This window comes from Carassius auratus, unplaced genomic scaffold (assembly GCF_003368295.1).
Source record: "Carassius auratus strain Wakin unplaced genomic scaffold, ASM336829v1 scaf_tig00007853, whole genome shotgun sequence".
Classification (NCBI taxonomy): Eukaryota; Metazoa; Chordata; class Actinopteri; order Cypriniformes; family Cyprinidae; genus Carassius; species Carassius auratus.
Window position 1 is genome coordinate 487102 of NW_020523881.1, and position 72089 is coordinate 559190.

General features: G+C 35.9%; 1 protein-coding gene and 1 long non-coding RNA gene across 2 annotated transcripts; one reads left to right on the plus strand and one right to left on the minus strand.

Moving 5' to 3' along the window:
* The first annotated feature begins 14060 nt into the window (after positions 1-14060).
* On the plus strand, positions 14061-14695 carry LOC113071676 (uncharacterized). Its single transcript, XR_003280204.1, has 3 exons — positions 14061-14190; positions 14295-14374; positions 14550-14695. It is a non-coding gene; the product is annotated as an uncharacterized LOC113071676 (long non-coding RNA).
* Positions 14696-46716: 32021 nt separating this feature from the next.
* LOC113071674 (uncharacterized) lies at positions 46717-60529 on the minus strand. Its single transcript, XM_026244967.1, has 7 exons — positions 60393-60529; positions 59725-60042; positions 53547-53649; positions 52689-52792; positions 47309-47425; positions 47076-47143; positions 46717-46867 (listed from the first exon to the last, which is right to left on the minus strand). The coding sequence occupies exons 1-7, from the start codon at positions 60439-60441 to the stop codon at positions 46814-46816; spliced, it is 813 nt and encodes a 270-aa protein (XP_026100752.1). The 5' UTR covers positions 60442-60529; the 3' UTR covers positions 46717-46813.
* Positions 60530-72089: the final 11560 nt, after the last annotated feature.

Below are 72089 nucleotides of genomic sequence, written 5' to 3' on the forward strand. Positions count from 1 at the left end.
ATAATTAATTATTAATTAATAATGGTTTGCCTATGTTTTCACTTTAGAATACTGTTTCAGATTCTAAGTAATTCTTCAGGAATTATCTGATAATTCTTTATTAATTACTAATGGGTTCCCAATATTTTCACTTTAGAATAGGCCTAATGTTCCAGGTTCAAAATAAGTCCTGCATAATTATTTTATAATTCTTTATTAATTACAAATTGGGTACATATATATATATATATATATATATATATATACATACATACATACATACACATATATATATATATATATATTTATATATATATATATATATATATATATATATATAATGTGGTATATGCTGAGGAGGCACACATACAGTACTGTATATAAAATATAAAAACTAAGGTAAGTTATCACAAGGCACTGGAGTGGGGTTCCTACTGGAAGGTGATTTCTTACAAAACACACTCACAAAACAATTTACTACATAGGCAAAACCTCTATAAAATGTATTGCATTTATTATTATTGCATTTTCATACTACTACTATTATTGCTAATAGCATTTATATGAAAGGGTCACAATTCAATGTAATTGTGTAAAACTGTTCATTAGTAGTTACTTCATAGTTATTTTTCTTGAACCCTAACTAGTAGATAATCAATAGTAGTTCTTCAGGAGGTATGACAGAATACATTAGTTATTGATTAGCTAACTGTTACTTAACATAATCATAAAATTATATTACATACTGATTAGTTAACACATCTTTCTTAGTAGTTAACAGTAGTGAGTTAAGTGTTAATGAATAATCACCTGTTAGTTCTTCAGTAATTCCTTATTAGTTATGTAGTAAGTAAGAAACAGTATTCTAAAGTGTTACCAGAAAGAAAATACATGTAACAATGAGGAGTCCCATTTAAAAGATCCCTGGAGTCCTGCTTTCACTCCCAAGGCTTTACAACAACAGACACTTTTAAAATGCAACTTTGAGACGGGGCAATGCCAAAACAAACTAACTAATTTTATAAAATTAACCTAAAACAAGTAAAAAAATAAAGAAATAAAATTAAAAAGCCTTTCTCCCTGCTCCTATTTTAACAAAACCAGGAGAAAATGAATAAAACAAAAAGGCACTGCACCTCCAAGAAGCCAAACTTAAAAACAAATCACAATTTGACTAATTCACATAACAATTACAACAAATGTCTGGTGAACTGGTTCTTTGACAATCATCACTCATTACACAATAGACAACAACACTAACAGCAATATAAGCCATGAGAGCAGGAAACCGTGTAGAGGTTTAAGTATAGCACTTACTCACATCACAAATAATAATAATAAAAAAATAGAAAAATAAACATTTTTTAGTAAAATTAAAAATTGTGGTCACTGTAATGGATTAAGACTTAATATAAGACACTGAATGTGAGTAATCAGATTAAATAATAATTTATTTATTTATTGTTAGCTGTTTCAGTGCTTATGTTCAAGTTTGATGGTGTCAGCTGAAATAGGATTGTTCACTCATTCAGAAACATTAAATTATTGATATTTATATTGACTTATGTTTCCTCTCTAGAAGCTTGCATTCCACAAGTGATCAGTGCACTGAAGTGTCATCACAAAGAGGCACAAAATCACTTTCACAATCTTTAACTGTTCTCTGCTGGTGAAATGACCTTCTCATGACCATCTCGATCTGAGCCATCTTCAAGAATCGGCAAAAACATCTCTTATATCTTGACCCTCTAACACCACACTCTCCAATCTATTTCTATTCTACCTACTTATTTTATTTTTATTTATTATAAAAAAGACCAACACTTGAGTTCTCTATTCTTTTGATTTGTTTTATTTTTATTTGTTATAAAAAATAAAATAAAAAACTTGCTACTAATACTGCATTAGACTAAACGAGAGATATCACAAAACTTACATCTTATTGCTCTTTATTTGATTGCTTCTATTGTCCTCAATTGTAAGTCACTTTGGATAAAAGCTAAATGCGTAAATGTAAATGCAAAGATTGTGGAACTATCTTTCTGTAGTAAAGTAAAGTAAAGTTTATTATTCAATAATCCTTCTGATTATTGATCCCAGTTATTCAAGAAAATCTATATTTTATTAATCTGTGTTTGATGCTGATGTTTTTTCTCTCTTCTTCTGCTTAAGACTGGATCTGAATTCATAAACCAGCACAGCAACACCGGCCACGCCTACCAGAACAGAGAGAGCCAATCGGATCACAGCTTCAGTAGAACCACAGCAGTGACAGGCTTATGAGAGAAGAAATGAACAACAATAAAATAGAAATATTAACCAATTCAGTTTGTGATAATAGTAGTGTTGGATCTAACCACAACACTTTCTCCCAAGCCTTGCTTGCTAATGGTCTTGTAGCCCATTCAAGCCTTGTGCAGATCTACAATCTTGTCTCTTACATCCTTTGACAGCTCTTTGGTCTTGCCCATGGTGGAGGGAGAGGCTGGAATGGAAGATACAGATTGTGTGGACAGGTGTCTTATTCACCTAACAAGCTAATATTAGAAGTAGAATATTATCTAACGATATGATCATGCGCATCTAATCAGTAAAGCTGCTTCCGTGATCACCGCTAAAATCTCCATCACCTGCTTATAATTGGAGTGGCATTTAATAGACAGAGCCGTAGATCGCTGACAAGCCACGCCATATCGCGTTCATTATCACAGATGAATCGCCTTCGATAATGAACGCGATATGGCGTGGCTTGTCAGCGATCTACGGCTCTGTCTATCAGAGGTGGGACTTTCAAGTCACAAGCAAGTCTTCAAGTCATATTCAAGTCCTCAAAGGGTTAAAGCTAAAGAGATAATTAAGTGACTAATTAAATGATGATTGTGCATTAGTGATGAACATCTGCTGTTAACAATCAACATCACTGAAGTAAAGAGAAACACATGAACTACAACTGAATTTAGCCACAGCCTCCAACTGAAAACAAAAGTAAAAAAAAAAAAAAACACTATGTCACCATAATTGTGGTCAAGGTTTGCTTTAAGTAGTGTCTTGACCCTTTTACTAAATCAAACCAATTTGGTTCAAAACAATTGCAATAATGTTTCCGCAACAAACATATATGCATTGCTGAATCAAACCTTGTAGTGACAGATGACCTTATGCTTTTTCTGCTTATAACTCATGATGACTGAACATCATGAAATTGTGTTTATCTTTGGATAGTAGACTGAAACTCAGCTATTACTGAACTGAAGTAAAAAAAAAAAAATCACAATGCTTCAATGTTGAAAACCACAAAAGGAGACAATGAGTTTAGGTTTTTAGACAAACACACTTATCACACGATCCTCAACAGTGGTGACAATTTTTCATATTGCAGTGCATGACGGGAGTTTTTACCCAGCATGCAACATTTTGTTGATTGTCCCCACTGTTGAGAGTCATATGCTGGTTCTTGATGTCTGTGTGTGTCTACAGAGTACAGTTTTTCAAATTTTGTATGCACTTAGTAGATTTAAAATTCACTTATTTTAATTTTTTTTCCATAGTGTAGTTTTACTGGGATGATTATGCTAAACTTAAATAGAGCTAATGTTAATTTGATTGTAATCTGACCACCTATCACATACAGATTAATTTCTTCTCTCTGCTTTACAGCACCTCATGCAATGCTACTTAAAGAGATCTAACATGACAGTAGTGATGTGTCGTTCGTGAACGAATCGTTCTTTTTGAACGAATCTTTTAGGTGAACGAATCGTTCTCGTTCACGCTATCCACTGACTCATATTTCTCGTTCAGTGAAGTTCCTCCCTCCGCAGCAGCGCGGCGCTATAAGCAGCGCATGCGCAGCTCGGTGAACCGGGTAACAAGCATTTCATCCTGTCAAAGAATTACTCAACCTCGAGCCAATAGCCTTCGAGTATGATATGTGACAGAGTATGTGATTTGTTCAATGTAGTGAACGAATACGCCCTTCAATGAACGAGTTTCATATGAGTCTGAACGAGATCTAGAGATCTTATCGTTCGTGAACGAAATGACTCAACTGGTACCCATGTCGTTCGTGAATGAGTTGAATGAGCTGATACATCTCGTTCGTGAATGAAATGACTGAACTGGCACATGTCGTTCGTGCACGAGTTGAATGATACATCTCGTTCGTGAATGAAATGAACTGATACACACATGTCGTTCGTGAACGAAATGAATGAGAGTAAACCGGGTTAGTCTGCCATTTAGCATGTCAATCTCGCAAAAATGCAAAGCGCAGTTATAGTTACTGTACTGTGCACATACGCTTGTTTTGATATTTAGCAATTCCATGTTTAATCCCCGATTTATGAATGTGAATATATAATATACAAACTGTCGGACCAAACAATTAAAATGCTAATAAGGCAAGAAAACCTTGTGCTTTGTTCATCTGAACAACTTAATTAGACTTTATATATTGAATGCGATTATACACACATTAATAAAGCCAGATCAGTTTTTGTAACAAGTGAATATGTTCGTTGACTTAAGACATAACACATAATACACTCTATTTTGACACCTGCTGGCTTATTTTGTGTAATACGAAGAAATGGTCACTGAACGAATCATTTTGGTGAACGAACTGAAAATGAACAAATCTCTAGAAAGAATCATAATTTCCACCACTACATGACAGTCAAGGGTCAAGAGCCCCACTAAAGCACACGCTGATCTCCATTATGGTTGCACACTTTAACCAATAAAACATCAACATCTGATCCTCTGTAATTCTCAAGAACAGCAGGTGTTCATCATTAATGAACAATCATCATTTAATTATCTCATTAACTTTAACCCTTTGAGGACTTGGGATATGACTTGAAGACTTGCTTGTGACTTGAAAGTCCCAACTCTGGTAAAAGCTGAATGTCAGTCAACAATCCAAAGAAGACTATCTCATGATGTCCAAGTCAACATGAGTTATAAGCAGAAAAAGCATAAGATCATCTGTCACTACAAGGTTTGATTCAGCAATGCATACATGTATGTTGCGAAAACAATATTGAAATTGTTTTGAATCAAATTGCTTTGAATTAGTAAAAGGGTCAAGAGACTACCTAAAGCAAACCCTGACCACAATTATGGTGACATAGTGTTTTTTTTTTTTTTTTCAGTTGAAGGCTGTGGCAAAATTCAGTTGTAGTTCTTGTGTTTCGCTTTACTTCAGTGATGTTGATTGTTAACAGCAGATGTTCATCACTAATGTACAATCATCATTTAATTAGTCACTTAATTATCTCATTAACTTTAACCCTTTGAGGACTTGAATATGACTTGAAGACTTGCTTGTGACTTGAAAGTCCCACCTCTGCTGTCTATTAAATGCCACTCCAATTATAAGCAGGTGATGGAGATTTTAGCGGTGATCACGGAAGCAGCTTTACTGATTAGATGCGCATGATCATATCGTTAGATATATCGCCCAGCCCTAGTTCCACACATTACCAATCTGTGGGAGCCAGAATTCTTGCTGGTTGGTAGGGGATCAAATACTTATTTCACTCACTGAAATGCAAATAAATTTGATATTAATTTATTATTGATATTCTGTCTCTATCCATTAAAATAAACCATCAAAATCACAGACCCTTCATTTCTTCGTAAGTGGGCAAAATTACAATTACAAAATATATTACAAAAATTATATGTGTGTATATATATATATATATATATATATATATATATATATATATATATACATATATATATATACACACACACACACACACACACACACACACATATGCATATAAGAAGTTATAAATAATAATAACGCATATTAAAGTTACATTTTCCTTTAATATTCTGTAATGAAGGAGATCCCAGTAATCTCAGACAGATGTTGTGAAATGGCTCCATTACAACAGAAATCTGCTCAGGAGTCAGTGGAAGAGCCTCTTTTCCTTATAATGGAGAAAGAGGACAAAGAAAAGGCCCTCAATAATCTCCTGAACAATCAGAAGCTTCCAGAGTGTCCTTCATGTTTCATCGTGTGTTCATTGTCATTGTTGTGGGATTGTCATAACAAAATATGCCTAATAGTAAATTGTTCATTTGATACATTTTCATTTGAATTAATGAAAGATTGTCATGACAAAAAGTGTCCAAGAGTGATTTGTTCATTTTGTAAATCAAGGGGTGAGAACCAGAAGGGCATAAGTGACATTTTGGGGCGAAATGGAGAAGAAACCAGTTTTTTTACTGCTGAAAATGTATTATTTATCTTATTTTGTGTCAAAGAGCTGGATGATGAGGGAGAAAATGAAATATCCAAAACTCATTGGGTCTCATTCATGAAACACGAGCAGAACGAATTTTTGTGTAAATCGCGTGTAAAGTGGTTTTGGCGTAAATTTTCGGATTCATCAAAACGTTCGTATTTTCCAAATGTTAGTTGGTACGAAAGAAATCTACACCTGCTCCCAGCCACGCGTAAATAGTGCATTTAACGTCTGAACGTTTTGCTCATTAATACGGCTACATTTTAATTCACCTTAATCGGGTACATATTTACACAGCATTTTGAAAAAACTATTATATATATTAATTACATATGGTTTTTCTTTTAACTTTTATTATGAGAGCCAGTAATAGGATCTGTAATATACTGCCAAACTTCCTTTTTTAGGACCTGATACGTCACTAGTAGGCCTACGCTTGAAAATAAAATGTGGCGTTTTGAATGAACTTCTGATAATAAAACTTCAATTTCTGCAGCTGAGAAATGTTTCTTTTTCAGTCGCTTTTGAGAAGACGTTGAAATCCTTCGTTTGGTGTCATAATATGATGCTCATATATAGTTGTCAGTCGGATTTAATAGGCGGGGTTTATGGTAATTGAGAGTGAGCGTGCACGCGCGTCCCATTTACGTCTGATTGGAATTCATTAACACACACACACTTTTCACTATCACATCTGACGTTTACGAAGTTTTTGTGAATCAGGAGACGAGTTTTCGGGAAGTTCTCTTTACGCGCAAATCACTCAGATATTTACTCGTATATTTACGAATGTTTCATGAATGAGACCCATAGTCAGTGAGGTGTAGCTAGTCAACTTACATTCTGATGGTATGTCCCTAGTAGTGATGGGAAGTTCGGATCATTTTACCGACTCGGACTTTTGAGTCTCGTTCAGCAAAATGAACGAAACTTTTTTCGAGTCATTTCGTTCATTTCGTTCATTTTAGCAAAATGTTAATAAAAAATTAAGTGCTACCTCCCCAACACATCTAGTACTTACGCAAACGTTGATCACACTACAAACAATACAAAACTAAAATGCTATAAGATAAAGAAAAAATATTAATTCTTTACCTGGGTCTTCAGCCTGTGATTAGCTCATCTCACCTCTTATCTGACAAGAAGTCTTCGGGTTTAAGGCATTCCTTAATCACGTGACAGCACCATACGCAAAACTAACGCGGTCTGAGCCGGAAAGAGAATTGATTAGTTCATCTCATGAGTCTTTCGGGTCGAGTTTGACTCGTTCCTTAATCACGTGACAGCCCCATACGCAAAACTAACGCGGTCTTGAGCCGGAAAGAGAATTGATTAGTTCATCTCATGAGTCTTTCGGGTCGAGTTTGACTCGTTCCTTAATCACGTGACAGCCCCATACGCAAAACTAACGCAGTCTTGAGCCGGAAAGAGAATTGATTAGTTCATCTCATGAGTCTTTCGGGTCTCGGGTGTCGGGTCGAGTTTGACTCGTTCCTTAATCACGTGACAGACCCATGTGCTATTTCTGACATTTCTGTCACTGTGTTTTTGTCACTGTTTGTTGAGGATCTGTGGTGTGTTATTATTTTATAAATAAATAAAACCTTGTTATAAATAAAATTGATTAATTTGTCTTCTTGACTGTCAATCGGTAAATAAACACTAGGCTATATAATAATATAATAATCCAAACTATAAATCCAAAAAGTATTTATAGACTAGTTTGTTCATTTTTACTCCAATTTTGAGTTTGCTGGTATGCTAATTGCTTTTCCTAGGCAGACTTGACATATTGGTGTAATATATGTATAAGAAGATTGCTCAAAAAAGGACATAATGACATGCATTAAAAGCAAATAACATTTTCAATTTGAATTATTAATGTTAGTTTAAAACATTAAGGTTATGATAACTTCAGTTTTAACAGTTTTAACCCAGCTCAGAGTGAGGAGTTTCAGATCCTGGTGCGACTGCCAATGCAGGGGCCATGTTTTGGGAAGACTTTGACGAGAGGTTAGCAAGTTTGAGGCCTTCTGCTACCTCTTCTAAGACCTCAGATGCTATGATGGAGATGCGGGCCAACCTTGCAGAGCCACTCTTACCCCGCACATCATTGTGTGATTTTAAAGGTAATTTGTTATTGTTATAAGGCTCCATAGTTTTAGTATCTCTTAATTTTCATTTATTTTTTATTCAAATGGTTTAAAATTATTTTGGGAATAGTTATCGTCTTTGATATAAAGTTTTTATTTTGGCACAAAAGTGTTATTTATTTTAAAATGCATTCATTTAAAATTATTATGTAAAAAAAGCAAAGCTTGTTGGGCAATATTTAGTTTTTCTTTTTTTTATATTGTACTTTTAAAGTTCATTTGTTGAGGTTATTAGACCCAGTGGCTTTATTATCTTTTAATTTTAATTTCATTTTTAATTATTTACATTTTTATTATTTTAATTTATTTTGGAATAGTTGTCCTCTTTGTTACAAAGCTTTTCTGGCACAAAAATAAACAAACAACAATTGAAAAGTATGTACAGTGTTTTTAATGTTTATAAAGTGTCATATGTTACAAAAGTATGGTTTAAACAGACAATCTGATTTAATAACTGCACAACTAAACAAAAAACAAACAAACAAACAGAAAAAAAGATCAACATTTTAAGCATAACCAACTCTTAATTTCCACATTCAGTGTTATGGAAAAGTACCACCATGACAGAAATTAAAAGCAACAATTTGAAACCAAAAATGCATCATGTTACTGTAAGAGTAAATAATACTAATAATAAATAAATACTACGCACCCATTTTGTAAGGAAAGTTGTAAATTAACTAATAACTAATTAGCCAATGTTGTCACATCACGGGACAAAAGAACGAAAAACCCGAAGAACCGAAAGATGAACTATTCAATTCTCTGCATTCTTTTACTGTCTATGGTTTTAGCGTATGGGTCTGTCACGTCATTAAGGAATGACTCGACCCGAAGACTCATGAGATGAACTAATCAATTCTCTTTCCGGCTCATTCTGCATTGGGTTTAGCGTATTGGGCTGTCACGTGATTGAGGAACGAGTCAAAAACCCGATAGACCCGAACTATGAACTAATCAATTCTCTTTCCGGCTCATTCTGCATTGGGTAAGCGTATGGGGCTGTCACGTGATTAAGGAACGAGTCAAAAACCCGATAGACCCGAACTATGAACTAATCAATTCTCTTTCCGGCTCAAGACTGCATTGACTGACAGGTGAATTGCTACGACTAGAACAGAACCTATTGAATAATGCGCATATGCGCGACTGAACGAATCACTCCCCGAGACGACTCGTTCTTCCCGAGTCACATTAAAGATTCGTTCAAAATGAACGAATCGTTCAAGAACGACACATCACTAGTCCCTAGTGAAAAATAAATATACTAAGATGTATTTTAAATCCATTTATTTAATGCTAAGTATACTACAAACACATTTACATATTTATGTACTTAATAAAAATACCCATGTACTTTTAGTATACTAATCTGGTATACTTCAAGTCTGCTAAATTGGAACAATTTAAAATTTTGTGCTTAATGCACTTAGTAGTGCTGATGAACATACTTAAGTATAAGTGGAATTACTGCAAGTATACTTCTGGTACACTTTAAATATCTTGCATTTAAAGACAACCATAAATATTGAAATGAAAACACATTTTAGGGTCCTACCATACACCTGGCGCAAGGTGCACCGCAAGTGTTTTTGCTAGTTTCAGCTCGACGCAGTTCTCATTTTTCCGTCCTGCGCCACGTTGTTTAAATAGCAAATGCATTTGCACCCATCTGTGTGCCCATGGGCATGCTGGTCTAAAAAAAGAGGTGTGTTCAGGCACATTGTTACTGCATTGCTATATTAAGGAACTGAAACTAGACTGCGCCATTGACCAACAAAAACCTGGTCTGAAGTGTGGCACAATGTTTTTTCTTTGTTATTTAAAGAGCGTGTTATTAATATGCTCTAATAGGGAAGTGCACAACATGCGTGCACTTGTCTTATTACACACACAGGGATGCGCAGCAGCACACAAACAATTTTACTTCAGTATATTTTTAGTTAGACTTCAGCACTACTTTCTTACAATTTGAGTGCATTAAGTACAAAATAAGTTGTATGTTGTTATCCATGTGTGAACACATTTTTATTATAACTATAACTATAATAAGTATACTTATTATATACTCCGTTAAGCTCCGCCTCTCACTTCCGGTTCTGTGGCTGCGGTTCTGAAACAGCTGGTGCTGCGGGTCTGCAGCTGGATACTATCGGATGTTTTAGGCCTTTTTAACATTGATGTTTGAAAATTTGCATTTACATGAATTCATTCGACAGATTTGCTTTTATCCAAAAGCAACTTACAGTTGAAGAAAACAACAAACTATTTGCCATAGTCATCATTCAAAATAGTAAAATATAGGACAGGAAGGGAGAAAGGATAATAAGAGAATAGAAAAAGTGAAGGCATTGAGGAAACCATGTGCCTGAATGATGGGTCCCAGTGATGTAATGTATATAGAGAAGAAGAGGGGCCCAAGAACTGATCCCTGAGGAACACCTAGCCTGGTCTAGCATGTAAAATAAGCTACTCTTTTTAACACTATTTGAGCATAATAAAAAAAATGTATAATAAGCAAATGTTGCCAGATTTCATTGCTAATCTTAAATATGATATTTAATCCGAAGCTTGGTGAACAGCTTTGGAGAATTTAATGATTGCCCATTCAAAGAGATGCACTTCCCTGACTGAAAGATGTTTCAGATGGCTGCCGAGTGAAATGATTTGCCTTAAAAGGCTCTAATTGTGTGTGTGCACTTCGGATGGGTTAAATGCAGAGCACTAATTCTGAGTATGGGTCACCATACTTGGCCTCATGTCACTTTAGGAATGTGTCTGTGTGTCTGTGTCTTTACAAAGTGACATCGCCAACTACTGGCCTGGCATGCATTTTTATTCATTTTTAAAGATACTCTATACTTGAAACTAAAAAAAAAAAAAAAAAAAAAAATGCCAAGGAAAACTTTTTAGTTTATAATTTTTGTAGTGGAGTACCACAAAATAAACACCACCATCACAATTTATGCAATTGGCACACATACACAGTATTACATTTAAAATGTAAAGTTATAAAAATACAAAAGCAGCAAAAACTCTGATATTACAAATGCATCATACATAACCCATAACTGACCTACTGAACAAAATGTATTTCATATTCGGTCACAAGAGGGAGCTAAAGCAGCAGCATCTGCATCAGGAGAGTCATATGCTGCTGTAAAACATCAGCAAAAAGCCTCCAAATAAGGAAACAACAAATATTACAAAATAAAAAAAAAATTCGATTCGTGCAAATACTTTCATTTTACCAGAATACATAAATACTTTGAATGGACTTCAGATGAGGAGGTTGCTCCTTTTCCCAGAGTGCAGTTACAACATCTACCAGCAGTGACCCTGCACCACAAAACCAGTCATAAGGGTCCATTTTGATTGAGATTTATACATCAATAAATACGTTAAGAATAAATAAGCTTCCCATTGATGTATGGTTTGTTGTGATAGGACACTATTTGTCTGAGATAGAACTATTTGAAAATCTGGAATCTGAGGGTGCAAAAAAACTAAATACTTAGAAAATCACCTTTAAAGTTGTCCAAATGAAGTTCTTAGAAATGTATATTACCAATCAATTTCTTTTTACCACAATAATTATTTTTGCTATTGGTACAAATATACCTGTGCTACTTTTGACTGGTTTTGTGGTCCGGGTCATATTTAATAAATCTGTTTCTGGAAACAAAGATGAATTCAATCCCCATCAACATGAAAGACGATGAAGACATTTAATCAAAGTTTGGTGATGAAACTGTGCTGCTAGATAATAAAGTCTGTTAATAACACAAAAATCAATGAACAATATATTGAATGTTTTTTTTTTTTCCACGGGAGCTTCTAGTGGCGAAAATCAGATCAAATCTGAGTCAAAAACAGGATCAAACTGTGGTTTTATATGTAATTTTGAAAAAAAAATTTTTTTTTATCACATGTACATTTTAAAAAGTTAAGATCTACGCTTCAAAAAAGTAAAGATATTTTTTTCAAAGTTTTAAGGCCTTGTTTGAGACATCTAAAATGTGCAGAGCAGAGTTCCCAGGACCAGGATAAGAACCACTGAGTTAAAATGACTGAATCTGAAAATTAACAAAGTAGAAACTAAATCTATCTGTTCTATAATCTCCAAACTGAATAACATTGCTCAGTATTAAAAGCAAACTTTCCGATGTACTGGTCAGTTTCTGCTCTGTTTTTCACACTTCTCTTTCTCACACTCATCTGCATGCAAAAAAGCAGAAGTAACTGCAGCTTTCTTAACACTTTGGACTTATCATTTTGTAAGTCCCTCTTGTAGCTGACACTGATACACTGTAAAACCCGACAAGTTAACTTAACTCAAACCGTTTGAGTAAATAGATTGCCTTGATTTAAACCATGTAAGTTTTAAAAGTTTGCATTCAAGTAATTAAGTGATTAACTAAGTGCTGATTGAGAATTAGTGATGAACAGCTGCTGTTAACAAACAGAATCACTGAAGAAAAGAGAAACACAAGAACTACTACAACTGACTTCAGACACAGACTTAGATGAAATCAACTGAAATAAAATACATGACATCAGAGGGTCCGTTAGAATTTGTTGAACACGTCAACATCGTCGTGAACGCGCTCACAATGGACCCGGAAGAGAAGACAATGCTGAATAAAGTCGTAATTTTTGTTATTTTTGGACCAAAATGTATTTTCGATGCTTCAACAAATTCTAACGGACCCTCTGATGTCACATGGACTACTTTGATGATGTTTTTCTTACCTTTCTGGACATGGACAGTATACTGTACACACAGTTTCAATGGAGGGACTGAGAGCTCTCGGACTAAATCTAAAATATCTTAAACTGTGTTCCGAAGATAAAAGGAGGTCTCACGGGTTTGGAACGACATGAGGACGAGTCATTAAATGACAATTTTCATTTTTGGGTGAACTAACCCTTTAAGTGACAAGATGCAAAAAATTTCCATTATTCTCCTGCCTAAAATTAGAAATAACTAGGAATGCACCAAAATAAAAGTTCTTGGCCAAAACAGAAAAATTCTAGATGCACAGAAATTTCCTGTCAGCGTGTTATTTCGTTGGACTGATACACAAGTGGAACGCATTTTTATGGAGCAAAATATTGAGCGGAGCATCACACCGTTCGGTGACAGCAGCTAGACAGAGAGTGAAACCGGTGTACATGTTCAGCTCATATTTTTGGCCATTTTTCTCTTTTGGCCAAAAAATGAAAATGCCATTTTTGGCCAATAATTTTCAGCACAGAAATTTCGGTGCATCTCTAGAAATAAAATTCTATCTGTTTTGTTTTTGTCTATGCACAAGGAGATTAATGCTGTTGGAGAGGATGCTACATCAATAGAGGGACATGTGAAAGTCCTGCAGGACCAATATAGAAGGACACAGCCAGAGACTCACATTGTTGAAGATCGAATGAGGAGGACCTTTGCCTGGAGGCGGCAGGAGATTACTAGTGGTATGACTGTTGAAGATGTCGTCAACAAATATCCATTCTTGAAGAGTCCATTAGGGGTTAGTGTACAAATTATAATTATGAAATTACAAAATCTCATTAACACACTAAAACTGTATAAAATTCTCTGATTTACTTATGCTTGTCTTTCAATTAACTGCAGCTTTATCAAGAAATTGGTTTCCTGTATAAATGTGTTCAACTGAGCCGCCATTTTCTAGAACATTTTGGACACATTACATCCAGCGTGCTACGGCTCGCTCAAGGGAAATCCCCTCTAGCAAAGCTGCACAAAGAAGCTAGAGAAGAATCTCTCTGTGAAGACCATCTTGGTAATTGACTCCTAAACTTTATTTAGCACTTTATTAAGCCTATTAAATTCTTGCCTTTGATAGATTTTTACATATTTGTTTGTGTATCACATTTTATGTTCCAGGAATTGATTTTAAAGCAGCACTTCTCATGTTGCCAGCCTTGTTCAGAGAGAAACTTGAACATTTCATTGTGCTTGGAGAGGTGCGTATATAGTTTTACATTTCTGTGCAATCCTTAAACTGTATTTTGGCAAAATGCAAATGAGTGAATATTAATTATCTTAGTCTTTATGCATGTCAATTTTCTCTCCATAAGTTAAGTCAACTGCTGAGAAAATTTTACTGATACAGAATCTGTTTTGTGCTTTGTCATTTAGAGTGAACCATCCTCACCATATCCTACTGTTCAAGTACAGGAGACCACTGACTGGAAAACTGTGTTTACAAGAAGAGTCACTGCAGTCATCAAAGTTGATGGGATCGAAATCTGCCAGGCAAACGGTGTGGATGAAGGGGCTCTTGCAGCATTTTGACATATCCATCCCACCTGAAGAACACCCTGGTGTTTCTTCAGCGGTATGTTTTGAAACTTACTGTGGATGGTGACAAGCCTCTACCTACCCCAGTTACCAGAATAATTAATCTCTTATAGTAACATCAGCAAAAATGCCCCGCCTCTTCAATTGCCCTAAATGTTCTCGAAGAGCATTTACAATCATCAAATTAATCCAGCACATTGGTCTCATTCATGCACATGAGGCAAATTTTTCAATAACTTGTGGTCTTAATGACTGTCAGAGATCATTTACGAAGTATGCGTCCTTAAGATGTCATGTTTACCGAAAGCATAAAAATACGGTGCTACAACAGACTACTACTACGACTACTGACCCTCTGCCTCTGCTTGAGGAGGTTGAGAAAGAATGTACTACTGATGTTGCTTTTTCAGCGCCCCCAAACATGAATGAGCTGTTGCAGCAATTTAGAGAGAACCTTTTTGCCTTCACATTGAAATGCAGAGAAAAAAAATCACTTGCCTCAGTCAGTACAGCAAGAAATTTTGGATGATGTTAATTTCCTGTTTAGTTTTTTCAAAGAGAACTATGATGAATTTCTTGCATATCATCTAGAAAAAAAATGGCTTTGATCTTGCAGCATGTCCAGAACTTCAAGAAGTGCTACAGTCCCCAGACTTTTTTTCAGAGGCCTCAAGACTTGTTAGGTCTCCACATATGTTAAAAGAATTTTGTAAAGAAAAGTTTGAGATGACTGAACCCATACAGTACACGCTAAGAGACCCAAGTGGTAACAAGACTGGAAGTTACTCTTATGTTCCTATTTGTGAGGTATTAAGGAAATACTGTTCTCATGAGGACATTTGGGACCAAATACAAACTGAGCTGAATATAGAAAAAGATTTACTTGTTCTGAATGATTATCGAGATGGACTTCATTTCAAAAACCACAAAATATTTGCAGGTAACCCACAAGCACTAAGGTTACATTTTTACGAAGACGAATTCGAAGTATGTAATCCCCTGGGGTCTAAACGCAACAAGCACAAACTGTTCGCAATTTACTATACCGTTGGAAATGTGGGTACCAAGTATTGCTCTCAGTTAAAACATATACATTTAGCTTTACTTGTCCGCTACTGCCATGTGAAACAATTTGGACTAGATGAAATTTTGAAGCCATTGATAGATGATCTTAAAAAGCTTTCATCAGAAGGAATTAATGTTCTTGTTGATGGTTCAGAAAAAAATGTTTGTGCAGCTGTTGCAGTTATATCTGCTGATAACCATTCTTCTCACTTAATAGGTGGATTCAGTATGTCTTTTAATGTTGGTAGAATTTGTAGGTACTGCATGGCCACACATGGTGACATCAAGAGATGTTTTAATGAATCTGACTTTGTTTCAAGAACTGCGGATGTCCACAGATACCACTTAGAGTGTGTGAAGGAAAATCCAGACACTAAAGCCATTTATGGTGTCACGGGAGGCTGTCCTTTTGACAAACTAGACTACTTTGATGTTACAACGTCATTACCTCCGGATGTGATGCACGACTTTCTAGAAGGTGTAGTTGCTTTAGCGTTGTGCCTTGTTTTAAGTAAAGCTCACAGAGAGAAAGTCATAACCATACAAGAGTTCAATGAAGAGCTGAGAAAACTTACTATTGGACAGAATGATAAGAAAAATAAGCCAGCTCCTCTTTCTGAAAAACTTCTACGCAGCTGCAGTATAGTAGGATCTGCCTCACAGAAATGGTGTTTATTTCGCCTGCTGCCCTTCTTGGTTGCACACAGAATTCCTGAGGGCTGTAGCTACTGGCATGTCTACTATAGGGCTGGGCGATATATCTAACGATATGATCATGCGCATCTAATCAGTAAAGCTGCTTCCGTGATCACCGCTAAAATCTCCATCACCTGCTTATAATTGGAGTGGCATTTAATAGACAGAGCCGTAGATCGCTGACAAGCCACGCCATATCGCGTTCATTATCGCAGATGAATCGCCTTCGATAATGAACGCGTGGCGTGGCTTGTCAGCGATCTACGGCTCTGTCTATCAGAGGTGGGACTTTCAAGTCACAAGCAAGTCTTCAAGTCATATTCAAGTCCTCAAAGGGTTAAAGCTAAAGAGATAATTAAGTGACTAATTAAATGATGATTGTGCATTCATGCCCGTAGGCATGGGGGGTTCTGCCAAAGGTCCAGAATTTAAGTCTTTTATTTTTCATGCATCGGCTCTGAATGATGATGGGGGGGGGGAGGTATTATTATTTTTATTATTATTAAAAGGATTTCTCTATTTTCTCCACTCAATAGTCTACAATACAATAGCCATATAAGCGTAGTGTAATTATAATAATAAAACATAGTAGGAAATTCAGTGATATTGGCTGTGCAATATCAACTTTTGAAAAAAAGAACCCCCCCTTTCAATTGGCTGGCTACGAACCTGGCATTAGTGATGGACATCTGCTGTTAACAATCAACATCACTGAAGTAAAGAGAAACACAAGAACTACAACTGAATTTAGCCACAGCCTTCAACTAAAAAAAAAGTAAAAGAAAAAAAAAAAACACTATGCCACCATAATTGTGGTCAAGGTTTGCTTTAAGTAGTGTCTTGACCCTTTTACTAATTCAAACCAATTTAATTCAAACCAATTTAATTCAAAACAATTTCAATATTGTTTTCACAACAAACATGTATGCATTGCTGAGTCAAACCTGGCAGTAACAGATGACCTTATGCTTTTTCTGCTTATAACTCATGATGATTGAACATCATGAAATTGTGTTTATCTTTGGCAGAGGTGGGAAGTCCAGGGGCCAAAGAGTAAAAAACCTGCCATATTTTTGTTCCACCCATGAACTCATCAGCCGATTTCACCAGAGGAGGAACCAAGTCATTCCTTCCAAGTCACAAACGAGTCTTGAGTCAAATCCCAAGTCCTCAAAGAGTTAAAGTTAATGAGATAATTAAGTGACTAATTAAATGATGATTGTGCATTAGTGATGAACACCTGCTGTTATTGAGAATTACAGAGGATCAGATGGTGATGTTTTATGTACCCTATGCCAAGGGTACAAAAGCTGTAACCTTGAGGATACACTCTCAGAAAATAAAGTACATAATTGTACCTTTAGGGGTACAATAGCTTGTCACTGGTGCTGTACCCTTGTGATTTTTACCTTAAGAGACCAGTTTTGTACAGAGGTGGGAAGTCCAGGGGCCAAAGAGTAAAAGTCCAGCAGCTGATTTCACCAGAGGAACCAAGTCATTCCTTCCAAGTCACAAACGACTCTCAAGTTAAATCCCAAGTCCTCAAAGAGTTAAAGTTGATTGTGCATTAGTGATGAACACCTGCTGTTATTGAGAATTACAGAGGATCAGATGTGGATGTTTTATTGGTTAAAAAGATGCCACCATCATGGAGATCAGTGTTTGGTTTAATTGTGCTCTTGACCCTTGACTTGTTGTGCTAGCTCTTTCTCTGTAGATCTGCATGGGTTGTTGTGGAGAAGACAGAACTGTGACATATGAAAAACATATAGTTACAATGAGCTGGTTTAACTATATCTCAAATATTTTTGTCTTCTTTCTTATCACATGTCTAGGTTGTGAATAATTCCGGTGAAACTACAGCATGCACACAAAAAAAGCATTGCTCTAATATTTACAGGATATGGATACTTTTTTTATTTGTAACACATATAAAAGTTTGAACTCCAGTGCTTTTTAGACACACACAGATATCAAGAACCAGCATATGAATCTCTACAATGGTTACAATCAACAAAATGCTTCATGTTGCAATACATGAATTACTCCCATAATGCACCGCAGTATGAATAATAATTTTCACCACTGTTGAGGATCACATGATAAATGTTCATGGCTAAATGCCTAAATCCAATTTTTTTTTCTTAATATTAAAGTGTTATAAAGCATTATATGGTGGCATTTGCATAATGAGATTTCTCTCTTTTTTGTGAAAGTGACATACAGTTAAGTGTGGTGACCTAGGGCTGGGCGATATATCGAGCGATATGATCATGCGCATCTAATCAGTAAAGCTGCTTCCGTGATCACCGCTAAAATCTCCATCACCTGCTTATAATTGGAGTGGCATTTAATAGACAGAGCCGTAGATCGCTGACAAGCCACGCCATATCGCGTTCATTATCGCAGATGAATAATTGCCTTCGATATTGAACGCGATATGGCGTGGCTTGTCAGCGATCTACGGCTCTGTCTATCAGAGGTGGGACTTTCAAGTCACAAGCAAGTCTTCAAGTCATATTCAAGTCCTCAAAGGGTTAAAGCTAAAGAGATAATTAAGTGACTAATTAAATGGTGATTGTGCATTAGTGATGAACATCTGCTGTTAACAATCAACATCACTGAAGTAAAGAGAAACACAAGAACTACAACTGAATTTAGCCACAGCCTTCAACTGAAAAAAAAAAAGTAAAAGAAAAAAAAAACACCATGCCACCATAATTGTGGTAAAGGTTTGCTTTAAGTAGTGTCTTGACCCTTTTACTAATTCAAACCAATTTGATTCAAAACAATTGCAATATTGTTTTCGCAACAAACATGTATGCATTGCTGAGTCGAACCTTGCAATAACAGATGATCTTTTGCTTTTTCTGCTTATAACTCATGATGACTGAACATCATGAAATTGTGTTTATCTTTGATAGTAGACTGAAACTCAGCTATTACTGAACTGAAGTAAAAAAAATAAAATCACAATGCTTCAATGTTGAAAGACACAAAAGGAGACAATCAGTTCAGGTTTTTAGACAAACACACTTATCACACGATCCTCAACAGTGGTGACAATTTTTCATACTGCAGTGCATGACGGGAGTTTTTACTAAGGTTTTACCCAGCATGCAACATTTTGTTGATTGCCACCACTGTTGAGAGTCATATGCTGGTTCTTGATGTCTGTGTGTGTCTACAAATTATAGTTTTTCAAATTTTGTATGCACTTAGTAGATTTAAAATTCACTTTAATTTTTTTTTCCATAGTGTATAGTGGTGGAAATTATGATTCTTTCTAGAGATTCGTTCATTTTCAGTTTGTTCACCAAAATGATTCGTTCAGAATCGTTCACTGATTCGTTCAGTGACCATTTCTTCGTATTACACAAAATAAGCCAGCAGGTGGCAAAATAGAGTGTATTATGTGTTATGTCTTAAGTCAACGAACATATTCACTTGTTACAAAAACTGATCTGGCTTTATTAATGTGTGTATAATCGTATTCAATATATAAAGTCTAATTAAGTTGTTCAGATGAACAAAGCACAAGGTTTTCTTGCCTAATTAGCATTTTAATTGTTTGGTCAGACAGTTTGTATATTATATATTTACATGAATAAATCGGGGATTAAACGTGTAGTTGCTAAATATCAAAACAAGCGTATGTGCACAAGTACAGCTTTGCATTTTGCGAGATTGACATGCTAAAGGCAGATTAACCCGGTTTACTCTCATTCATTTCGTTCACGAACGACATGTGTGTATCAGTTCAGTCATTTCATTCACGAACGAGATGTGTGTATCAGTTCAGTCATTTCATTCACGAACGACATGTGGATCAGTTCAGTCATTTCATTCACGAACGAGATGTGTGTATCAGTTCAGTCATTTCATTCACGAACGAGATGTGTGGATCAGTTCAGTCATTTCATTCACGAACGAGATGTATCAGCACATTCAACTCATTCACGAACGACATGGGTACCAGTTCAGTCATTTCGTTCACGAACGATAAGATCTCTAGATCTAGTTCAGACTCATATGAAAATCGTTCATTGAAGGGCGTATTCGTTCACTACATTCAACAAATCACATACTCTGTCACATCTCATACTCGAAGGCTATTGGCTCGAGGTTGAGCAATTCTTTGACAGGATGAAATACCCGGTTCACTGAGCTGTGCATGCTCTACTTATAGCGCCGCGCTGCTGTGGAGGGAGGAACTTCACTGAACGAGAAATATGAGTCAGTGGATAGCGTGAACGAGAACGATTCGTTCACCTAAAAGATTCGTTCAAAAAGAACAATTCGTTCACGAACGACACATCACTAATAGTGTAGTTTTACTGGGTTGGTTATGATAAACTTTAAAAAATAGAGCAAATGTTAATTTGATTAATTAATTTGATTGTAATCTGACCACCTATCACATACAGATTAATTTCTTCTCTCTGCTTTACAGCACCTCATGCAATGCTACTTAAAGAGATCTAACATGACAGTCAAGGGTCAAGAGCCCCACTAAAGCACACGCTGATCTCCATTATGGTTGCATCACTTTAACCAATAAAACATCAACATCTGATCCTCTGTAATTCTCAAGAACAGCAGGTGTTTATCATCAATGCACAATCATTATTTAATTAGTCACTTAATTATCTCATTAACTTTAACCCTTTGAGGACTTGGATATGACTTGAAGACTTGCTTGTGACTTGAAAGTCCCACCTCTGCTGTCTATTAAATGCCACTCCAATTATGTGATGGCAATTTTAGCAGTGATCACGGAAGCAGCTTTACTGATTCAAAGCAATTTGATTCGAAACAATTTCAATATTGTTTTCGCAACAAACACATATGCATTGCTGAGTCGAACCTTGTAGTGACAGATGATCTTATGCTTTTTCTGCTTATAACTCATGTTGACTTGGACATCATGAGATAGTCTTCTTTGGATTGTTGACTGACATTCAGCTTTTACCAGAGTTGGGACTTTCAAGTCACAAGCAAGTCTTCAAGTCATATCCCAGGTCCTCAAAGGGTTAAAGTTAATGAGACAATTAAGTGACTAATTAAATGATGATTGTGCATTAGTGATGAACACCTGCTGTTCTTGAGAATTACAGAGGATCAGATGTTGATGTTTTATTGGTTAAAGTGTGCAACCATAATGGAGATCAGTGTTTGCTTTAGTGGGGCTCTTGACCCTTGACTGTCATGTTAGATCTCTTTATGTAGCATTGCATGAGGTGCTGTAAAGCAGAGAGAAGAAATTAATCTGTATGTGATAAGTGGTCAGATTACAATCAAATTAACATTAGCTCTATTTAAGATTAGCATAATCAACCCAGTAGAGTTGTGACGTTCGCGAACGAACCGATTCTTTTGAACGGCTCATAAACATGAACGATGGGAGCCGAGTCGCGCTGGAGGGGAGCCGTTCTTTCTGTCGTTCATTTTCCCTATGCGTGTTTCACACAGATGCACTCAAATAAGCTCCTCCGCGAGACAGAACAGTTATAGGGGGAGGGGCGCACCCAGCGTGATGATATTAAATTTGCCCAAGGACAAAAAAAGAGAGGCAGAAAAAGCCATAAAGTAAGGAACTGCTATGTATTTATTTACATTGAATTTTGTGTTCATTTAAAACTTGTTCTTTTAAAAACATTAAAATGTTCTTTTGTGATACTGTACTTGTATAGAAATGTTTCACTAAAAGCTGTTTTGCACAGACATTCATTGCAGCCCACTTATTGTTCATTGACTTGAAGGGGCTGATGTCCTATTTGCAAAGTTTACAGTAGTAATAGTATGTAGTATGTAGACATTTCCATTTTATTTATTCTAATTTTATCTACTTTAAATATTTTTTTGTTTTCTATCAAAATGTTCTTGTGTGATGTGATAACAATGTTCTTGTGTGGAAGTGTTTGTAGTAAAAGCTGTTTTGCACAGAAATTAATTGCAGCCAGCTTTGTTTTTGATGTTTATTTGTGAGTAGGTATTGTATGAATAACATAAGTATTGGTGTGTCATATCTGAGTTTTAATTATTTGACTACAAATCTCACCTCATCATTCCTCCCAGTGATTATTTCCAGGATAAACTGAGATGCCCCCAAGCTGGCTTCTTAAAACTGACTAAATATTTAAAAAGAGCCGTTCTTTTGAACGTGAAGATCCGGATCCCATCAAAGAGCCATAAATCCCATCACTACAACCCAGTAAAATTACACGATGGAAAAAAAAAATTAAAGTGAATTTTAAATCTACAAAGTGCATACAAAATTTGAAAAGCTATACTCTGTAGACACACACAGACATCAAGAACCAGCATATGACTCTCAACAGTGGTGACAATCAACAAAATGTTGCATGCTGGGTAAAACCTTAGTAAAAACTCCCGTCATGCACTGCAGTATGAAAAATTGTCACCACTGTTGAGGATCGTGAGATAAGTGTGTTTGTCTAAAAACCTGAACTGATTGTCTCCTTTTGTGTCTTTCAACATTGAAGCATTGTGATTTTTTTTTTACTTCAGTTCAGTAATAGCTGAGTGTCAGTCTACTATCCAAAGATAAACACAATTTCATGATGTTCAGTCAACATGAGCTATAAGCAGAAAAAGCATAAGATCATCTGTTACTACAAGGTTTGATTCAGCAATGCATACATGTTTGTTGCAAAAACAATATTGCAATTGTTTTGAATCAAATTGGTTTAAATTAGTAAAAGGGTCAAGACACTACTTAAAGCAAACCCTGACCACAATTATGGTGGCATAGTGTTTTTTTTTTTTCAGTTGAAGGCTGTGGCTAAATTCAGTTGTAGTTCTTGTGTTTCTCTTTACTTCAGTGATGTTGATTGTTAACAGCAGATGTTCATCACTAATGTACAATCATCATTTAATTAGTCACTTAATTACAGAGGTGGGAAGTCCAGGTGCCAAAGAGTAAAAGTCCTGCAATATTTTTGTTCCACCCATGAACTCACCAGCCGATTTCATCAGAGGAGGAACCAAGTCATTCCTTCCAAGTCACAAACGAGTCTTGAGTCAAATCCCAAGTCCTCGAAGAGTTAAAGTTAATGAGATAATTAAGTGACTAATTAAATGAAGATGCATTAGTGATGAACACCTGCTGTTAACAATCAACATCACTGAAGAAAAGAGAAACACAAGAACTACAACTGAATTTAGCCACAGCCTTCAACTGAAAAAAAAAAAAAAAACCCTATGCCACCATAATTGTGGTGAGTATTTGCTTCAGTTGATATCTTGAGCCTTTAAGTGGTTTTCACAAATTTGCTTCTATACAATTGCATTATTGTTTAGCAGCAAACATTTGTGCAATGCTGATACAACTCTTGATCTAGCAGGTGACTTATGCTTTTGATGATCGTATGATCTTGATTAAATTTCTTGATTATATGAGAAGAGTTCGTGGTTTAGTTGTTAGAGAGAACTGCTGTGAATTCACTGCTCTGTCTGTGCACTTTGTATGGGTTAAATACAGAATATGATTTCTGAGTACGGGTCACCACACTTAACTGTATGTCACTTTCACAAAAAAGAGAGAAATCTCATTATGCAAATGCCACCATATAATGCTTTATAACACTTCAATATTAAGAGAAAAAAAATTGGATTTAGGCATTTAGCCATGAACATTTATCATGTGATCCTCAACAGTGGTGAAAATTATTATTCATACTGCAGTGCATTATCGGAGTAATTCATGTATTGCAACATGAAGCATTTTGTTGATTGTCACCATTGTAGAGATTCATATGCTGGTTCTTGATATCTGTGTGTGTCTAAAGAGCACTGGAGTTCAAACTTTTATATGTGTTGCAAATAAATAAAAAAATCCATATCCTGTAAATATTAGAGCAATGTTTTTTTTTGTGTGTGCATGCTGTAGTTTCACTGGAATTATTCAAAACAAAGACATGTGATAAGAAAGAAGACCAAAATATTTGAGATATAGTTAAACCAGCTCATTGTAACTATATGTTTTTCACATGTCACAGTTCTGTCTTCTCCACAACAACCCATGCAGAGCTACAGAGAGGGATCTAGCACAACAAGTCAAGGGTCAAGAGCACAATTAAACCAAACACTGATCTCCATGATGGTGGCATCTTTTTAACCAATAAAACATCCACATCTGATCCTCTGTAATTCTCAATAACAGCAGGTGTTCATCACTAATGCACATTCAATAGTCACTTAATTATCTCATTAACTTTAACTCTTTGAGGACTTGGGATTTAACTTGAGAGTTGTTTGTGACTTGGAAGGAATGACTTGGTTCCTCTTCTTGGTAAAATCAGCTGCTGGACTTTTACTCTTTGGCCCCTGGACTTCCCACTTCTGTACAAAACTGGTCTCTTAAGGTACAAATCACAAGGGTACAGCATCAGTGACAAGCTATTGTACCCCTAAAGGTACAATTATGTACTTTATTTTCTGAGAGTGTACCCTCAAGGTTACAGCTTTTGTACCCTTGGCATTAGGGTACATAAAACATCACCATCTGATCCTCTGTAATTCTCAATAACAGCAGATGTTATTCATTAATGCACAATCATCATTTAATTAGTCACTTAATTATCTCATTAACATTAACTCTTTGAGGACTTGGGATTTGACTCAAGACTCGTTTGTGACTTGGAAGGAATGACTTGGTTCCTCATCTGATGAAATCGGCTGATGAGTTCATGGGTGGAACAAAAATATGGCAGGACTTTTACTCTTTGGCACCTGGACTTCCCACCTCTGCTTAATTATCTCTTTAGCTTTAACCCTTTGAGGACTTGAATATGACTTGAAGACTTGCTTGTGACTTGAAAGTCCCACCTCTGATAGACAGAGCCGTAGATCGCTGACAAGCCACGCCATATCGCGTTCATTATCGAAGGCGATTCATCTGCGATAATGAACGCGTGGCGTGGCTTGTCAGCGATCTACGGCTCCGTCTATCAGAGGTGGGACTTTCAAGTTACAAGCAAGTCTTCAAGTCATATTCAAGTCCTCAAAGGGTTAAAGCTAAAGAGATAATTAAGTGACTAATTAAATGATGATTGTGCATTAGTGATGAACATCTGCTGTTAACAATCAACATCACTGAAGTAAAGAGAAACACAAGAACTACAACTGAATATAGCCACAGCACTTCAACTGAAAAAAAAGTAAAAGAAAAAAAAAAACACTATGCCACCATAATTGTGGTCAGGGTTTGCTTTAAGTAGTGTCTTGACCCTTTTACTAATTCAAACCAATTTGATTCAAAACGATTGCAATATTGTTTTCACAACAAACATGTATGCATTGTTGAGTCGAACCTTGTAGTAATAGATGATATTATGCTTTTTCTGCTTATAACTCATGTTGACTGAACATCATGAAATTGTGTTTATCTTTGGATAGTAGACTGACACTCAGCTATTACTGAACTGGAGTACAAAAAAAAAAATCACAATGCTTCAATGTTGAAAGACACAAAAGGAGACAATCAGTTCAGGTTTTTAGACAAACACACTTATCACACGATCCTCAACAGTGGTGACAATTTTTCATACTGCAGTGCATGACGGGAGTTTTTACCCAGCATGCAACATTTTGTTGATTGTCACCACTGTTGAGAGTCATATGCTGGTTCTTGATGTCTGTGTGTGTCTACAGAGTACAGTTTTTCAAATTTTGTATGCACTTCGTAGATTTAAAATTCACTTTCCTTAATTTGTTTTCCATAGTGTAGTTTTACTGGGTTGATTATGCTAAACTTAAATAGAGCTAATGTTCATTTGATTGTAATCTGACCACCTATCACATAGAGATTCATTTCTTCTCTCTGCTTTACAGCACCTCATGCAATGCTACATAAAGAGATCTAACATGACAGTCAAGGGTCAAGAGACCCACTAAAGCAAACACCGATCTCCATTATGGTTGCATCACTTTAACCAATAAAACATCAACATATGATCCTCTGTAATTCTCAAGAACAACAGGTGTTCATCATTAATGCACAATCATCATTTAATTAGTCACTTAATTATCTCATTAACTTTAACTCTTTGAGGACTTGGGATATGACTTGAAGACTTGCTTGTGGCTTGAAAGTCCCACCTCTGCTGTCTATTAAATGCCACTCCAATTATGTGATGGAGATTTTAGCGGTGATCATGGAAGCAGCTTTACTGATTAGATGCGCATGATCATATCGTTAGATATATCGCCCAGCCCTAATATATATATATATATATATATATATATATATATATAAAAGAATGACTTAAATATAACTACCATGTGAAAAGAGCGATCAAAAGAGAAAACTTTTACTGAATAAACATTCAAACTTTAAAAATGTCTTTTAAAATGTAACAATCATTAACCTCATCATGTCTGCGGGTGTTTCTGCTGAAAACATACTGTTAATCAGTTCTAGGAAGATGTTGACCACTGGAGTGAAAAAAAAAAAAATAGTGTGACAGAAACTGAGAAGAAAAACGACTGACCACAGTCACATGGTCACAAAATAAATGTGTGAACATTCGTCATTTCTTAAGTTAATTTTCCACTCTGCTCTTGGTTGATCTTTATCTCTCATCATGTCTATTTTAACAAATTTTTTCATGCATGTCTTTTGAAGCCCACGGTCCACAGATGTTTTGTCTCATGAAGTATGTCCATTGTGTTCAGATGTTATAATAATTATTCTCTTCCCACAATTCATCAAACTCCACAGAGCAACTGAATCACAGACACAAGCTTCATCAGTCACTGAATCACAACAAAAGATTTCAGTAAGAGATGAGTTCAGTACAACAATCTGAATAATTCACATCAACAAAACGTGCATTTTATGTGAATATAGTGAATCAAGTGATTTAATGCATTTCTGCTAAAACAAATGCTGATAAACAGTGCTTTCAGAAACTGAAGCTCTCAGGAGCCAAAAAGATCCCGATTCTTCTGAGTTTATGTGAACATGTGAGAGAGAGACGGAGTGAGAAAACCAGAGAAGAGACTCACCAGTGCATTTGAAATATTGTTTTTAATACTAAACAATAGCATTCAGATTAGGGCTGGGCAATATATCTAACGATATGATCATGCGCATCTAATCAGTAAAGCTGCTTCCGTGATCACCGCTAAAATCTCCATCACCTGCTTATAATTGGAGTGGCATTTAATAAACAGAGCCGTAGATCGCTGACAAGCTACGCCATATCGCGTTCATTACCGCAGATGAATCGCCTTCGATAATGAATGCGATATGGTGTCAGCAGCGTGGTTGCTGCTAACCACGGTTGCATTACTAATACTCTATTCACACACATTACTATTGCTTTACTCACTACTGTTTCTTGCATTTATGGCGGATGAATGTCTACCTTTGATTGCAGATGAGGACACGTTCGAGCCGCATTCGGTGCAGCTCGAGTTGTAGGCCGTGGAGAAGCAGATTCGCGACCTGGAGGTGATGCAGGCCCAGCTGAGAGAGCGGAGAGCCGTGCTGGAATCATCAAGACACCCTTCACTGCAGACTGTAGCGCGGTGACGTATGTACTTATAATCGCTTATAATTTGCATTGCGTGATGACGTTAGTTGTTTTCGGGTCGTGCGTGCTTTAAAACGATGTGCAAACTTAATAGAAAACTCTAATAAAATGTTAAAGTATTAACATTAAGGTGTAAAAAAAAGACGGGAAAAACAACCATGTTTAACCATATTTCATCTGAGGTAAAATTATATGGAATTAAAGTTTATTCTGTAATATCTGTGTAGTATCTTACAATATATTAACATTCTGTTGCACTTTACTTCACTGTATATTGTAATATTACACTTTAATGGCACCTTATATTTCTTATTGAGCTAGTCAAAATTACAACAGATAAAGTACAGCCGTCGGCTCTAATAGTGCAGATGGTAAAACGTGTGTTGTTCACAATTTGATGTAATCGATCCGGTCCGAATCTGTCTTTTTTTCCCTACCTTTTCAAATTTCAAATCACATCAGAAAAGCATTTATTTTAAATAAAAATGAAGGAAATAATCAAACAGTTTTGAGGGAGGGCTTTATTGTCCTAATATGCTGGCATACATTTAATAATTTGAATTAAAATTATAATTTACACTCAGTCATTATTGCATACTGTTTTATAATGTACTACAATACTGAGGTGCAAATAATTGCCACTATTTGCAATAAGTAATATAAATAGCAGAAAATGCTATTTTGCTACTTTTTAAAATAGCAGTACTTTGCTACTGCTATTTTATCATATATAAATAGAATCTATAAGAAAAGAGAAACACAAGAACTACTACAACTGACTTCAGACACAGACTTAGATGAAATCAACTGAAATAAAATACATGAAATCTCTCAAGATCTGATTAAACAACCCCACAAACAGCATCACCAGCTCCACTTATTAATAACCAGACTGACTTTATTTCTGTCAGACGTCTACAGAAGATCTTATTGAGAATGAACTAAGGTTTAGATGTTGATTTATTGTTTCATTTGAAGTAACCATGTTAGAGATCAGTGTTTGCTTTAGTTGGGCTCTTGACCCTTGCTTTCTGTCTTAGTCTTTTCTCTGGCTGTTGTAACCGTGTTTCTAAAACACATTTGTTGTAACTCTAAAGGCCAGAAGAAATATCATCAGGTGTTAACCTGTACCTAGATGTAGGTTGTTATACTTTATATAGGTGATGATAATTATTCATTATTATTCACAAATATTGATCGATAAGGAATCTGATCTCTGATGAAATGGATGTGTAATCAGAAGAAGTGGTTCTAGTAAAAATGACATTAAGACCCAGTGATTCTGTGATAATCAGTTAATATTAAAATGACTTTGTAAACATTTTGTTCACATACATTTTTCTTCTATGCCAGTAACTGGTCAAACACAGACATCAATAATCAGAATATGAACCTCTACAATGGTGACAAAAAAAAACATGCTGCAATGCATGCTGGGTACTATTGTAGTGCAAAACTCATCCATGGCTCCCAGCATGCTCTGCAGCATTTTTTTTTTTTATGGTCACCATTGTTGAGGTTCATATTCTGATTATTGATCAATCAATCAATCAATCAACATTTATTTATATAGCGCCTTCCAACAACCACAGATTTAACCAAGGTGCTTAACAACATTAAAAAATAAACATAATTACAAATAAGTTTAAAACATATTTACACAATAAAAACAGAGCAGTGTCACAGAGCCATTATGTGCAAAAAGCCATTTTAAATAAATAGGTTTTAAGTTTGGCTTTAAACAGAGGCTTGTCAGTGATGGAACGTAACTCAATGGGCAACAAGTTCCAGAGTTTAGGACCGGCCACTGCAAAACAACGATCGCCCCACTGTTTGAACCGGGACCGGGGCACCTTCAGCAGATGTTGCCCAGCAGAACGTAGAGCTCTGCTGGGTTTGTGAGGGGTCAGAATCTCACACAAATAGGAAGGTGCAAGGCCCGTGAGTGCATTAAAAACAAACATTAAGATTTTAAAATAAATTCTAAACTGGACAGGGAGCCAGTGCAGGGAGTACAGGACAGGTGTTATGTGCTAGTGTTTACGACTGTTAGTATGCAGTCGGGCAGCTGCAGTGCATCAGAGAGAAGAGGGAGTGACACTGGCTCAAACACATTAAACACAGAACGGACAGAAGAAGAGCACAAGTCAAAAGTGTTAGACATGTTCTTAATACTCTGTTTAACAGAGGCTACTTTATCAACAAAATAATGGAGGAAATCATTACAGGTTGACTTTGAGGCCTGCTGTAGAGCATTACTAGATGGATTTATAACAGACTGAATTGTGTTGAATAGCGCTCTAGGACGGTTAGAGCTGGTGGAAATGACATTAGACAGATACTGACAATTAGCTGCTTTAACTGCATTTTGATATTCAGTAAGACTCTCTCTCAATATACCCAGTGAAACATGTAGCTTGTCCTTTTTCCACTTGCGCTCGGCCTGCCTGCACCTCCGTCTAAGGGCACGGGTGGTGTCATCAAGCCAAGGCTCTAAATGAGTCCTGACATCTCTACACCTGTAAGGAGCAATGATGTTAAAAATCTCTGAGCAGGTGGAGTTGAAAGAGGAGATGAAGACTTCTGTGCAGAGTGGGAAGACCACATCGTCTTGAGAGTAGACTGGTGTTCATAAAGGCAGCAGCAAATTCTCCAGCTGTGGTGGAAGTGATGATGCGGCGGTAACCAGCTGGCGTAAGGGATTTTGCTGCAGGGACAGGGCCTTTGAATTCAAACATAACAGGAAGGTGGTCTGAAATGCAAATGTCACTTATTTCTGAGATTAATACAGTGAGTCCGTGAGAAATGATCAAGTCCAATGTGTGACCGTGCTGGTGTGTGGGAGCGTTCACTGATTGTGTCAGATCCAAAGAGATCAGAAGGCTCTGAAAATCATTGTACAGCTGACTTGATGGGCAGCAAACGTGAATATTAAAATCACCACAAATTAATAAACTGTCATATTGTGTTCGTAATTCCCCAAGTAACTCAGAGAACTCCGGAATGAAATCCTTGTTATATTTTGGAGGTCGGTAGACAACAGCACACAGTAGAGGACATGCAAATGGAGCCAGAAATAGCTGAAGCTCAAAGCTACTATAGTTCTTAGATGGAAGCAGACGACAGTTCAAGTGTTGTTTAAAGACAGAAGCCAGACCACCACAACGACTGGACACTCGCGGCGTACTCAGGAACTCTGTGAGCATGAGAAAATCCAAGTCGTGAGTGGAAATCAAGTCGTTCAGGATGAAGGTCTTGTTTGTGAGCGATCCTGTGTTAATCAAAGCTGCGTGCACCGACCTACAGTTCACCGACTGCTGAGTGGCATGATTGAGCGGGCGGAGATTCCCTCGTACGCAGCCCCGCACCCTCGTACGCAGTTCATACACCAATAGCGATGACACATTATTAATGACACACAGGATAAATACAATAATTAGCAGGAAAGTCAAAAGACGTGGACGGCAGGCACAGCGGCGCCATCTTGTCAGCTCCCAGCTTCTGAATGTCTTTGTGTGACTGTTTGACACCGTAGAAGACCACACTGTTTGAAAAGTCATTCAGATTAACTGATTATCACAGAACCAATTGCTCTTAAAATCATTTTTACTATAATCAATCAAATTATATAACGCCTATTTCATCAGATTTTAGAATCTGTACAGTTCAATTGATGATTATCATGAAGCATAACAACCTACACCTAGGTACAGATTAACATCTGATGGCATTTCTTCTGGGCTTTTGGTATGCAACAAATGTGTTTTAGAAACACACGTTTATAACAGCCAGAGAAAAGACTAAGACAGAAATCAAGGGTCAGGAGCCCAACTAAAGCAAACACTGATCTCTAACATGGTTACTTCAAATGAAACAATAAATCAACATCTAAACCTTAGTTTAGGGCTGGGCGATATATCTAACGATATGATCATGCGCATCTAATCAGTAAAGCTGCTTCCGTGATCACCGCTAAAATCTCCATCACCTGCTTATAATTGGAGTGGCATTTAATAGACAGAGCCGTAGATCGCTGACAAGCCACGCCATATCGCGTTCATTATCGCAGATGAATCGCCTTCGATAATGAACGCGATATGGCGTGGCTTGTCAGCGATCTACGGCTCTGTCTATCAGAGGTGGGACTTTCAAGTCACAAGCAAGTCTTCAAGTCATATTCAAGTCCTCAAAGGGTTAAAGCTAAAGAGATAATTAAGTGACTAATTAAATGATGATTGTGCATTAGTGATGAACACCTGCTGTTAACAATCAACATCACTGAAGTAAAGAGAAACACAAGAACTACAACTGAATTTAGCCACAGCCTTCAACTGAAAAAAAAAGTACAAGAAAAAAAAAAAACACTATGCCACCATAATTGTGGTCAAGGTTTGCTTTAAGTAGTGTCTTGACCCTTTTACTAATTCAAACCAATTTGATTCAAAACAATTGCAATATTGTTTTTGCAACAAACATGTATGCATTGCTGAATCAAACCTGGCAGTAACAGATGATCTTATGCTTTTTCTGCTTATAACTCATGATGACTGAACATCATGAAATTGTGTTTATCTTTGGATAGTAGACTGACACTCAGCTATTCAGCATTGCGATTCTCTTTGTACATATACACTCTTTAATAGACGTTTTAACACAATTTAAACAACGTATTATTCAGCGCTACTTATATAGATTTATATGTTAGGCTAAGTTGCTCTAACAAGTGGTAAAATAAATAACCATGTAGTACTAATATTAAAATCGCAAACATTTCAAATTAAAACTTAAAATTGACAAAAACAGCCGACTATCATGCCTTTTCTTTTGCATTTAAGTTTTAATACAATAAATATTGCATGGCACAAAGAAATTGTTTTTTCACCTCCACCATGAATGAGACGAGAGTTGTTCATTATGTCGCGTTGTTGAAGTAAATTTTATTTTTCCTTGCTTTACCCCGGTCCTAAAGTTAAAAAAAGATGACTGTGTAAAAGAGTATAATTAAATTAAATGCATTTATGGTGAGATTACTACATTTTATTTAATTAAACGCATTTATGGTGAGATTATTATATTTTCATGTCAATCTGTGTTCATTTTGACCATGAACCATGCACTGTCAGCCGGTCACTTTAATTCAGCGCGTGCAGCACATCAGAAATACACTGAAAACCCTAATAAGTTGACTGAACTAAATTTATTGAGTAAACTTGTTGCCTCAATTTAATTGAGTAATGGAGTCTCCCAAAACTTACATATTTAAGTTTATTTAACTTGACGGTTTTGTAGACTACCGAAATCCCTCAGAGGTTTAAATGTTGATACATGATTCATTTGAAGTCACCATTGTGGTGGAAAGGGTTTGGTTTAGTTGGGATCTTGGTTCAGTTACTTCTTGGGTTAATTTTTCTCTTGCTGCTGTATTGGTATAGTTTGAAACGCTGTTTTTGTGGTGAAAAAAGACAAATTTAAATGAGCTCAGGTGTTGTTTGATGTTTTTTGTTGATGAGAAAGTCATCACATAATACGTATTTGAGATCATAAAATAAGTTTTGTTTGATATTTTTAACAGGCACCAGGAGTAAAATATAGAGTTGTGACGTTCGCGAACGAACCGATTCTTTTGAACGGCTCATAAACATGAACGATGGGAGCCGAGTCGCGCTGGAGGGGAGCCGTTCTTTCTGTCATTCAAATTCCCTATGCGTGTTTCACACTATGGTTTCACACAGATGCACTCAAATAAGCTCCTCCGCGAGACAGAACAGTTATAGGGGGAGGGGCGCACCCAGCGTGATGATATTAAATTTGCCCAAGGACAAAAAAAGAGAGGCAGAAAAAGCCATAAAGTAAGGAACTGCTATGTATTTATTTACATTGCATTTTGTGTTCATTTAAAACTTGTTCTTTTAAAAACATTAAAATGTTCTTTTGTGATACTGTTCTTGTATAGAAATGTTTCACTAAAAGCTGTTTTGCACAGACATTCATTGCAGCCCACTTATTGTTCATTGACTTGAAGGGGCTGATGTCCTATTTGCAAAGTTTACAGTAGTAATAGTATGTAGTATGTAGACATTTCCATTTTATTTATTCTAATTTTATCTACTTTAAATATTTTTTTGTTTTCTATCAAAATGTTCTTGTGTGATGTGATAACAATGTTCTTGTGTGGAAGTGTTTGTAGTAAAAGCTGTTTTGCACAGAAATTAATTGCAGCCAGCTTTGTTTTTGATGTTTATTTGTGAGTAGGTATTGTATGAATAACATAAGTATTGGTGTGTCATATCTGAGTTTTAATTATTTGACTACAAATCTCACCTCATCATTCCTCCCAGTGATTATTTCCAGGATAAACTGAGATGCCCCCAAGCTGGCTTCTTAAAACTGACTAAATATTTAAAAAGAGCCGTTCTTTTGAACGGCTCTTTGAAAGGAACGGATCGTGAAGATCCGGATCCCCTCAAAGAGCCATAAATCCCATCACTAGTAAAATACTTATTTTAAAGATGGATGAAATGAATGTGTTTGAAATAATTTGAGTAAAAGAATCAATCAAGTATTCACACACACAGACTTCTAGATTTAGCATATGCATCACAATAATGGTGACAAACAAAAGAGCTCCATAGCACAAACTCATCCTTATTTTCCAGCCTTTTTTGTTCTGATTGTCACCATTGATGTGATGCATATCCAAAATCTTGATGTCTGTTTGTGACGACACGATCGGTTTTCTAAAAGTAAGTACATTGTTTTATCTACAAAGTTTATATCCATAAAAGTATATCCATAGTTGCTGCAATACATTTTATTTTACTATAATTATTCACCATTACAAGCAAGATATCTGTATGTTAGATCTCAACTCTCTTTGCCACAGTAACAGTGTTTTACAACACACAAGTTACAGCAGCAAGAGACAAGCTAACACCAACAAAGAGCTGATAACACCTGAGCTCTTTTTAAACTTCATCTTTCTTCGTCACAAAAACAGCATTTTAAAATATACTGTTATAGCAGCAAGAGACAAGCGAACATAAGAAGTATCTGGACCAAGATCCCAACTAAACCAAACACTTTCCACCACAATGGTGACTTCAAATGAATCATGTATGCACATTTAAACCTCTGTTAATTCTCAATAAGAGCTTCTCTAGATGTCTGACAGAAATAAAGTCACAGAACCTTGTAAGGAGGATATGTGAACATCTATATCGCATGTACACAAGACATAAAGAAAATTAAAAAAAGACGTCATAAAAACATTTTTTTTTTTACAGTGCAGTATAGGGTTTTCTGTATTTTCATAAATATTGTGACAGTTTGTCAAAAGGTCAAGGTTTAAATATGTTGTTATTTGTTTTACTTCAGTGTGCTGTCAAAAATAAGAACATCATTTTCAGTTAAATTTACATGTTGAGTTAACTTATATAAGTACACTTGAAATTAGTACCAAGTTAAGTGAACATAATTGTTTAAGTGCATTAAATAAGCATCAAGTTTGGTGAACTGAGTGATTTAAGTACAATCTACAAAACCGTCAAGTTAAATAAACTTAAATATGTAAGTTTTGGGAGACTCCATTATAATGGTACAAAGCAACATGGGTGGGGCATGTAGGCTGCAAAAGGACTCTTTAGCCATTCTTTTAAAGAAAGATACAGCCCTAGTACACTGTATTATTAATTACAGGGATATTGTTTCAGTTTTCATGTATACTGTTATAATATATGTTTAATATGAATCATACAAGTTTGTCCGTACTCCAGCAGATTTGAGTGTCGCTGCTGTGGTCTTGAATGTCAGCCAAATCTTCAGCCAAAGTGATTTGTGCGATTTTATTTCCAAAAGATAAAGGCAAGCACAAGGAAACCCACGTGTGAGTGTGTTTGTTCATGTCTGTTACACTGGAAAAATCAACATGCTACTGTTTATTTCTCTAATAACATTGGAAGAATTGTTTGAGTAGTGTAACGTTAATAACTTCATTAGTTTATGTAAGGGTGTAAGTGTTTGTGTTACAAGACATTGTTAGTGTGACAAGTAGCCTATATAAGACATTTTATGACATGGTAGTATTTCCCAAAGCTTGTTTACATGCTACACACTAAAGTATCTGTTGTGTTTTGTGTAGCTGCTAGTAGCTAAACACTGCTTACACTGTATGTATCTCTGTTATTTACACAATTGACATCACTGTAAGAATAGTTCATGTCAGATAAAATAATAAATAATAGTGACTGAGATAAAATATTTAAAAACAATTGTAAAGACGATTGACACTAATAGTCTACTCACCAGAGACTGTGACACTGAATCTCTTGTATTTGGTCTCTTCACTGGTCAGTGTTACTTGATGATAGAGTCCAGAGTCTGTGGTTCTGGTGTTTGTGATGGTCACAGATCCAGTCTGATTGTCCAGATTCAGTCTGGTTTTGAGTGTTTTGTCATCATCATCAGTGTCATATATGGAGATTTGGGAAAGCCTGCTGATTTCAGCTATTCGAGAGTTTCCAAACATCCACTGTATCTGATGATAGTTCTGTACTTCAGGAACACCAGTGTGAAGAATGACAAGATTCTCCCTCCATCACTGACACTGACGTCACTTCATCTGTACCATCTAGAAAACAATCAAGAATATGTTTGTTGACTCACAGATACATTTGTTGATCTTTTGAGTTTTATTACAATTTCCATTTTTAAAATGCAGAAGTTATCAAGTTTTTGAAATGGGCCCTTATATTTAAAAACATTTATTTATAAATATATTTATATATATATATATATATATATATATATATATATATATATATATATATATATATATATATATATTTTTTTTTTTTATTTATTTTTTTTTTTTTTTTGGCGATCTTGGTATGAAAAATAACCAAAAATTAACTTGTAGCAAAACTTGTCATCAGTTCTTCCTTTGCTGTGTCAATATATAATTTTAGTATGTGCTGCTGAAGCGATTTAGGCATTTTCCATTAAGTAAACAAATTGACAAAACTAAAAATGACAATAGTTAAACAATAAAGAACTGAATACACCAAGTTGTATTGGATTTTCTTACTTTTCTAAGCTATTTATGTATTTAGTTATTTTTTATGTCCTTGTGTGATTGACAGGATTCGATTTTAGAGTTTAAGATTAACAAAAATTTGTTTAGTCCTAGTTTAAAAATAATTCATAAGTAAATCATATAATGTAAGTTGAAATAGTGAACCACAACTAACAACATGTTGGGAAGAAAACAAGATTTCAATGGGTATTTTAAATGCGTATTTTAATGGGAATAACAGTGAAACAATGGTGGTTTTTAACAAAACCTATTGCTCCGGGTTTCTGCGGGCTTGTAAAAGGTAGTAAATTAAATTATGCCAAATTAAGGCCAGTAAAAAGTAGTAAACATCATCTGACAAGGTAGTAAATTTTCGAAGCCCCATCTAACTGGGTCTATATCATGGGTGTCCAAACTACGGCCCGCGGTCCAGTTTTCATTGGCCCGCAGCCAGGGTCCGAAATTAACACCCGCCAAGCGCCAAGTGCGGTTAGATTTTCAGTTTGGCGAGTAAATCTCAAAAGGCTATCCGCCACACTGGCGGGTGAATGTTCATCATACCAAAATAGTAATAAAAAAATATTACAATTGCCTTTTGTAATGTTATGATGCCTGGAAATTAGTTCAAATCTCCTGCGAATCTAGAGCGAGCAAGCAAAAGCGTTCACGCAAACTGTGTAGCGAGCGCACGGCAGAGAGGGAGAGACCTTGCGTGTGTGTCTCTCTCTCTCTCTCTCATGCAGTGGTGACGCAAAACGGCACATAAACGCTGTAAAGAAAATATTATGACATTTTAATTGTTTATTAATAAAAAAGTGTTTCTGTGTCAGCTGCAAAGATGAAGTTGACACTGACTCGCGATCTTCGCAGTAGTGAACGCACCGGAGAAAAATGCATTTCTTACGGATTAGTCTATAGCCTACTTTTATTTAGTTTTGAATGGTTCTGTTTAAAAGTAGAAATTTCAAGCTTTCTGTAGATAATAGATATAGGATATTTCTAATTTGTTGAGGTCTGTGAGGCAAAGAGCCTAGGCTATACGCTGAGTTTAGGTTCATGTCTGAACGTGTTGTGATTATACAAAATAATAAAACATGGATTAAAATTAAGATAAAATTAATATAAAGCGAAATCCGTTTCAAAGAGAGGCTTTGTGTTTTCTGTTTGATGTCTCTGTGAAAGTTTTAAAAGCATCCTTAATGGAGAACGAACGGTTAGGCTACATAACATGTTTTTTTTCCTCGAATGCAAACATGAAATAAAAGACAAACCATCAATTTTTGGGGGGGGGGGGGGGGGGTGTGGATTTATAGCTTTTGAAAAAAAAATATGGATGGATTAATAGCGTTTTGGAAAAAAATATGGATGGATTTATAGCGTTTTGGAACCAACGGCAGGTACTTGGTAGTGTGTGCCATTCACTTGAGAATGAAGCTGACAAGTGTGCAGAGATGGCTGAGGGAAAGGCAGGAACAAAGATGGCTGAGCTCATAACAAAATACAACTCTCTTTGAAGAAGGCACAAGGACAAAAAAGCAGAACTTCTCCAAGTGGAAAAATTGATTGAAGAAAAGGCTGCACAGCTGAGGCACTTGTGATCCTGCCTTAGCAACTTTTATGTTTGTTGTTAATTCAATTAATTGTTTATGCTCTCTCTCAATCTCTCTTTCTCTCTCTCTCTCTCTCTCTCTCTCTGTCTGTCTGTGTGTGTGTTGGACAGTGCTTGGCTTGTGTCCAGTGTTGAAGTTATTTGTTTATTAATGAAATACTGTTATTATAGTGTACAATTGCACTTTATTATTACACATTGTGTAGCTGTTCATTCTAAAGGTCCAGTCTGTCTTCAAATTTTTATGTAATTGTTACTCTTTGACATATTGAGTAAATCCTATGGACCAAGGCCTGTTGTGATATCTTGAGTAATCCAAGTCCTATGGTAGAGTTCCCTCTTACTTGAATGTAGCTCACTCACTTGCCCTAACACACATACACACTCACATACACCTACAGAACCTCTCCTGACTTTCTCTTTCTCGCTCTCTCTGGTTCTCTATCTCTCCCTCCCAGTGTTGAAATTAAGTTATAATTGCCTCATTAAATTGTGATTAAATATGTTATTAATTCATTTTGGAAAGATATTTCATGTCTTTACTTATCACTTTACTTAACACTTAACACCGCTACAGTTGGAGTTTGAAGCCGTGTTGGTAGTAAAATAGGTGGTAAAAAGGTAGTAAATTCAATTTAAGAATCTCTGTATAAACCCTGTTGCTCCACTAAAAGAAAAAAAAAAAAAAAAACATGCAACACTCAACTTACTAACCAGATGCCAAAAGCATAAACAAAACACAAAAGTTTGCCACGCACTACCCAGTCTACCAGCAGGGGCCATACTAACCAGAAGAGAAGAGAGAAAACAATACACACTGTGAACCTCTGAAAATGCATATACAATGAAAATGCTCAAAAATGCAAGTATTATGAATGTCCATGTATTTAAGAGCACAATATTATAGAAGACATTTTCATGACATCTCTGGAAACAAGAATGAATTTAATCACCATCATTATGATTGCCATTAAAGACATTTCAACAGAGTTCAGTGAAGAAAATGAGCTGCTATATACTATAAAGTCTTTTTATTTACAACATTTCATAAAGCCTTGTTTTTTCATGTTATGTCACTAGTTGGTGCTCTATCAGGATCTTTAGGACAGACGTACTCTCTATGCACCCTTATTTTATTTTTTAAATAAAAGGAATATGAAGTTTAACCAACAAAATTTTAATTTCAAAATTATTTTTTCTATAATCTTCATATATGTTGAAAATCATTGTTCAGTATTAAAAGCAAACTTTCCAATGTACTTGTCAGTTTCTGCTTTTTTTCACACATATATATCTCACACGTTTTCATGCATAAAAGCAGAAGTAACTGCAGCTTTTTTGACACTTTTCGCTTCAGTTTCGTGGAAGAACTGCTTATCATCTTCGGTTAAAGTGTCTCTTCAGTTTCTGAAGTGTTTTTCCCCCTTCTCTTCTGCTATCAAGTGACCACTGCTTCTACGTTTGCACGAAAAAAACATGTTTTATTAATATAAAAACTGAAATCCTCAGAAAAAGCTTCAGATTGTTACTGAACTCATCTGTTGTTGCTTTAGCTGCTCAAATTTCATATTTGAAATTACAATATATGACAAAAGCTGTCTCAACAAAATGCTGTTTGTTACACTCAAAACAAAAGCACAAATAAAAAGACAGTACATTTATCAGTTTAGACCATGCAGGCAGTGTGCATGCAAAGTCCTAAGTGTACATCTCAGAATAATGACCAGAGCTTCTAATGACTTTACCAATTAGTGATTATATTTCAAAATGTTTGCCCCCAGAATGAAATTTTTGGGAGATTTTTTATCTTCCCTGGAATATGATTTTGATGCAATTTTGCCATTTTACCTAGAAATGTGACTAGGCCAGTTTTGCCTGTGGTTTTGAATACCAGATGAGCTGGTTTTGTTACACAGACCTGGCAACCCTGCCTCTACTCTTAAACACGGCACTATTTGAGGAGCCAGTCATTTGTAGTAGTGTCCAAAACCATAGTGGACATTATTGAGGGCACTCATTCAATCCCATAATGCACCACAATAACAAGTTCATTATTGATGTACACTCAACAGCTAGAGAATACCCACGATGCACTGTGAGGGTCATGATGAATGAACATTTTCCAAACCGCCGGTCCAATGTGGGAAAAGTGTAATATCTTGCAGGGACAGATTTATTTTTAATTAGTTTCTGGACTTGGAAACATTTCAGATGCATTGCTGTCTATGGAGGGTCAGACAGCTCCAGATTCCATCAAATTTAAGGGTTTGAAACGACATGAAGGTGAATAATTAATGACAGAATTTAAATTTTTGGGTGAACTAACCCTTTAAAGAGTGAATCATTTTTAATCAAGGTTTATACTTGCTGGTTTCCACATTCAAGATAAATATTTTCATTACTACTGGAGCTAGTCAATGAGGGTGATTTCGAACACCATGTCTTTGTGTATATAAAGTCTTTGTCTGAAGCAAATGAGAGACCTGACTCTGATTGAAGAGCTGAACACAATGGAGATACTTGGTCAGCCCAAACATCTGTAGATCAGTACATGAAAGAAAACTCCTGTGGTTCAACAGTCAAGGCAGAAACATGCTAAAATAGATATCAGACTAAGAGAACAGAAACTGACACATTTATTTTTGAAACTGTGTGACTGTGCTCAGTTTTTTTTCCTTCTCTGCTTCTCATTTCATGTTCAAATTTACTTATTGTTTTTTACACATGTGGTCAGTGCTTTAAGTGGGCCGGTACGCACCGGTACTCAGTACCGCCACTTCCAAATATAGCTCTTGAGCGTACCGCCACCTATCTGTGCGCCCAGAACGTGCTTTTAGTAGGGATGTGCACATCGATGCTGCAGTATCGATATATCGATACTCAGAAGCTTCTATTTTGGTATCGATATTTTCTGCAAAGTATCGATACTTAATTATATTTATAATTTATTTATAACTAAATGTTTTAAGCAGTGTGTGCAGGCACATCGGGACGGTGTGTAAATGATATAAAAAGAAAAGGTCTCGCGGACACGGTGGTATGACGTTAACACCGATTGGTCTGCGGCTGCGCGCAGTGCAATGTACCATTCACCATCACAACACGGCATGCAAGGTTGTGACTTGCGTGAAAGATGACAGCAGTACCGCCGCTCCCTATACGCAGAATACCCAGTCTGCGTAGGGCACCAACTCCCAGAGGGGTTTGGACTGCACCATTCTCCCATCCGCGCTCGCGACCGCTCGCACCTCATGTTTGCGGCTGAACGTTCATAATTGATGGATGGACATCTATGCCCAGGTAAAGGACATCAGCAATCCGGCGCAGAGAAAAGAAAACTAAAGAAAGTAAAAAAATAAAATAAACAAAGGGCATAAAGTTGGCTTTGACGTTGGACGTTCGAGAGTCTCAAATTTAGGGACCATCTCTAAAGTTACATGCGATATTGGTATACACTTTTCTAACGTCAGTAGCATTTGAGGAGAATGACTTACAGTCATAAAAACAACTGTAATTGTTAATCTAGGTGTCAGCTGTAATGCACAATTGAATTGAATGTTTGATATTTATTAAAATAAACTGTAAATCATATGTAAATTATGCTACTTTTTCACGTGGGCTCAAACGCAAATTTGAAGCTCAATAGCATTTGAGGAGAAAGACTTGCAGTCATAAAACAATTGTAATGTGTTCATTTAGGTGTCAGCTACAATGCACACCTTATACATTTTTTATATATATTAAAATAAATTATAAGTCATTTAGGTTCAAATCTAGGTCCGTTTATCAATTTCAGGCACATTCCTTTTTTTTTCAGGTTCCCTTACGAAAATTACCCATGGTTTTAACAATAACACAACAAATCATAGTTCTTGTAGCCATGGTAACTGGCTACAAGTAACATGGTAACATGGTAACTATATATATATATTAAATTAAGATTATTTAAAAAAAAAACATACACTTTATAAATTATAAGCAGTATTGATATCGGTATCGGAATCGCTAAAATTGTAACAAAAAGTATCGGTATCGTATCGCATGGAAAAAATGTGGTATCGCCCATCCCTAGCTTTTAGCGTACCGGTACGCTCATTTGGACATCTGTTTTAATAGAGGTTTTAATCTTTTGCCTCAGCTGCCGCTTTTCAGAGCGCCCTGGCCTTCACAATGCAAGCTTCCTAATTCGTCCACCGAGAGCAGAGACTACATTACCCATAAACCCTTGAGTTTTACAAGTGAAAACCGCATGCGTCGCTTTTTCCCCTGTCAGTGTCAACAACTCAACGTGGCCGGAGAGGGTGTGTGAAATGCGCACACTCGGCTCGGTAAAAAGACAAATACAGTGAACAACACTTAATATGCTCTCTTGGCTTCAGACTCTGAGTACTAAAACATCACGATCAGAATCAGATGACTCGCTGGCTGACACCCCACCAAACCTGAATGATATCGCTGCAGGTCAGACGCAAGCTAATGAAGTAATGCAGTAGCTCTTTCTAAGGGTATTTTTTCAAAATCCTTTAGCACATTTTATTTATTCTCAGTAGCTCTTTCTAGCTCGAGCAAATCCACAAACTAATAAAAGGATTTATTATTTTTTATAAGGTCGTCTGTTGACTGCTGTATATAAAACCCCTTTATTATAGTTTTTGTTACCTCAGGGGATGAGGGGAGTCATCAAAAAAAAAAAAAAAAACATATATATATATATATATATATATATAGAGAGAGAGAGAGAGAGAGAGAGAGAGAGAGAGAGGCTATAATAGAGTACCGGCACCTCTTTTGGGCCACTTAAAGCACTGCCTGTGGTCAGCATCTTTCTAGAACTTTTAACAGAAACAACTGCAACCATAATGAGGTTAATGTTTGCCATCTTTTAATTAAAAGACAATTTTAAGGTTTGGATATGTATTACTATTTTAAGTGTATCTCTCTGCAGACACAGTTTTAGAATAGTATAGTCAGAATATTTTTATCCAAGTTGTGTCATTTATTTTTATTTATTTATTATGTTTTTTATGTTTTTTATTGATTGTATTTGTTTAATGTAATTATTATTATTTTTCGCAGTTAATGGCCTAGTGGTGTCTGTTATTTTCTGAAAAATGTGTCTGCTTAATGAACAAGCAGAATTCAAAGGTGTAAATGTAACCAAAAGAAAGATGATACTATTTTGTACTAAATAATTAATTGGAGAGGATATGACTGGGAAGTATAATTTCATCTGATGGCAGCAGGATATTGTGTTGTGGGATGCAGAATACTTGACCATGCAGGATGTGTGGATTCATTTTTACTAAAGATGTAAAAATAATTGAATCAGCAGTTAGAAAAACATGAATGAGCTGAATGAAAGTATTACATTTGCATTTATTCATTTAGCAGATGTTTTTATTCAAAGAGACTTACATTTAGAGAATATTACAAAAGCATGTGTTGGGTTGGTGTTTATTTGTTTGTACCAGATCACAATAATGAGGCAGAAAAAATAAATATATCTACATGTTTATTTGAATGTAGTACAAAACGGACATAAAGCACAAACCTTTAAAATAATTTGAAATATAGCTTGCATATCAACATTTTCATCAAGAACTTCAGGAATATTGTAAAGTTTCAGGCAGATAAGTTTGATCAGGGTTGGAGGTAAACTCTGCAGTAAAGTGAACCTCGAGGACCACAGCTGAGGGTTGGTTAGGGTTATAGTGCTGTAAAATCTAATATAATAATAAAATCAATTTACGATAATTCCCACATAGCAACATTTTGTCGGCCCAGATCCGGCCCACATCTGGCACCCATGGACAGATGATCTGGCCCACATGCAGCGTGGAATGATGGCACTTGGGCGGACCGCTCCTGTTTGCCAGATTTGAGCCACAAGCAGGCCATAGCAATGCCACATGTCAGCCAAGAGTAAAGAAATTAACCAGAAATGGACCTTATCTGAGCCACAAAATCTGTGTATATTAAATATGAAGTAATTTCAGCCTTAATAAGCCTGTTAACAAGCAGAATCACTGAAGGAAAAAAGAACAGAGAAAGAGAAGCTGCATGTTAGCAGAAACACAAGAACTACAACTGACTTCAGCCACAACCTTAGATGAAATCAATTGAAGATAAAAGAAGACATTTAATCTCTGGAGATGTTACCAGAGGAGGATTAAACAACTCCACAAACAGCATTACCAGCTTCACTTATTACTAACTGACTTTATTTCTGTTAGACATCTACAAAAGTTTTAATGAGAATTAACAGAGGTTTAACTCTAATGTGTGTCACCATAACAGTGATTAGTGTTTCCATTAGTTTGGCTCTTAACTCTTATTCTATCGTTTATCTTTTTTGACTGCTGTGACAGTGTGTTTGTTAAACACATTTGTGGCATCAAAGCAAACTAATTGAGGTCAGGTGATGGCGGTTATCTGTTGATGGTTTTATAATCCTCATGGAAGAGGCTGATTTGCTTGTTTTATCTAACAGTTGTTTCATTAATATATTCACATCATAAACCACGTGTTTCTGCCACATGAGAGCCAGCAATATTACAACAATCAGTTAGAAGATTTTAACAAACATGAAAAAGTCGATCGATGATGACACACACAGACATCAACAATCAGCACATGAATCTCAACAATGGTGAGAATCAAATGTACCTTGCTGCAATGCATGCTGGGTACTAGCATAGTACAAAACCCCAGCAATTATTGCAACATGAATAAATTATGCAGCTGAATTGTCCTATTATTTTGTTTAATTCAAAACATTTGCTTATATTTTTTGCTTTTGATCAGTTTATCTAAATATTTTTGATTGTCACCATTGTTGAGATTCATGTGCTGATTGTTGATGTCTGTGTGTGTCATCATATATCGACTTTTTCATGTTTGTTAAAATCTTTGTTAAAATCTGTGTGTCAGCATAAGTTAAGTTTTTTAAGCTCATGTTTGTTAAAATATTTTAACTGATTGTTACAAAACTGCTGGATCTCATGTGGCAGAAACACAGGGTTTGTATGAATGTATCATTGGAGCAACATAATTGCTAGACTAAAAAAAAACTTTAGTAAACCAGTGTACTTCATGATGATTATATCACCACAACAGATAACAGCCGTCACTTGATATCAAGCTACTCTAGCATTGTTTGAAGCTGCAAATGTGTTTAACAAACACACCATCACAGCAGCCAAAAAAGACAAAAGATAGAATAAGAGTTAAGAGCCCAACTAATGGAAACACTAATCACTGTTATGGTGAAACACATTAGAGTTAAACCTCTGTTTATTCTCAATAAAAAAATTGTAGATGTCTAACAGAAATAAAGTCAGTCTGGTTAGTTACAAGTGAAGCTGGTAAAGCTGTTTGTGGAGTTGATTAATCCTCCTCTGGTGACATCTCCAGAGATTTAATGTCTTCTTTTATCTTCAATTGATTTCATCTAAGGTTGCGGCTGAAGTCAGTTGTAGTTCTTGTGTTTCTGCTCTTCTCTTTTTCTGTTCTCTACTCTCCTTCAGTGATTCTGCTTGTTAACAGGCTTATAAAGACTGGAATTACTTCATATTTAATATATACACATATTTTGTGGCTCAGATAAGGTCCAGTTCTGTTTAATTTCTTTACTCTTGGCTGACATGTGGCATTGCTATGGCCTGCTTGTGGCTCAAATCTGGCAAACAGGAGCGGTCCGCCCAAGTGCCATCATTCCACGCTGCATGTGGGCCAGATCATCTTTCCATGGGTGCCAGATGTGGGCCAGATCTGGGCCGACAAAATGTTGCTATGTGGGTTCTATCCATTTACTATAGAATTATCTTAGAATGGAAACTATGATATCAAAGGTCTGTATGAGATTCCTCTGACATGGAATGTCCATCTACTTCACACAAACACTAGCCTGACTACGTCAGACTTCCTACTTCCGCTCAATTTCATTTAGCTTCTGTACTCGAAGCAAAGTGAAGTAGCAGAGTCTGGTATTACCAGGCTACACAAACACATCCACACTAATAAATTAATCCACCTCTTTTCTTATTTTTTTGGTATTTGTGTTCAAGAAAAATGACAACCCTTAAACAGAATCACATATTGATCAATGTCTCACAGCGACTCCTGCATACACCACGTCCTCCTCCACTTGAGCTTTCTATAATAAAACACAAACACGTTCATGTCACATACTGTAGATGTGTTTATTGAAGTATTACTGACCATTTATAAAAAGACTAAACACATAAATGTTTCTGATCTTGTGCTGTTGTGTGTGTGATTATGCATTACACACACGTTTACACTCATACAAAATAATAGAGAAATAATAGAGGCACACAATATACAGTCAAAAATTCACTTACTGATTTCTGTGCTTTTCTTTTGTAGAATGTCGGATCAGCATAAGTGATCTCTTCCTCATGAGCCTCAACTGTTTCACAATGATAGAAACAAAACACACAGTTAAATGATGTTGGAGCATTATTGTTGCATTTTTATGAAATAATACAATAAATTATAATCAATACTTTTCTACATGGTTTTAATGTTGATGACAGGTATTTGTACAGTTGTATCAGCAGTGGGTAACACTTGCCTTTTTGGTCTGTTTTTCTGTGTATCTTGCAGAAGCAGCACACCACGACTACGATCAACAACAATATAACAGCAGCAGCAGAGATTGAAAGTATATAAATTATGGGTTGGCCCTTATCTGTAATGAACAAAATGAGCCATTAGTCCAACTAAACCTGTCCTTCTAATCTACAACAAAATGCAACTAACTCAGATTGTATAAATAATTTATACATTTTATTTCATGATTTACTAATTGACTTATTCTTTGAACATTTTGAACCTAAATTAAATAATGTGCTTCTTGTGGTAACAGTTAATTAATAACTAGCTTAATCCAAGTCAAAAATATAATTTAAAGTGACTGAATAAACCTGTTAATGAATTAGGTTAGTCGAAGTCATTTTTCTGTGTTAGATCAAGTCAACATAATATATCCTTGAAACATTTGCAGCCGAACCATTTTTTTTTTTTTTCAGTGTTCATTTCAGATGTCAGGTTCAGGTTAAGACCGTCAGTTCAGATCCGATTTTGTTCAAATTTGTGCATATCAGATTGTCGTCCAATCATATATTGCAAGTATGAAATGACAAAAAAGCTAAAATCATATTGTATGGAGATAAAAAAAAATGTATAATTCTAAATAAATAGATCATGATAGATAACAATATTCAGTGAAATGTGGTGTTTCACGAGTTCACCCTTACATCTATTCTGTTAGCAAATAATAAGCATATTTTGGCATGCTGTCCTGGGGAAAGGCTCCAAGCCGGGAATATAGCCCGAACCCAAAGAACTCCCCCTGTCCCAAATGTGGAATAAAAATAGATTAGGAGTGAGGAGTTGGGGTGGAAGCGCAATGCCAGAAAATTGTGGCAGGACAGAGGTAAGTAGAGTGCATTTATATACACGTATTGTGCTAGTTAAGATGGTTTGCTTAACGAGTTGCCAAATTGGTTGACTATCTGATCTCGCTCGTCGACCTTGTAATAAAACATAATTTATCTGATTGTCCATGCAATTGTGGATTGTCAGCATCTTGACACAATAAATTTTTCACAATTCACAAATGTGGACAGCAATTCAAACATGCCCAGAAAGCCATTCATAAATGCACAGTAAGAAATTGACAAATGCATGTAGAGATCTATAAAGGTATAGGACGCGTTTCACAATTGAATTCCAGGTACAGTTTTGGTTTTGACAAAAAGATCTTTGCAAATATTCTTTTATTTGCAAATCTCATTTTATGCATTTGTACATTTAATGCATGTTGGTGAAACACTTTTTTTTTTGTGGATTTCATTTTATTTGTCAATAAGTTTCATTTTTTTGTTAATCTCTTTACATTTATTTGTGGATCATAATCTATTTATTAGGAATTATGCCACAATTCTATCTTCATAATATTGACACAGTTATATTCAGTTTGTTTTAGTTATCATGGACTTTTAGTTTGCTTTCACTATAGTGTTTATTTTCCCGCCACTCCTTGGTTGTCATGGTTTCTGTCATTATTAGTTCATTTGTGTCAGCTGTGTTTCATTAATTACCTTGGTTGAGTTCCTATTTATGTTGTATCTTTTTTGTCACCTATTTTCTGGTCACTGTTGCATGAAGGGTGTTTTGCTTCTGTCTGTTAGAACAGTACTATTAAACTTTGAGTTTTGGAATTTAATTAATTGTCTTCATCTGTATTCCTGCATTCATCCATGGCCGGACCTCTAAATGAATACAATTTTGTAACCTACACTGAGGTGTTTTGCCATCTAGCCATCGCTAGTTCCTTTGATGACAAAACCCTGAAGGCATTGTTCTGGTTTGGAGATTATTACCATCCTGTTGACCTTCCAGACACCTTTGGTCTTGACTGGAGGGATGCCATCATTAAGTGAAGAGGTCTGTGCTGACTCCACAGTGAGTCTGACCAGGGGTGTCCATGACATCAGCAGGTGAGACCATAGTGAATGCGGACCATGAGGAATGATTGACTGACTGGATAACAGAGGCATTGACTCTCACCCGATACCTTTTTCATCAATGCTTCTAGAGCGCAGTAAAAACTCTATGGACTATGATTTAGTAACTTCATCATCCTACATGGACTGTGTGACACTTACTGTTTTTGTGCCAAGATTCGTATTGCCACCATCACCACAAAGCTCAGCTAGTCCTCCAAAAATGGAGAAAGGCAACTGGGCTGATTTTGTTTTAAGACCTGGCAAGCTGTCACTGTCTACCCGTTCTAGTTGTTTAGCCAAGTGTATAGTGCAAATGCAGATATGGGTCACTTTTAAAAGATGTAAGCTGGTTATCAAAGTTCACAAATTGGAAATGTGCATCAAGAGGTAAATGTAAAATATGGTCTATAGTGTGCCACCCCAGGATTTTTACTTGCCCCGTGGCCATCCATTCTGTAGCAGGTGAGATCAGAGCCTGTTGTTAAGATAGCTGCTGACCGCTTGTATTACATAGAACTTGTAAATATGATCTAAAATAAAATTGAACAACTTTGTTGCACATTTATTTGACCTTAAATCAATTAATTGGCAAAAGCTATCACTCCACCACCTGCTTGACCTCATTAAAGACAGTCATTTGGTGTTGTACTAACATGAATGAATGAAACCGACAGTTGCCGTCAATTTGTCCAAATTAAGGAACCATTGTACTACAACACTGAAAACCCTAATAAGTTGACTGAACTAAATTTATTGAGTAAACTTGTTGCCTCAATTTAATTGATCAATGGAGTCTCCCAAAACTTACATATTTAAGTTCATTTAACTTGACGGTTTTGTAGACTACCTAAATCCCTCAGAGGTTTAAATGTTGATACATGATTCATTTGAAGTCACCATTGTGGTGGAAAGTGTTTGGTTTAGTTGGGATCTCGGTCCAGTTACTTCTTGTGTTAATTTGTCTCTTGCTGCTGTTTTTGTGGTGAAAAAAGACAAATTTAAATGAGCTCAGGTGTTATTTGATGTTTTTTGTTGATGAGAAAGTTATCACATAATACGTATTTGAGATCATAAAACAATTTTTGTGTGATATTTTTAACAGGCACCAGGAGTAAAATACTTATTTTAAAGATGGACGAAATGAATGTGTTTGAAATAATTTGAGTAAAAGAATCAATTAAGTACTCACAAACACAGACTTCTAGATGTAGCATATGCATCACAATAATGGTGACAAACAAAAGAGCTCCATAGCACAAACTCATCCTTATTTTACAGCCTTTTTTGTTCTGATTGTCACCATTGATGTGATGCATATCCAAAATCTTGATGTCTGTTTGTGACGACATGATCGGTTTTCTAAAAGTATGACATTGTTTTATCTAAAAAGTTTATATCCATAAAAGTATATCCATAGTTGCAGTAATACATTTTATTTGACTATAATTAGTCACCATTACAAGAAAGATATGTGTATGTTAGATCTCAACTCTCTTTGCCACAGTAACAGTGTTTTACAACACACAAGTTACAGCAGCAAGAGACAAGCTAACACCAACAAAGAGCTGATAACACCTGAGCTCTTTTAAACTTCATCTTTCTTCGCCACACAAACAGCATTTTAAAATATACTGTTATAGCAGCAAGAGACAAGCTAACATAAGAAGTATCTGGACCAAGATCCCAACTAAACCAAACATTTTCCACCACAATGGTGACTTCAAATGAATCAAGTATGCACATTTAAACCTCTGTTAATTCTCAATAAGAGCTTCTCTAGATGTCTGACAGAAATAAAGTCACAGAACCTTGTAAGGAGGATATGTGAACATCTATATCGGATGTACAGAAGACATAAAAAACATTAAAAAAAGACGTCATAAAAACTTTCTCTCCTCAGTGGATGTCTTTTCAATGTCTGCAAAGACATAAAAAGACTTTTTTTTTTTTTTTACAGTGCAGTATAGGGTTTACTGTATTTTCATAAATATTGTGACAGTTTGTCAAAAGGTCAAAGTTTAAATATGCTGTTATTTGTTTTACTTCAGTGTGCTGTCAAAAATAAGAACATCATTTTCAGTTAAATTTACATGTTGAGTTAACTTAAATATATAAGTACACTTGAAATTAGTACCAAGTTAAGTGAACATAATTGTTTAAGTACATTAAATAAGCATCAAGTTTGATGAACTGAGTGATTTAAGTACAATCTACAAAACCGTCAAGTTAAATAAACTTAAATATGTAAGTTTTGGGAGACTCCATTACTCAATTAAATTGAGGCAACGAGTTTACTCAATCAATTTAGTTCAGTCAACTTATTAGGGTTTTCAGTGTACAGTCTACAAAACCGTCAAGTTAAATAAACTTAAATATGTAAGTTTTGAAGGACTCCATTACTCAATTAAATTGAGGCAATGAGTTTACTCAATCAATTTAGTTCATTCAACTTATTAGGGTTTTCGATCTAACGAGTTAAGCAGTAACTTTAGCTGCCATGTTCTTTCACTCAAAGGAAAACGATTGGGCCACTTCATCAAATACTTAAGCTGTCGTTTCAATAATCATCTCAAAATCACGTACCACAAGGATTTTAATTAACATATTTCACCAGTAGAAATCATGCAAAACAACTTTATATCTACAAAATTTTAGTTACCGAACACAAAGAAAAACTTCCTCTTGAATTGTAGTTCAGCAACCAAACAGACCAAAAGGATGAATTTTGTAACCCACCAATCAGTGCTTTTGTTCTCTTGTTGCTAGGCAGAATTTCTCCCATGGCCAATCACATTAAAGTAAGAACAGAGTGACGTTGAGTTTTTCGAAAGGATTACTCATGATTTTGAGCTCACAACACTTGAAATCTAAAGTTTATGCATTTTTAAGGTAAATTAGTTAAATTAACTCATATTTTTAAGTGACAGGGCCAAAATGCAAAATTTTAAGTAATGTTTAGTCAACATTACTTGATTTTTTAAGTCAAGGCAACATTAGGGTTTACAGTGAAGCATTGAACCGTTAGCTTTAATGGAAACTGGCCCCAGTTTAACCCTCTCAGACTCAAATTAAGTTTTAGTAACTTAGAGACTTTAGTAACCTTTAGTAAAGTTTTTAGTACTCCAGATACATAAAATATGTATCTGGAGTAATAAGGTTTTTAGTTACCTTACTGTTGCAAATCTGCAACGCCTGCCTTGAGAGAGCTAAGAAAAATAAAGCAAATATCGTTTCTGAAGTACCTGGACATGGCTGACAATGTTCACAGATGTCCAGATGTGTGGTCTGGTTTCTGATGGGATTGTTGGTCACACAGCTGTAGCTGTTTTTCTCCTGATATTCCACCTCCAGAGGTAGAGAGAGACTGATGCTGAGATCAGACACACTGATGCTGGACAATAAACTGTTTCCTTTGTACCAAGAGAGAGTCACATCACCCACATTCACCACTGAACACAGGAATGAACATGATGATGAAGAGGAGGATGAAGATGATGATGAATGTTGTGAAGAGATGTTGCTGATGACAGGAACTGGAAGATGAGCTGAGAAGAGATAGAGAACATAAATCTGATGGCACAAGCTGACAGGTAGTTAATGCAGCCTACTAAAAATCACATAATTTACTGCACAGCACAAACTTTTTTTTTTTTTTTTTTTTTGAGCTGAGCTGATTCTGGAGCTTATATGATTTCTGGCATATGAATGGTCTGGTTCAGACTGGGTCACTATAAAAAGTCTCGCAGTGAAATCGTGAGATACGGAAATGGGTTTTCTTTATTATAAAACGCAGTCTGTATTTATCAGTTCCTAAGTGAAACAACCATACAGACAACAAAACCATAAAGAATATCATAAAATTCATTATGACGCTTCATTTTCTATGAAGAATAGCTGTTATATTATATAATAGTTTGCTGTTTGTATTTAGGATGCATAAATGCTAAATTGAAATACATTCAATTAAATTAGCCTTAAAAAGACAAAAATCTATTTTGTAATAGCGATGTATAGCTAAAAGTGCAGCAACAGAAGAAACACCTACACAACAGACAGAGTTAATTCTACATAAGTCTTCACTCACCAAAGACTGTAAGATTGAATGTGTTGAGCAGAGTATTTCTTGTGCTGCTGCTGATATTATAAAGTCCAGAGTGATTGGTTCTGGTGTTAGTGATGATCAGAGATCCAGTCTGATCCAGCTTCAGTCTGTCTCTGAATCTCCCATCAGCACTATCATTATAAAATGTGCTCTTTTTGTTCTTTATGTTGATTTCAGCAATGAGGATTCCTCCAAACCTCCACTCGATCTCATCATTCGTCTGTACATCAGTCACATTTAGAGAGACAGAATCTCCCTCCGTCACTGACACTGACTGCACTGCATCAACACCAAACAATCCTGAAGGACAAACACAAACACTTTCTCAGAGAAAGACTTTTGACATACATTAATAAAATATACATTGTTGAAATATATCGTTGCTATAATACCATTTGAAAAATTGATATTATTAACATTAATAATAACAAATTTTACTATGGGGATTTTATAAATGTTATATATTCTAGCAACAAAAAAAAAAAATATATATATGTGAAATGTATTTATCACTATAGAAAAATGGCAGCTTTCTGAACAGCAGCATGAACAGAAATGAATTTGAATATTAGTATATTAGTATAATATACACAGAACTGAAGCCTAATAGTAAAATGGTCAAACTTACCAGCCAGACTCCATGAGCACAAACAGAAGAACAGAAACGTGTCAATCATCTCCTTTAGGATTTGACAGAACAGTCTTTAATGATTAGTGACAGAAGAGCTGAAGAGGAGTGAGCTGCTGATCTGGAAATGGTTTCGAGAAACTCTCAGTCAGTATAAGATCCTCTATAAGCACCTCCCTCACAGACTGAACATGACTTCTTAAATCTGGACTGTTTATTACTGACAAAAGAATGAAGCAAACTACTTCTAAAGACATGACTTAAATATTCTCAATTTATATTACAGACGTCCTCTATAAACCTCTGAGCTCGTGTTTCTGAATAATAGCCTTGTAGACTCTGCACTGAATAGACATGTTCAACTGATATCTGACTGGAAGAAGTGTTTAGAAATGTTGTCCAACTGGAAACAAGGAACAGCAAACAATGAAAAGTAATAATACACAATACTTTAATACATAAAAGACACATTAAAATAACAACTTTCTGCTTCCTATGAGTAGCTATTACAGTCTTCGCTTTCCTTATCACAGACAAGTAAATAATGTATATAAATTAATTTTACATTTAGTAACCAGAAACATGTACACACTGATGAAATATGATTACAGTAAAAGTACAAGTACTTGAGCATCCCGTCCACAACATAAGTGTGGAAGTTTTTTTTCTCTAAATAAATTATAATCTGTTCATGTCAGTAAATAAATCAAACATTGCATGTAAATCTAAAAATCATGCAGCGTAATAAAGAAGTGGTCAATTTTATGTACAATTAATTAAAATTTATGATAAAATAAAATGGAGCTATCAGTTTACGAGGGTTATCCTGTTAAAATAACAGGGTTTTTTTTTTTTAGATCTAAAGCAACAAAAACCAAAAAAAAAGGGGTCACAATCTAATTTCCTTCTCAGGTAACCGGGTATGAAACCTGAAACATTCTCTTTCAAGGGAAATCCATCCATATTAAAGCAGTCAAATCTGACAAATGTGGACTGTGAGGACCATGACACTAGCACAAACATCTAAAGGCACACCCTTCCAAGTGGAGTTGCCTTTGACACCTTTGACAACCTGCACACCTCATAGACCAAAAAATTGCATCTGTGATCCGAGAAATTGTTTAAATATGTACAATATGTATACAAATCATATGTATATATACATACAGAAATTATATGACCAATGTAATATGATCACATATAACATCAGGATTTAATGGTTTTAACAAAAGCCACCAACAGAAGGTGACCAGAGTTGGGAAGTACAGGTGCCAAAGAGTAAAAGTCCTGCCATATTTTTGTTCCACCCATGAACTCATCAGCCGATTTCATCAGAGGAGGAACCAAGTCATTCCTTCCAAGTCACAAACGAGTCTTGAGTCAAATCCCAAGTCCTCGAAGAGTTAAAGTTAATGAGATAATTAAGTGACTAATTAAATGATGATTGTGCATTAATGATTAACATCTGCTGTTCTTGAGAATTACAGAGGATCAGATGTGGATGTTTTATTGGTTAAAAAGATGCCACCATCATGGAGATCAGTGTTTGGTTTAATTGTGCTCTTGACCCTTGACTAGTTGTGCTAGATCTTTCTCTGTAGCTCTGCATGGGTTGTTGTGGAGAAGACAGAACTGTGATAGTGATGGGATTTATGGCTCTTTGAGGGGATCCGGATCTTCACGATCCGTTCCTTTCAAAGAGCCGTTCAAAAGAACGGCTCTTTTGGCTCTTTTTAAATATTTAGTCAGTTTTAAGAAGCCAGCTTGGGGGCATCTCAGTTTATCCTGGAAATAATCACTGGGAGGAATGATGAGGTGAGATTTGTAGTCAAATAATTAAAACTCAGATATGACACACCAATACTTATGTTATTCATACAATACCTACTCACAAATAAACATCAAAAACAAAGCTGGCTGCAATTAATTTCTGTGCAAAACAGCTTTTACTACAAACACTTCCACACAAGAACATTGTTATCACATCACACAAGAACATTTTGATAGAAAACAAAAAAATATTTAAAGTAGATAAAATTAGAATAAATAAAATGGAAATGTCTACATACTACATACTATTACTACTGTAAACTTTGCAAATAGGACATCAGCCCCTTCAAGTCAATGAACAATAAGTGGGCTGCAATGAATGTCTGTGCAAAACAGCTTTTAGTGAAACATTTCTATACAAGAACAGTATCACAAAAGAACATTTTAATGTTTTTAAAAGAACAAGTTTTAAATGAACACAAAATTCAATGTAAATAAATACATAGCAGTTCCTTACTTTATGGCTTTTTCTGCCTCTCTTTTTTTATTTAAATTTAATATCATCACGCTGGGTGCGCCCCTCCCCCTATAACTGTTCTGTCTCGCGGAGGAGCTTATTTGAGTGCATCTGTGTGAAACACGCATAGCGAAAATGAACGACAGAAAGAACGGCTCCCCTCCAGCGCGACTCGGCTCCCATCGTTCATGTTTATGAGCCGTTCAAAAGAATCGGTTCGTTCGCGAACGTCACAACTCTAAACTGTAACATATGAAGAACATATAGTAACAAAGAGCTGGTTTAACTATCTCTCAAATGTTTTTGTTTTCTTTCTTATCACATGTCTAGGCTTTGAATAATTCCAGTGAAACTACAGCATACACACAAAAAAAGCATTGCTCTAATGTTTACAGGATATTGATTTTTGTTTTATTGTAACACATATAAAAGTTCGGACTCCAGTGCATTTTAGACACACACACAGATATCAAGAACCAGCATATGAATCTCTACAATGGTTACAATCAACAAAATGCTTCATGATGCAATACATGAATTACTCCCATAATGCACTGCAGTATGAATAATAATTCTCACCACTGTTGAGGATCACATGATACATGTTCATGGCTAAATGCCCAATTCCAAAACGTTTTTTTGTCCTTAATATTGAAGCGTTATATGGTGGCATTTGCATAATGAGATTTCTCTCTTTTTTGTGAAAGTGACATACAGTTAAGTGTGGTGCCTGTACTCAGAATTTGTATTCAACCCATCCAAAGTGCACAGACAGAGCAGTGAATACACGGCAATTCTCTCTAACAACTAAGCCATGAACTCTTCTCATATAAGCAAGATCATACAGTCATCAAAAAGCATAAGTCACCTGTTAGATCAAGAGTTGTATCAGCATTGCACAAATGTTTGCTGCAAAACAATAATTCAACTGTTAAGAAGCAATTTTTTAAACTCTGCTTAAAGGCTCAAGATATCAACTGAAGCAAATACTCACCACAATTATGGTGGCAAAGTTTTTTTTTTTTTTTTTTTCAATTGATTTCATCCAAGGCTGTGCTTAAAGTCAGTTGTAGTTCTTGTGTTTCTCTTTTCTTCAGTGATGTTGATTGTAAACAGCAGGTGTTTATCACTAATGCATCTTCATTTAATTAGTCACTTAATTATCTCATTAACTTTAACTCTTTGAGGACTTGAGATTTGACTCAAGACTCGTTTGTGACTTGGAAGGAATGACTTGGTTCCTCCTCTGGTGAAATCGTCTGGTGAGTTCATGGGTGGAACAAAAATATGGCAGGACTTTTACTCTTTGGCCCCTGGACTTCCCACCTCTGGTATGACTTTGTCTCCGCCAAAAGAAAGGAACAAAAGAAACCTGACGTTCTTTTACATTGAAATTCAAGAAGCCAATCAGGGCTGGCTCTACAAATTGTACCTTAACCTTTAAAAGAAACGGTACATATATGTACCTTTTAATGTTTGGGAACATATATGTACCTCATATATGTACCTGAGGTCCAATAATAAGCCCTATGGGGTACGTTAGTTTAGATTGTACCTTGGGGGACAGAAATGGACTCCATCTGTACCCTTATTTCTGACAATGTAACAATTAGGAATCCCAGTAACAATTATTGATCGCTTTCACTATCAAGGATATATAATAACAGGCTCATTTAAAATGCAACAATAATAAATAAAGAGGAAAATAAACTTTGAGAGGGGGCAATGCCAAAGCAAACTAATTGTATAAAACTAACCTAATAAATAAATCAATAAAAACCTTCCTCCCAGCACCCTCTATGCTAAATAAACCAGGAGAAAATGAATAAAACAAAAAGACACCCACCTCCCTCCCATGCTCAGGAAGAGATAGCCAGACTTAAAAACAAATCACAATTTGACTAATTCACTTAACTTAACATTTACAACAAATGTCTGGTGAACTGGTTCTTTGACAATCATCACTCAATAGACAACAACACTAACAGCAATATAAGCCATGAGAGCAGGAAACCGTGCACTCGCACACATCAGCTGAAATAGGATTATTCACTCATTCAGAAACATTAAATAATTTATATTTATATTTATATTGACTTATGTGTCCTCTCTAGAAGCTTGCATTCCACAAGTGAACAGTGCACTGAAGTGTCATCACAAAGAGGCACATAATCACTTTCACAATCTTTTACTAGAACTATAACTCATGACCATCTCAATCTGAGCTAGCTTCAAGAAACAGCTAAAACATCTCTTCTTGACCTTCTAATACTACACTCTCCATTCTATTTCTATTTCTATTCTACCTACCTACTTATTTTATTTTTATTTATTATAAAAAGACCCACTAACACTTGAGTATTCATTTTCTATTCTCTTGATTTGCTTTCTTTTATTCTTTTTAAAAACCTTGCTACTAATACTGCATCAGACTAAAGGAGACTTATCACAGAACTTGCATATTATTGCTCTTTTTTTGGTTTTGATTGCTTCTGTTGTCCTCAATTGTAAGTCACTTTGGATAAAAGTGTCTGTGAAATTAGTAAATGTAAATGCAAAGATTGTGAAATGTAATATAAACACCACTAATGTGTACATTAACTATCTTTCTGCAGTAAAGTTAACATTTGAAAAAAAATGTCTCTTTATTACTCAAATAAATTTTCGTGATTATTGATCCCAGTCATTCAAGAAAATCTATATTTAATTAATCAGTGTTTGATGCTGATGTTTTTTCTTCTCTTCTTCTGCTGAAGACTGGATCTGAATTCATAAACCAGCACAGCAACACCGGCCACGCCCACCAGAACAGAGAGAGCCAATCGGATCACAGCTTCAGTAAAACCACAGCAGTGACAGGCTTATGAGAGAAGAAATGAACAACAATAAAATAGAAATATTAACCAATTTAGTTTGTGATAATAGTAGTGTTGTTAATGTACCTGGACATGGCTGACAATGTTCAGTGATGTTGAGATGTGTGGTCTGGTTTCTGATGGGATTGTTGGTCACACAGCTGTAGCTGTTGTTATCCTGATATTCCACCTCCAGAGGTAGAGAGAGACTGATGCTGAGATCAGACACACTGATGCTGGACAATAAACTGTTTCCTTTGTACCAGGAGAGAGTCACATCACCCACATTCACCACTGAACACAGGAATGAACATGATGATGAAGAGGAGGATGAAGATGATGATGAATGTTGTGAAGAGATGTTGCTGATGACAGGAACTTGCAGACGGGCTGAAAATATTAGGGAGTTAGACAATAAATCAGTATGAGAGTTGTGATATTTGTTACATTTATATTTAAAATGAAATTAAAGTGTTAATTAATGACTACATTAAATGATAAAGCTGATTTTATAGATCTCTATTAGAGTATCCTTAGTAACTGTGATAGTGATTATTGTCAAAATATTTATATCTATGAAACAGGGTAAGTAATTCTCTACTCACCAAAGACTGTAAGATTGAATGTGTTGAGCAGAGTATTTCTTGTGCTGCTGCTGATATTATAAAGTCCAGAGTGATTGGTTCTGGTGTTAGTGATGATCAGAGATCCAGTCTGATCCAGCTTCAGTCTGTCTCTGAATCTCCCATCAGCACTATCATTATAAAATGTGCTCTTTTTGTTCTTTATGTTGATTTCAGCAATGAGGATTCCTCCAAACCTCCACTCGATCTCATCATTCGTCTGTACATCAGTCACATTTAGAGAGACAGAATCTCCCTCCGTCACTGACACTGACTGCACTGCATCAACACCAAACAATCCTGAAGGACAAACACAAACACTTTCTCAGAGAAATAATGGAATTGTAGTTATTTTAAACTATTTAACAATGTTTCCCTGCAAGACAGCTGTTCTGCAGTGACTTCAGTGTAGGCTACATTTCAGGATTTTGCAATAAATTAAACCTTTCATTTGACTGGATGAGAAAAACGGTAACTTACAGAACGACAGCAAAACACACATGAATCGGAGTATATTAATCTGATAAAACTTGAAAACATTACAAGAAAAATAAATGATGAAAACGATAAGGAACACGATGATGTACTGTATGTGGACAAGTGATAATATACACAGAACTTAAGCCTAATAGTAAAGTAGTCAAACTTACCAGCCAGACTCCATGAGCACAAACAGAAGAACAGAAATGTGTCAATCATTTCCTTTAGGATTTGACAGAACCGTTTCTAATATCAGTCTTTAACGATTAAAAGGTCTCATGTAAAACTAACACAACAGAAGTAGACAATGTTTTAGTGACAGAAGAGCTGAAGAGGAGTGTGCTGCTGCTCTGTAAGAGTTTAGTGAAACTCCTCTATTAGCACCTTCCTTCAGACAATAGCCGCATTTCCACTGTCGGGCCAGTGCGAGCCAGGGCTTAAAGCGGGCCGGGCGGGGCTCATAGCCCCGGGCCAGTAGCACGAGGCCAGAATTGCGCAGGGTTTCCACAGTGGGAGCTTGAAGCACCGCTGCACGTCACTAAAACACGCCCTTTACACGCCTCTCAGAACAACGTCATGCAACCTCATTATTTCACCAACAAAGAGAAGTTATCAGAAAACTAAGAAATAAGTCACTGGAACATGCGCGATCACAAAACGAACATGATAAAAGTGGCCGTTTGTTTGCATGCTTTGTTATATATTCAAATTCAAAAGCACCGATGTTTTAACTATAGAATAAGTGATACATTGATCAAATTGATTTAATTTATCAGGACTCAAAATTAATCACACATAAATACACTTATTTCTATTTTATTTATTTATTTTTTAACGCTCATGAAAATAGCCTGCTTATTCAGTTGAGTCTGTTTCTGTTTATTAGCCACAGTAGCCGTCATATTTAGAATGAATGATAATATCTCTATTTTTATAAAAGCTCCCGAACAAAAAAAAAACATTAGGCTATTAGGCTATATTCTTTTATGATAGGCAACGTGAGATAAACTCTCGAGATGATGCTTGTGACAGATAATAAGTTACTTAATAAATACACGATTGTGATAGAGAATAAGCTGACGTCTGATTTCTTCAAGCGGTCATATTTTACCATGTTTACTATATGTTTAGCGTGCATATCTTTTTCATCGCTTATAAATATTTCAGCCTTGTATGGTGATTCTAATCCACATTGGATGATGATCAAGTTATTTCAAACACTCGCTGGTGACTGAAAGAGACTGTTTAATGCTGGTGTTAAAGCTGTTAAAAGAGAATAAGAAGCTGACGTCTGATTTCTCCAAGCGGTCATATTTATCATGTTTACTATGGTAACGTTAATGCTTAGCGTGCATAGTCTTTTACATAGCTTATAAATATTTCTGCCTTGTTTAGTGATTATAATCCACATCAAAACACTTGCTGCTAACTAAGAGTGAGTTTTGAGCTCAACTGATTTTAAAACGTCTTTAATGCTGGTGTTAAAGCTGTTATCTTTCTGAAATGATCCGCGCTGACGCTCTCCAGACACAGAGAAACTCCGCCTTTGTTCATAACTCCTCCTCTAGCCCCAGCTGGCCCGCGTTGGCCCAAGGTTTTCGTCGGGCCAAAAAACCTGGCCGTTGGCCCCGAGGAAGCCCCGGCGAGGCACGATCAAGCCCCGGAAGTGACAGTGGAAACGCGACTGGCCCTGGCACGCAGCACGCCCGGTCCTAGCTCGATAGTGGAAACACGGCTATTGTCTGTCTTCACACTGATGGTTTTCACAGACAACTATTAATAGTGACATTCATGACAGTAAGGCTAGTACATGAGGGCCGTGGAAGAGTTTCTGCAGTGGCTCTACTGGTTGTCAATCTCCTGCGAAGATCCCTAGAGTGCATTGAAAGTGAAAAAAGTGAAAGTGACGTGACATTCAGCCAAGTATGGTGACCCATACTCAGAATTTGTGCTCTGCATTTAACCCATCCGAAGTGCACACACACAGAGCAGTGAACACACACACACACTGTGAACACACACCCGGAGCAGTGGGCAGCCATTTATGCTGCGGCGCCCGGGGAGAAGTTGGGGGTTCGATGCCTTGCTCAAGGGCACCTAAGTCGTGGTATTGATTGTGCTCTGCTTGAAATGGTGAAAAGACCATTTAAGACCAAAAAGTAGTGCAATGACACCTTTGAATTTAAGGAGGTCTTCCAGCCAGGCACAGTGAAAATAAATGTAGAAATAACATTATGGTCACTTGGTCAGAACTTTACATAAAGTGTTAATCTCTGCTACATGCAAACAGCAGATGGCAGCAAAGCACTAGTTTTTTTGACGTTCTCGCTGTCAAGAGAAGCACCCGGCTGCAGCCTGCAGATCGAGGCGGGGCCGCCCCACACACCTACTCTGATTCGTTCAATCGTCTTTCATAAGGTGTGTTCGACATCGGCTGCGGCTGGATGCAACCGATCGGCGAGAGTAGCCGCGTGCAGGTGGGGAGGAGCTGCGAATGGAGATATGAAGCCGGACACGTTGTGGCTCCCGTAGTTTGGTGCAATTACGTCAGTCATGGCAGATCACGTGGCGTTTGCTTACTTGATCGCGTTTAAGATGTGTGTATAAGTGGTGTTTTGGAAAGTTGTCTTCCAAAACAAGATAACATATTGGATATATACTTACCTATAGCAGTATGACATGGGTGTTTCTGCTAATACAAAATGATAAAAGTAACCTATAAAAAATTCCCTGGTGGGTATGTGTTTTTTTTTTTAAGAAGGTTTCAGCAACAAGATTTACAGTACCCTCCTGCTGAGCTCTTTTTAACATTTTAAACATAACACCACTGATTTTCAAATACAGAAAAGCACAATTCTGTTGGATTTATATTGTGATTTCGACCAACTATTTGAAAGTGAACAGAATGTTGTCAAGTTGTTAAGTTGAGGTTACAGCAAGTTGTTAGCAGTTTGCTAAAGACATGCAGGTGAAGTATAAACGGCAAAATAAACTAGAGAATATGAAGAAAACAAACAAATGGAGGAACATCATGTATTATGTATCATTTATATAGGAGCATACATTTATGACCACATTAGATTGTATGCTTTTAAGATTAACGTTTTAGTTATTAAAAATGCTCATTTGAATAGGTTATGCTGCTGATTACTGTAAAAGGTCTGTATAAAAAAGAAAGTCATGCAAAATAAACACACAAACTTTATATTAACAATAAATACAGTAAAACAATATTTAATAAATATGATTTATAAGATGAAGACGACATAAAAACGTATTGAACTGTTTTAAAAGTCCATATGAGAATTTCTGAAACTGAAGTCATCTTGCAATAAACTTGAAACGCACTTCATCGGTGTCATCAGTGAATCCAGCCAATCGTGGATCAGTTGTGTCGTCATCAGAACCAGTGCAGCCGCTCTTCAGAAGCTGCGCTGGCTGAGTTCTCCGGCTACTCTCGAATCGCTCTCGTGGTACTTTGACGGCACACGTCACAGTCACGTGGCGTCAGCGCTGTATCAAGTCGGACAAAATTTCTAACCGGCATGCACTGCTTCAAGTCAGCCGACGATCGGTTTGCGCAAAACTGCATGAAGTCGAACAAGCCTACAGACGGTTGGTCTGGGAACGCCCCCTGGGAACGCCCGTCACGTGATGTGAATTTAGCCCGTGGGGGAAAACATTAGGCTTGTTCGACTTCGGTTTGGTCATTTACAGATCATTCAATCCAATCATTCAAAACATTAACTTCAACTTCATGCAGTTTTGCGCAAACCGATCGTCGGCTGACTTGAAGCAGTGCATGCCGGTTAGAAATTTTGTCCGACTTGATACAGCGCTGACGCCACGTGACTGTGACGTGTGCCGTCAAAGTACCACGAGAGCAATTCGAGAGTAGCCGGAGAACTGGGGGCGGTCCAAGATGGCGCACTGACAAGACGTGTTTGCTAGAGCTCGGCGAACTCATGTTTAATTTGATTTGTAGTGCAGTATTTAAGACTCCTTCAGTTGTACTTAGTATAACTACGATTGCTACGACAACCGAAATGATTGAAAAAAGGAAAAGCAAAAACATGAATGGCAAAACTCATTCTGCAAAAGCAACATTGCAGCAAACCTCGAACACGATTTCGAACAACAACCTACACGACTATCTTGAGTCAGGCATGGATCCTACAGATGTCATGCTTGTGGAAGAAGTTTTTCCTCCGCTCCCTGAAACCCCATGCAAGTCTCCGGCTGTTAAACAACGCAAGGTAGAGAAATCGGACATAAGTTTTCTGACGCAATTTCGCGAGCTCTCAGATCTGATTAATAACAGATCGGATGCACTTGAAAAAATGGTGAAAGAAAATGCGAAAGTAATCACAAGTGTAAAAGATGCTGTAAATGAAAACACCAAACAGATAGCTGACGTGAAGAAAGCCGTTGAATTTGTGAGTGTCGAAATTGTTGATGTCAAAGTCCGAATCGATACAATGGAGCTGCAAGTAAAGAAGATTGATATCCAAACATCTGAGCAAGAAAAGCGTCTCTCACATCTCGAAGGATACACGCGCCGCTGGAATCTCAGAATTTACGGGATGCAGGAAAGGGAGAGGGAGGATGTTCGTGAACGAGTCATCCAGGTATGCCAACAGTTACTACCAGACGCTAAAGATAAACTTTCGTTTGTTGTTGATACTGTACATCGACTTGGTCATAAACGGCCCGCTGGCGACAAACCAAGAGGAATCATCTTTCAATTCACATCTCGCTTCTACCGGGATGCAGTTTGGCGAGCAGCGAAGGATTCGTCGTTCCTCAGAAGCAACAACCTGAAAATCGCTGAAGATTTATCTCCGTCTGACAGAGAAAAAAGAAATAAACTATGGCCTCTCGTGGAAAAAGCACGCCGTGAAAACAAACGGGCTTTTTTTGTCGGTGGTCGAGCTTTTGTGGATGGCACTGAGATATTTCCACCTGCTTGAAATCTGAAGTAGGCCTACTATCTATCAGACATGAGCAACGTGGGATAAAAAATAAATAAATTTATAATACTTTGGTAAACGAAGTTCAACCATGGCTGCATTCAGCTGATCAAAACTTTAATTTGTATGTTAAATTTGGATTCAGATTTGGACGAGTGTTTTTGCTTATTGTTTAATGTTGCCCACTCGTTTGGGCTTTTTTTTTGCACTACATCAATAAGACTTTTTCTTTTGTTCTGGAGTTTGCTGTGCTCATCTTTGCACAGTTGTCTTAACAAGTGTGTTTGGCACATTACCTGTGTCTTATTTGTTAAAAGGTTTCATTTAAAGTTACTTATTTTTATTTCATTTTTATTTTTTATTTTTTCTCTTTCCTTTTCTTTTTGATATGGCTCTATCTATTCTTTCTCTTAATGTTAGAGGGCTACGAAATTCTTTAAAGCGTAAAGCTATTTTTTTATACCTTAAACAATTTAATACTGATTTCTACTTTTTGCAAGAATGTCATTCACTCAGAGAAGATCGAAATCTCTGGAGATCACAATGGGGTTTGGACATGTGGATGTCCCATGGATCTTCAAGTTCAGCTGGTGTTTGTATTTTACTTCATGGTTTCAAGGGGAAAGTTTTGTCTGCTGACTGTGACCCGAATGGCCGATATGTTTGTCTTTTAATTGAAATTTCTAATAGGAAGATTATTATCACCAATGTTTATGGAACTAATCAACAAAAAGAAAACGAGATATTTTTTAATCAACTAGAAAAACATATTCTTTTATTGTTAAATAACCACCCCAATTCTTATCTAATCTTTGGAGGAGACTTTAATATGGTTGTAGATAATAACATTGATAGATGGCCCCCAAAATCAAATAATTCTAATTCTTATTTAAAGATGTTCATGCAGAGGTTTTCTTTGGTGGATAGCTGGAGAGAAACTCACCCCTCTCAAAAATCATTTACATGGAGTAATAATTCATTATCACTGCAATCCCGTATTGATCTTTTTTTGACTTCTAAAGAACTTGTTAATGTGTCAACTGATATTATATCTTCACCCTTGTCTGACCATAAGAGCATTACTATTTACATTCCTCTGTTTAATATTAATTTAAAAAGAAACTCCTGCTATTGGAAACTTAATAATTCAGTACTCACTCATGACGAAGTTAAAGACAAAGTTAATGATATTATTTCAAGTTTTTGGGCCAAAGCAAAAGGTGAAAATAAATATGGTATTAATTGGGAGCTAGCCAAATATGAGATCTCTAAATTTCTACGTAAATTTAGTAGCAATCTGGCAAAGAAAAGCAGGCATAATGAAAATGAGGTCATCTCTAAAATAGGCAACCTTCTATGTAAAATTATGGACAACATCACTATCTCTGAAAAATCTGAACTTGCAGATTTACAACATCAACTAGACAATATTTATAAGTATAAAGCTGAGGGAGCATATATTCGTTCTCGAAGAAAGTGGCTTGAAGAAGGGGAACAAAGCTCTGCTTATTTTTTTAGATTAGAAAGAGAACAATCTAAAAGTAATAATATAAACAAACTTATAATTAATGGGGCAGTAAATGAGAATCAAAAAATCATTGGGCAATATTGTGCTTCTTTTTATAGTGATTTGTATACATCCAAACTGTGCCAACAAGATGTGGATACTTTTTTTGAATCCATTCAGAATGTACCAAAATTAGATCAGATTGATAAAAAAATTTGTGATGCCCCTATCACCCTTGAAGACACTATTGATGCAATTAAGTCATTAAAAAATAAGAAATCCCCTGGAACTGATGGACTCACCTCAGAATTTTATAAGTTATTTAGTGATAAATTGGCGCCATTTTTATTAGAGGTTTTTAGAGAAAGCTCAATTAAAACTTCACTTCCTCCCACTTTATGTCAAGGAGTAATAACCTTAATCCCCAAACCAAATAAAGATCCCCTCATAATAGATAATTGGCGCCCTATTACTTTACTAAATAATGATTATAAAATAATAGCTTTAATTTTGGCCAAAAGACTTAAATCTGTTCTTAATTCAGTTATAGATGAAACACAATCAGGATTTCTGCCTAATAGACATATCTCTAACAATATACGTTTAGTTCTAGATATATTAGATTACTCACATTTACTTCCAAAAGAAAGTTTTATGTTATTTTTAGACTATTATAAGGCATTTGATACGCTAGAGCATGGGTTTTTATTTCAAGCACTACATCGTATAGGATTTAGTGATCATTTATGTAATATGGTGAAAATGCTGTATACGAATAGCAATAGCTCGATTAAATTAGGCAATAATACCTCTCCCAGATTCTTCTTAAAGCGTGGGGTACGACAAGGGTGCCCTGTCTCTCCTTATCTTTTTATAATAGCAACACAATTTCTAAGTCTATATATTAAAGAAAGCCCTTTAAAGGGAATTGGGATTGAAAACTCAGAGATAATTATTAGTCAATTAGCGGACGACACCGTCCTGTTTTTAGAAGACTCTCTCCAAATTCCTATAGCACTGACTGCTCTCCAGCTTTTCTCCAAAGCCTCAGGTTTACAACTCAATCTTAACAAATGTGAACTATTACCAGTTCAAAATACAATGACTTCTTCAATTGATGGTATTCCTGTCAAGGATTGTGTAACATACTTGGGCATAAAAATAACAAAAAATATGAGATGCTCTGCAAACTTCGATCCAATCATTACCAAAACAAAGAAAAGATTTAACTGTTGGCTGCAGAGAGACCTGTCTTTAAAAGGCAGAGGGTTGCTTGTGAAGGCAGAAGGTTTATCTCGCCTTATTTACGCCGCTCAGTCATTGTGTGTAGATAAGTCTATCTGTAAAACAGTAGATGCAATGTTATATAATTTCTTATGGAAAAATAAACCGCATTATTTGAAGAAGTCAGTGGTAATAAATTCTCAGAACAAAGGTGGCTTAAATTTTATTGATTTTAATATTTTAAATAATTCAATTAAGATAACTTGGCTTAGTCGTTTTCTAAAAAATCCAACCTCTGTTTGGAATATTTTCCCCCAGTTAGTTTTTTCACAGCTTGGTGGAGCAAAATTTGTTTTAATGTGCAACTATGACATTCCAAAACTACCTGTCAAACTGTCACAGTTTCACCAGCAAATTCTTCTTGCATGGACACTTATTTACAAACACAACTTCTCTCCCCACCGCTGTTATATATGGAATAACAAGAATATTTTATTTAAAAGAAAATCGATATTTTACAAACACTGGTTCAGCAATGGCCTGATATTTGTTGGCCAACTTTTTGATAAAGATGGTATGCTCTTTAGATATTCAGAATTTCTGTCGACCTATAATATTCCAGTGACACCAAAGGAGTTTGCCACCGTTATGGATGCTATTCCATCTGGCCTTTGTATGCTTTTCAAAAATAATACCTTAACTTTGAGGTATGACCCATTACCTGAACCTGTTAAGACCCCAATTGGAGAGATATGTTTTACAGGAAAAAAAAGTCATTCTTATAAAGTTAGAGCCTTATTGGTTGAATCAATTGCCTGTATCCCTTCTGTTGTCTCCTATTGGAATAGTTTTTTTGACAATTTAAATTGGAAACCTATATGGTCTATGCAATATAAACTTTTTGTTACAAATAAAGTAAAATAAATATCTTTTAAAATACTTCATAATATTTATCCTACCAAATATTTCCTTAAAAAAAGATTTGATACACTTTTTGATTCTGACTGTGTTTTTTGTATAGATAAAACTGAGACCATTCTTCATTTATTCTGGATATGCAAATATACTCAGCAACTGTGGAAACATGTTGGCTTGTTTATCTCAAATGTGATCTTAAAAGGTTTCAATTTAAATTCCAAAATTGTTCTTTTTGGTTTTTTTGATGGAGATTCAGATGTTTGCCTCATTATAAACTTAATTTTGTACCTCTGTAGATTTTACATACATAAATGTAAATTTTCTAATTGTATACCAATATTTACTGTATTCTTACAAGAGATTAAGCAGTATTTAAAAACTATCTCTGCCTCTGTAAATAAAAAAGCAATTAGGACATATTCAATCTGTAAATGCTATAAGCTTATAAATGTACTCAATATGTAATTTATTTTGTGTAGTACCCTCTTCTACTTTGTTTATTTATTGACTCTATATTAATCTTTCCAAGCCTTTTTATTTATCCTTTATTTATTTTATTTATTTATTGATTTATTTTTTTTACTTGTAATTACTTTTTGTTTCATACCTATTTCTGCTGATATAATAATTGTATTATATAATGATATATTTTTTTGTATTCACGGTTCTGTTATTCATAAAGTTCAATAAAAAAAAAAAAAAAAAAAAAAAAAGAGTAGCCGGAGAACTCAGCCAGCGCAGCTTCTGAAGAGCGGCTGCACAGGTTCTGATGACGACACAACTGATCCACGATTGGCTGGATTCACTGATGACACCGATGACGTGCGTTTCAAGTTTATTGCGAGTCGGCTTCAGTTTCAGAAATTCTCATATGGACTTTTAAAACAGTTCAATACGTTTTTAAGTCGTCTTCATCTTATAAATCATATTTATTAAATATTGTTTTACTGTATTTACTTTATTGTTAATATAAAGTTTGTGTATGTTTATTTTGCATGACTTTCTTTTTTATACAGACCTTTTACAGTATTCAGCAGCATAACCTATTCAAATGAGCATTTTTAAGAACTAAAATGTTAATCTAAAAAGCATACAATCTAATGTGGTCATAAATGTATGCTCCTATACAAATGATACATAATACATTATGTTCCTCCATTTGTTTGGTTTCTACATATTCTCTAGTTTATTTTGCTGTGTTTATACTTCACCTGCATGTGGTTAGCAAACTGCTAACAACTTGCTGTAACTTCAACTTAACAACTTGACAACATTCTGTTCACTTTCAAATAGTTGGTCTAAATCACAATATAAATCCAACAGAATTGTGCTTTTCTGTATATGAAAATCAGTGGTGTTATGTTTAAAATGTTAAAAAGATCAGCAGGAGGGCACTGTAAATCTTGTTGCTGAAACCTTCTTAAAAAACACATACCCACCAGGGAATTTTTTTATAGGTTACTTTTATCATTTTGTATAAGCAGAAACACCCATGTCATACTGATAAAGTATATATCCAATATGGTATCTTGTTTTGGAAGGCACCCTTCCAAAACACCACTTTTTTTTCTTTTTCCAAAACACCACTTATACACACATTTAAACGCGATCAAGTAAGCAATCGCCACGTGATCTGCCATGACTGACGTAATTGCAGCAAACTACGGGAGCCACAACGTGTCCGGCTTCATATCTCCGTTTTCAGCTCCTCCCCACCTGCACGCGGCTACTCTCGCCGATCGGTTGCATCCAGCCGCAGCCGATGTCGAACACACCTTTCGCCTTGCTTGGCGACAATTGAAATACACGGGACAATAATGCCGAAGAGTTGCTGTGTCGTTTTCTGTACCTCCAATAAACTAACAAATTATGAATTGAAGTTCTACATCCTTCCTAATAAACATACAGAACCGGAAACAATTACAAAATGGCTACAAGCAATAAATTGTGAGGATGATCAAGGGAAGTTGTGGAATCCCAAGACCAAGCATGTGTGTGTGTGCAGTCGGCATTTCATCACAGGCAGGCTATATTAACATCATGTTCATTATTAACGTTATCAAAACTGTTTAAGGTTGTTTCAGAAAGTGGCATGCATATATAATTAGCCTTATCATTCTACCGTAAGCAAAACTATGTAACGTTAGCCTTGTGTCGAACATAAACCCACTTAAAAAAAGCATGTGGACACGTAACAACTTAATTTTGTTTCAGAACTTTTACACTTTCATTCATAAATTCACCCCGTCTGTGTTTGCGAAACGATTGAATCGCAGAATCCAGTCAAAAATAGAACTCGCTGTATAAAGCAGAACGTCACGGGATTTGGCTGTTTTTGAATGAATACATCTATATTAAGGCTGTAAAATGAATCAAATATCGATATGGACTAGTGTATATGAATATTAAAGTTAAAAGAGACTACAATTGTTCTACGTGTCTCTGGGAATGAGTGCTCAATATGTGCATTTTCCCATTCAGATACACACGATGCTCGCACTGTTTTCCCCCACGCCGACTCCGCCCTCGTCACGCCCCCAGCTATGACTAGATGCCGACTGTATCTATGATAGGAAAATGGTGCATAGTTGGTGTAGGACGGAAAATGCTGTTTAAAAAGCTAAAAACGCTGTACAATTTTATAAAGCCTTCATAATGCACAAAAGAAGAAATGAACAAAAAACATTAGCCTGTAACTTGCCATGTCCCTGAAATGATTGTTTTGTTAAATCAAAGAGTAGAAGCTTCTATACTCTTTGGTTAAATTAAGCTGATCTTTAGGCTAACATACGAATATAGTAAATTAATTGTGTTGATTATCCACAGTAAGACGATCAGGTCTTCAGATAGAAGAATGAATTATGAATTAAATAATTTTAGAAAATATTATTATTTCATATCATCAGAGTATGAGAAAGGAAAATGAAAGGGGTGTATCATTACTGTTTTAATTTATATAGCATGACAAGACAATTATTGTTACATATAATTATCCGTCATGCAGTTGATAAATGACACTGCAATAGTCTAATGTGTCTGCCAATTCAATTTTTATGACACTTTTAATTTTCTTTACTATATTGCAAAACATAGACTTTTTCTCCCCTTTATTTCAGGAAAATATTCTGCTCCTCGTTATTTGAAAGTGAAGAAATCGATAAACTTTTATTTCTATCGGCCAGTTATGATTCTGAAAGGACATACCTGTAAACCGTTGTTAGTGATAAACACAATTTCATGATAATTGT

What these genes read in the sequence shown, in the direction of transcription:
- LOC113071674 (XM_026244967.1), bottom strand. Translation starts at nt 60,441, where the DNA reads ATGATTGACACATTTCTGTTCTTCTGTTTGTGCTCATGGAGTCTGGCT. An exon ending in CAGAAAAACAGACCAAAAAG is followed by an intron (nt 47,144 to 47,308) that starts GCAAGTGTTACC and finishes ATTGTGAAACAG; the next exon opens with TTGAGGCTCATGAGGAAGAG. An exon ending in AAAGAAAAGCACAGAAATCA is followed by an intron (nt 46,868 to 47,075) that starts GTAAGTGAATTT and finishes GTTTTATTATAG; the next exon opens with AAAGCTCAAGTGGAGGAGGA.